This window comes from Panonychus citri, unplaced genomic scaffold, assembly GCF_014898815.1.
Source record: "Panonychus citri isolate SS breed McGregor unplaced genomic scaffold, ASM1489881v1 Contig00124, whole genome shotgun sequence".
Lineage (NCBI taxonomy): Eukaryota > Metazoa > Arthropoda > Arachnida > Trombidiformes > Tetranychidae > Panonychus > Panonychus citri.
This window is the reverse complement of record NW_026515529.1, coordinates 24,990-85,937: the sequence shown is the minus strand read 5'-3', so window position 1 is coordinate 85,937 and position 60,948 is coordinate 24,990. Positions and strand designations below refer to the sequence as shown.

The following is a 60,948-nucleotide window of genomic DNA, read 5'->3' as shown; positions in this document are numbered from 1 at the left end:
ACAGAATCATCATTTTTATCAACAACTATGACAACCAGATAGTTAATTGAGTGACTCTTGTTGAGAAAAGTTAATTTCAATTACTATTGTATCAGAATAAAGAGAGAGTGAGACCATAACAGATAAGAGATTAATTAACTTGGAGAAAGCTGGAGTAACTAAATTTAGTTACAGTTGTCTTTCAACAGAAAATAGAATCACAATTAATCAGAAACAATTAGAAAAATTAATCAAGAGGGGAAAACAAAAAATCGATTCACTACTCAAAAGAAATCGAAAGGTTAGTTCAAAGTTCTAAGAGTAGAGGCGCTTCGAGCTTTTTTCTTTCTTAAAGAAAATTTAATTTTGTTTCTCTTTCTTTTTCTCTTTCATACTGGTAGCGCCCTCGGTCCATGGAAAAGTGAACTTTTTTGTTAGTCTTTCGTTTCGATTCAATTTTTTTTCAATGGAATCATTTTCCTTGAGATAGTTGATTCATCTCTCTTGCTCTCTTTTCTAATTGATTAATCTTTTCTTTTTATTTACTTTTATTAATCATTAATCATCATGGAATCAGTTTCAACAATCGGATCGAATCGTCATCCAGAAAGTTGCTTTAATTTGATTGATTTCTGTCCTGATTACCGACGACGACCAACAGCCTGGTTTTTAACTCCCAAATATCAGACCCTTAGGTTTGTATTATTGTTTTAGTTTTGTTTCGAGTGATTAGTTAATTGTTTTCCCTTAAAATATATTTGGTTAGTGATTTATTCGAGAAGATTAATTCATGGTTATCATCTCATCCTGAATGGATCGCTGTCTCTTGTGAATCAATCATTTACGATCCCGATTCTGGCTTTGGAAATGGTAAATCAGTTTCGGTTGGATGTTTGTCAAGAAAAGGAATCAAAGGAATCAGGTAATCAGTTAATCATTACGATTAATCAACCATATGGTCCATAATAATCCAAACCGACAGAATGTAACAAGAAAATTAATTGCGATTGTTACATTATTACTATCGTAATAATCAATTTTAATAACCTTTAGGAGACTAGATAACAATCAATGAGATCCTGAGTTGTCTCAATAACTATTAACATTATTACCGATAATTTGATTTCTTAAACAGTTATAACAAAGTAAACATGCTCAACAATTAACAAGGACAATCAAATCAAATTTGATAAACAGACTCATATTTATCAATTAAGTATAATAATAATAATGTTCAACTAAATGATTAATTGTCATTCTGGTGAGATGATTGGTTTAGTTAAATTGTTTATATTAATTTCTTCATGCTGGTTGTTACATCTGCCTAATTGATACAATTAACTGATTTAAATACGAAATACACTTGAATAATTATTATTATGGTTTCAACTTTTTCTCTTTAACAACAATTAAGACTCTGGTTAACTCCTAATAAGGGTAATCAACCTTTCCAAAAATTGGGCTGTGTCAATATCGTTCCTAAATTAAATGGTAACAATATAATTACCAATGGTTCCAATGGTCGGAATAGCTGGACACCTAATGGACATGAGACCATGGAGGAAATGGTCAACCGGGTCAACAATACACTCTCAAAGAAACCAATTGAAGGTATTAAACAATTAGCGACTTTAAATTGTTCAGCAAAACTTTGATTATTATTGCAAAACAAACATGACGATGATGATGAAACAAAATCAATGATCATCAACAGTATTTAGCTAATTAGTCAAGGAAATTAACGATTAACAATATCAATAGACTGGTAAATGAGGTAAACAATAAGTTATAATCATCGAGATATAAATTGTCAAGTGTATCTATTAATTGTCATTGATCATTGAATGTCAATGGTTATTGATTATCCATTTTTCTGTCTGACAATTAACAGTGAATCAATTTAAATATTATACAGACGAAAACAGGAAATTGTTCAAATCATAAATTTTTTTTACTATCCAAGATAATCAATCGATTGAGCAATTTAATTGATTTGTTTTTGTTTTTTTCTTCGTTTTCTTTCATTGATTGTTCAGGGAAAATTATCTCCATTGAAACTGTTCCAATTTCGGTTACCGGTAAATGGGAAATTGACACCGAATCGAGTGAATATAATCGAGACTCATCTTCTTATGCTCAAACCCTCAGGATTTATTACGAATATGGGGAACCCTGTAAGGAGGAAATTGGATTAAAAGATTTCATTCCAACCTCATCTCCATGGGATTCGCCGATGGCTCCACTTGACTACGAATCATTTGCCAGTCTATTCACTCGAGCATCTCAATGGTTTCGAGATCAACCCAAACACTATCGTTACCTTAATTGTCAATCAGTTGAAGTACCGTTAACACCCAAAGGTGAGATAAAGTCGATGAAAGAAATCAGTTGATCAGCTGATCTTAAGAAAAGAAACTTTTCTAATTCCTTTTCTAATTTTCTCTCTAACAACAGTTAATTCTGAAAGTAAACAACAAATTGACAGTAATTTAAGTCTAATTATTCCTGGAAAAGCGGAATTTAGCCTGAAATTCATTCGATTAGCTTATGCAGTTCCGACGAAAGGAATTCCCGTTGATTCAGTTTCTCATCAGGAAATTGTTCTTAATTGTAAAATCTTTGTACCAATTCGACTTAAATCAACTAATCAATACGAAAGTGTAGCTGCCACCAAGAGGAAAATGGAGGCCTGGCTTACGATCACAGGTAAGTTTCTTTGATTAGATTATCTTTCTAATTAGCCAACAATTAGTGTGGATAATTACTCACTTGAGAAAAACAATTAACCAATTCAAAGGGAAAATTTCATTTGTAAAGTTAATCGATAAACTAAATGACCAGTACCAGGTACTAATTGTACCAGTAATTAATTGTGATCAAATTGATAATGTTTATCAAATTAAACTACAATAATAATTTACATATTAATCATCTAATTAACTTTCATCACTTTAATTGTCTTTATATAATGTTCAAATATTATCACAATTGAAAAGCTCCAATTGTGTTCAATCAAATTGTCATCTTGAAATGAAAAACAATTGAGAAAAAGTTAATTACAGTTAATTGATTGTAACAAATTTACAAACCTTGAATTGAAGATGATTTAATTACTAATATAAAAAAACTCGTGCAATTGTGTAATTAACATTGTTGTCTCTTTGGAACAATTAACTTACAACTTTACTGATATTGATATCGATTAATTGTTAAGGTCTAATTGATTGGAACCATTTTTTTCTCGAACTTTTTCACAATCAACTAATCGTTCTAAACTTTTTCCATTTAGGTGCTAAAGTTTTATCGGCCGAAACGACGTTCCTTAAATTATCTTATTCCAACAGTAGTATTGCTGCAAATGTCGATTCGTGTTTGACATTACTGACCAATCGTCCGAACGACAGTCATCATATTGTCACTTATAGAGTTTATCTGGATGGACATTACGTCGAACCACCGACTCGATTATTACCTTCGTTCGAGAACGAATCACCAACCGAAGAATCAACTTGTTCAATAAGTTAATCAACCGATTGATTAACTGGTTACATTTAAAAGCTTTTACTCAAAAAAGTTCATTAACTTTTCTGCCAAACAAAATTAATAAAAATCGATTTTTTTCACAATCAAATTAGAATTTAATTTTTATTCTTTATTATCAAATTTATCATACAGAATCAAATAAGTACATAGAGATGAATGAATATTATAATAGTAGATTTTATATTCGAATTTTTTTTTCTTTTCGCAATTCGGTTTCGATCTTCTCGATTTCTTCTTTGATTCCTCGAACTTGCTCCGTTTTGATTGTTTCGTCTTCGATATCAATGTCCATCGGTTTCTCCTTCGCATGAGAATTTATGTTGGCTGCTAGTTCTCAAGATCTTCTAGACAGAGAGGATGATAGATTTTCTCGTCTTGACCTTTAACCGCATTCAATAGTTGCCATTCTTCTTCATCTTCGTTCCAAGAGGTTTCGAACTTTTCTTTACAAACAGCGCACACATTAAGAGTTTCATCTTCATTGGCACTAACTGTGTACACCTTTTTCTCTCCACCAACACCACAATCGTTTTCTTCTTTCTCGGTGTCCAAGTTCATCTCATCCGTTTCATCAGTTATCTCTTTAAAAGAAACCCAAAGATCAAGATGACAAAACCATCGACGAACTGCCGCTGATTTAGATTTAGAATCTGTTCTTTCTTGTCGATTTAATCTAAAATGCCAATCAAGATGAACCGAATATTTGGATCTTTCATTTGAATCTCCAACTTCGAATCGTAATGAACAATTAGGACATTGAGTTCCATTAATTAAATCTGCGATTACTTTTGGATGATCGGCTTTTAGTGATTTTGTCTCCAATAGTAAAGGTTCACTTTCAATTTCATCGATTGAACTAACTCGTTTTTCCGACGGCGGAATTAAACCAACAGAGATTAGATTATTCAATAAATTTCTAAGATTATCCGGTGGATCAGTTGAAGGTTTCGAGTTCGAAACGGCAATTGGTAGGGTAACTTGATTCGAAGACATTGATTTGGACCATTGCGATGAAGATGATGGACCTAAATTACTTGGGAGAGAAAGTGGTTGGGCTGATGGAAGGGGCGAAAAAGGGTTAGTGATTTGTATCGAGTTTTCATCCGATCGACCGAAAAACTTGTCAACGTATTTGACCCATAGATCGACTCTGATCTCATCAGAGATTTTAACCCGTGGCGGTGGACCTCCTAATCTGAGAGTGTGGGTTTGGTGTGAATCCCCGAGGAATCTAACATTTATCGGAGGTCCACCGAAAGAGACCTGATAAGGTTTACCATTGAGAATAATTTCTCGACAAGGTCCTCCTAACCTAATACTCTGAGCGTGTTGACCGTGAAAAAATGTTTTAGATTTAAAGTAAAATAAAACAATTTTTCTTGACTCATTCTTACCGTTATCGATATAAACTTTTGTTTGCTTGACCTCGAACATGATCAATCTAGGTTCAAGATCGTAAGGATTTATTTTTACTAATTCATTTAAAGACAAATGATGAGAGTCTTTCATCAAAACAATAGAGGTATTTTCATCTATAAAGAATAACTTGACTGTATTACCATCGACTTGGCAATAATGTTGACTAATATTTTCGTATGATTGAGGTTTTGAAGATGATGAATGAAAGTTTAAAGATGGTAAATGATTAGAAGTGGTCATTGGTTGTAAAGGTGATAATATTTGGGCCTGGGGTTGAATAAGTAGTCCGTTTGTAGCTTGTGGTGGAATGAGGGTCGTAATCTGTGAAGTAATTGCCACTGGAGTTGTAATTGATCCTTTTGATGGTGTTGGTGGGGCTGAAATGGGGATTGTTGATCTTTTTGATTTAGATACAGCTGATGACGTTGAATCTAGATTTTCTTTTTTTCTTTTGGCTGCTGGTGGTCCTGGATTAGTAGGAATACTAGGCCAAGCTGGATCAATACTTTGAGCCGCTGAATCAATCTCATGTAAATGATAATCAGAGAAAATACCAATCCATGTTTTCCTTAATTTATACAAACATTGACGAGTAGTCTCATCGCCTTCTTCAAAAACATGTTTGAAAACATCGACTATTTTCTTCTCAAACAATTCGGTAAAAGGTTTACCAATATTTTTACATATAGAATCTATTAAATACAAAACTGGAAGTTTCTGTTTAATATCAACCGTTGTAACACGTTTAGCAATCATATCTACAATATTAGGAGGACCTTCGGGGATCTCATCGAATTCAGCAGCGACCATAGTTAACATGGAGATGACGGTTTTCGAGTTGAAGGTCAACTCTTCCAATGAGTTGTGATATTCAAGCAAGGCTTCCCTCAAGGAGGACATTTTATGTGTGTACAAATGTGAACAGTGTGTGTGTATGTGTTTGTATGTATTTTTATACTGTATGTTGTCTGGATGTTGGTTGTTGGTTGTTTTGGTTGTTTTGGTTGTTGTTGTGTGTAAATGTATCAGATAAGTGAGTGAGCGAGTGTTGAGTGAGTGTGTGTTGAGTTTCCAACGGATAAAATTTGACTATTATTATATTATCTATAGAAATAATTTACAAAGAGAAGAGGAGGAAGAAGAAGAAGAAGAATCAGAATCAGAATAAGAAATAGAAATGGGAGAAAAAGATACTTTTTAAGGGAAGGGGAAAGATGAAGAGGACACAAGGAAAGAAACAAAAAAAATAATATACACTTTTTAAGATTTAATTAATTATAAACAAACATAAATGTTAAATTGTTGAATTTAAGTCTTTCAACATTTACAAAGAATTGGATGTTAATGATAATCCGCTAGAGGGTCGAGTGGAAAATGATTTTTTCTGGTTTGTTGCTAAGCAACGAACAAATTGAGCGGGTAATTTGTTTTCTCTTTTAATTCTTTTTCCATTTTTATCTAATTGTTTAAACATTTTAATTTAACATTTAGAAATCATTTCATCACAATATTATTTACAAACAGTTGGCTTTTAATCAGACTGATAATTAGAATACAAATTATCTTATTAATTACATGATAATCATATTGATTTGGATTTTGCCGCGAATTTTATTTTCACAATTAACTAATCATAACAATTCTAACCTTCTTCTAATTAGATCCTCTCTAATTTATATCGAAAAACACGCATTCCATTAATTAGAATCACAAATCGAGTGAAAAAAAAGTTATGTAATAAGTTAATTAACAGATTAATATTAAGATTTAAAACTTTCACTCGAAAAAGTTTATTGACTTTTTCAAAAAAAAAAACGAAAAAAAAATCAAAACATCGGCAAAATAACTTCGATTTATATCAGACAATTAAAGAGTAAATTGATTAAAATATTTAGAATAAAATAATTTCTCACTCTTCTCCAGCTTAAACAGAGATAAAGAAGAAAAAAAATAAACAATCAAAAATAAAATGGAAAAATAATTAATCGAAGTTGAGAAAATGAGTTAGTTCAGTTTTCCATGGGTAGAGGCGCATCGAGTTTCTTTTATCATTTTTTCTCTTGGGTCAATGGCGCCTCCAATCTGTGGAATATCAAACTACTCGATTTAATTCTTTTCTTTTTTTAATTTATTTCATCAGATTTTAAAAGATTTTCTTATTGATAAGACTAATTGTCATTTTCCTTTGTGCTTTTTTTTATCTCCAACAAGTTGGTAAATTTTATTCTTTTTACTTATTAGATTGATTTTATTGATGGAGTCAAGTGGGTCTTCGAGTGCGTCAAGTGACGATGACAGTTTCGATGAAGAAGGACCAACATCCTATCAGGACTGGAGAGCGTACATTGTGAAAACATATCTTAATGGTAAAGAACCGAGGAGACAAATTTACGAGGTTTCTGACAATTTATTACTTAAAGAGAGAGAAAATGTTCTTCTACCACAAGCTCAATCAACACCAACATCACGTCCAAAATCTCAGCCATCAGCTCGTCCATATTCACGTCAATTACAACACCAACAACAATTACAACAACAATTACAACCACCACAATCATTACCGTTACAAAGGAATCCACTTAAACATCATTTACCATTAGAATCAAATAAATCATCTGATGGACATAATTTTAAAGCCAAAGTTGCTAAAAAAGCCAATCAATCATCACCTCAATGCTCACGGCCAGTGTCAAGCTCTTCAACTGATTCACAAAAAGCTGATCATAAACGTTTTAAAAAACCTGATAGAGATGCTTCTGGTAATCTAATTACCTTTGAGACAACATCAAACCCTTTTGCTGTTCCTAAATCAACCACAGTTGGTAACAATAATTCAAATCACAGTAAAAATGGCAACACTTCAATGAGCAACAATCATAATAATTTTGCCACAGTTACTTCATCATTGAACAAAACTACTAGTATACAAACCTCTAAACCTTCACCACCACCACCACCTCCTCCGCCATCATCATCATCATCATCATCATCATCACGAGTTAGTAAAGGTTCAAATCATCCTGAAAATAATATTGTCCCAATTGTTAAATCAACTCCGGCGGCTCATTTAAAGGCACGAAGTGACGTTTTCTGGACTCTTAATTCAGCAGCGAAACTGTTACATGTTAAAACTCAATTAGACGAACCTTCAAAAATATATTTAGACAAATTAGTTAAAAGCAATACAAATTATCAAAGCGAAATTGCTAAACTACGTAAAGATAAACAAGATTTACAGAATATAATCAAGATGGTAGAGAAAGTAATCTCTGACCCAACGGGTGCTCGTAATTCAAGTTAAATGGTTAATTTAACGAGAAGAACAGAAAGAAAAAAGATTCACAACCGAGAGAAAGAGAAAAAAAAAATGAAACCGAGAAAAATAAAAAAAAAGGGAAACAGTTATTCGGTTAATTGTTATGTACATTTTTACACTTTATTGTCACATTTTCCTTCAAATTTTAAAGATGCAAAATTAAACTTACATTAGAAAAATTAACATTGAAATATAGTAGATTGAATATTCCATCATTGTTTTTACATAATTTGGTTTCTATTTATGCTTTCATTTGGGTCTTCGTTTGTAGATTAATTAAGTTGATCCAATTGTTGATTGTTGGTGTTGAACGCGTTTAAGATATACAGCAAACAGAAACTTCTAATTGACCTTTTGTTTGAGGTTCATGTAAAATATAATCTTCATCAATCATCACATCATCTTCATCGTTTTCATTTTCATTATCATTTTCATTTTCTTTACTATTAATATTTGTTTCATTATCTTCATTTACATCTTCATTATTAGAACTACTATCATCTGTTTCATCTTCTTCTTCATCATTATTAACTATTTTATCGCCATTTTCCTCCTCTTTGGTATCTTTCTCTTCTTCCTTAATCTCATTGTTTCCTCCTTCGACTACTTCGGCTCCTTCGCTCTCTTCAGGCTCTTCCGTTTTCACATTGATTGTCTCTTCTTCTTGTTTCACTTCATTGGTGTCCATTGGTTTAGAGTCTTCATTTCCATTGGTTGAAGGTGTTTCAATCACCGTTTCGCTTTTCACTTTCTCTGCTTCAGCGGCAGCAAGAGCGGCAGCAGCTTCGGCAGCGGCAGCAGCTTCAGCGGCGGCGATTGCTGCTGCTGCTGCGGCTGCTGCTTCCGCTTCTCGCTGTTTTTGAAGATCTTCTAGACAGAGAGGATGATAGATTTTCTCATCTTGACCTTTAACCGCATTCAATAGTTGCCATTCTTCTTCATCTTCGTTCCAAGAGGTTTCGAACTTTTCTTTACAAACAGCGCACACATTAAGAGTTTCATCTTCATTGGCACTAACTGTGTACACCTTTTTCTCTCCACCAACACCACAATCGTTTTCTTCTTTCTCGGTGTCCAAGTTCATCTCATCCGTTTCATCAGTTATCTCTTTAAAAGAAACCCAAAGATCAAGATGACAAAACCATCGACGAACTGCCGCTGATTTAGATTTAGAATCTGTTCTTTCTTGTCGATTTAATCTAAAATGCCAATCAAGATGAACCGAATATTTGGATCTTTCATTTGAATCTCCAACTTCGAATCGTAATGAACAATTAGGACATTGAGTTCCATTAATTAAATCTGCGATTACTTTTGGATGATCGGCTTTTAGTGATTTTGTCTCCAATAGTAAAGGTTCACTTTCAATTTCATCGATTGAACTAAGTCCATTTTCTCGACTTAATACTGATGGTGAATCGGTTCGAGTAACTGTCGATGGTGTGGTTTGTACATTTGTTGGTGTTGATGTTGTTGATTCGACTGAAGTTGTTGTAGTTGTATTGGTTGACAGGATTGAAGGTAATGGTGCTGATGAAGAACCAATTGTTGTTGAAGTTGAACAGTTAGACGGTGATACTGTTGATGTAGTAATTGAGGTTGTAGAGGAATCAGTAGTTTGAGGTTCAGTTGCTTTAATAATACCAACAGAAATAAGTTTATTAAATAAATCTCCAAGGTTAACTTGTGAATCAGTTGTTGGTCCAGGAACCGTGGAGGTTAAAGTTGAACCTGGAACTGGCACAGACGCTTGAAGAGAAGGTAAATTTACCGGTAAAGATGGTTGAAGTGGATTGAGAGACGAAGGTACATTGGCTGATAAAATGGCGGCGGGTGATGAAAGAGCGACAGTTGAATTGGGTAACAATCCTGGTGGAGCCAAATTGGGAGTTGAAAGTGTCGGTTGAACCAGAGAAGGTGTTGCTTGAGGTAGTAACAGTGAGGAGGAAGATGGTGCACCTAAAATACTTGGAGGATAAGGTGATTGGGTTGAGGGAAGAGGTAAAGAGGAATAAGAGGTTTGTACAGCCGGAATCGGATTTTCATCCGATTGACCGGTTATCTTTTTAACATATTCAGCCCATAAATCGACTCTGATCTCGTCAGAGATTTTAACCCGCGGTGGTGGACCACCCAATCTAAGAGTATGGGTTTGATATGTATCCCCGAGGAACTTAACATCTATCGGAGGTCCACCGAAAGAAGCCTGATAAGGTTTACCATTGAGAATAATTTCTCGACAAGGCCCGCCTAACTTAATGCTCTGAGCGTGTTCACCGTGAAAAAATGTTTGTTTACTGTTAAAATTAAGTAAAACAAATTCTTTTGACCCATTCTTATCACTATCAATATACACTTTTGTTTGCTTTCCCTCGAACATGATCAATCTAGGTTCAAGATCATAAGGATTTGTTTTTACTAATTCATTCAAAGACAAATGAGGAGACCCTTTCATCAGGACAATAGAGGTATTTTCATCTAAAAAGAATAACTTGACCGTATTACCATCCACTTGGACATATTGTTGACCAATATCTTTCGACAATTGGGGAATTGACTCGGCTGGTTTAAGAGTTGGTGGATGATGGTTTAAAGATGATACAAAATTAGAGATGGTCGCCGCTTGTAGAGGTGCCATTATTGGTGCCTGGACTGGTACAGTAAGTGCGCTAACTCCGATCGTAGCTTGTGGAATAGGAGCCATAATCTGGGGTGGAGTTGAAGATGGAGGTAAAACGGATCCAATGATAGTTTGACCATGAGCCTGGGGTTGAGGTTGAATATTGGTTAAGCCTGAGGTTCGTTTTTTGACTGGCAAATTTGTTGCCATTTCTTTCCGATAATCTCTATCCTGGGTTCCAAAAGCATTGCTTGATTTGGATGTGGTTGCAGGTGAAGCTTTTTTTATTGTTGACTCGGATACTGTTGACTTACAATTTGAGGTCGCAACAGTTGATGGAGGTTTACTGGCTTGCTTACGCCTACTTGGTGGTATTGTAGCTAAAGGATTTGGTGAAACAGCGATTGTTGATCCTTTTGATTTAGATACAGCTGATGACGTTGAATCTAGATTTTCTTTTTTTCTTTTGGCTGCTGGTGGTCCTGGATTAGTAGGAATACTAGGCCAAGCTGGATCAATACTTTGAGCCGCTGAATCAATCTCATGTAAATGATAATCAGAGAAAATACCAATCCATGTTTTCCTTAATTTATACAAACATTGACGAGTAGTCTTCGCCTTCTTCAAAACATGTTTGAAAACATCGACTATTTTCTTCTCAAACAATTCGGTAAAGGTTTACCAATATTTTTATATAGAATCTATTAAATACAAAACTGGAAGTTTCTGTTTAATATCAACCGTTGTAACACGTTTAGCAATCATATCTAGGAGGACCTTCAGGGATCTCATCGAATTCAGCAGCGACCATAGTTAACATGGAATGACGGTTTTCGAGTTGAAGGTCAACTCTTCCAATGAGTTGTGATATTCAAGCAAGGCTTCCCTCAAGGAGGACATTTTATGTGTGTACAAATGTGAACAGTGTGTGTGTATGTGTTTGTATGTATTTTTATATTGTATGTTGTCTGGATGTTGGTTGTTGGTTGTTTTGGTTGTTGTTGTGTTTGTGTGTAAATGTATCAGATAAGTGAGTGAGCGAGTGTTGAGTGAGTGTGTGTTGAGTTTCCAACGGATAAAATTTGACTATTATTATATTATCTATAGAAATAATTTACAAAGAGAAGAGGAGGAAGAAGAAGAAGAAGAAGAATCAGAATCAGAATAAGAAATAGAAATGGGAGAAAAAGATACTTTTTAAGGGAAGGGGAAAGATGAAGAGGACACAAGGAAAGAAACAAAAAAAATAATATACACTTTTTAAGATTTAATTAATTATAAACAAACATAAATGTTAAATTGTTGAATTTAAGTCTCTCAACATTTACAAAGAATTGGATATTAATGATAATCCGCTAGAGGGTCGAGTGGAAAATGATTTTTTCTGGTTTGTTGCTAAGCAACGAACAAATTGAGCGGGTAATTTGTTTTCTAATTATTTCTGTTTCCATTTTTATCTAATTAATTAAACATTTTAATTTAACATTTAAAAATCATTTCATCACAATATTATTTACAATTAATTGGCTTTTCTAATTTACATTTGGAATTAATACTCATTGGTTTCAGTCATTCTCTCTGCGAATTTAGTTTCAACCGTTTCAGTTACCATTACAATGATGATTAGAAAACAAAAATTTAATCGAAGTTGAAATGATTTCATCAAATGTGGAAATTGAATAATTAAAGAAATGTGTTATCTCAATATCATTTACAGTTAATTGCTGGTTAACATTGGATTCAAATGTCAGCAACTTGTTTCGTTTCACTTATTTTCCTTACCAGTGTTTTCGGACATTCAAATGATCGGCTTTTACCTCGTAACTTGCATTTGAGTTTTTTTGGTTACCCGAGGTCAGAATCGTCGTCGTCGCCACCACCGCCTTCAACTCCATGGGTCATATTTGACCCTCGACCTGAGTACCATCCTTTCCCTCTATTCGTTTATCCGTCACTAGAAAACTCACCAACAACTTGTAACTCTACTTGCAGTCCAATTAACACTACGATTACTTCAACCGTATCACAATCAGTGTCATCAAGTGTCACACCAATTACACCATCAAGCACCACGACAACAACACCGAACAATCAAAGATCATCAACCGATTTACCCTCAAATCCGTTTAATCTTGAACCAGTTCGATCACCGTTTCATTCAGCAAAACCGTTCTAAGAACAATCAATCAAACCTCAAATTGCTACAAATAGTAATCGCATATTAATCTCGAAATTTAATCATCCAAAGTTACGATTGATTATCTAATCATGCACTCCAAAGAGTAATAAGCTTCTTTATTCTTTTTGTTTCTTGGTTGCCGCAAATTAACGCACATCATTTAAAAAGTTAAACGCTTCACGTGCAAATAAACACGAAAAATCTTGATTCATGTTACTCGAAAAAAAATTCTCATTGTTTGCATGAATGTCTAATCAATTTTTCTCTTTAGGTTGATAATCGCAATCAATTTTTCTCTCTCGCGTTATCTCATCTCTAAAGATTACGAGGAGCGCGTGTTATATTGTCATGCTACGTGTTTCATTTTACTGGGTTCAACTGTGGTTCGGAGACAAATACGGATTATAAAGCCAAACCAAATGAGTCTGAGGGTAATTTTTTATCACTTGCACATCGAAAGCGATAATCAAATCTTATCAATCAAAACAATTTCTTGATTATCTAATTACTGATAAACTGTATTTATCGGATTGAGTTATTTTGATCTTGTAATCCCAATGTTTATGATTTCTTGTTGAAATAAGATAATTAAATTCAGATCTTTATTATTAATTAAATTTTTATTACTCAAGACTTGATCAATTTTCGAATGCGATTCTTCCCATCCCTATTCTTAGATCTCTTTGCCATTTTCAAATGTGAATCGTATTCAACAATTGATCAAAATCAACAATAATCACATAAATTTGAGAAATTATTCAGTAAAGAAACAATTAAAAAATGAATTTTAATCAAAGAGTTTACTTTTCTACTCAATATAAAAGCGAATTGACTATTATTAATAAGTTGAGAACTCGACGAAAGTTACTGAGAATAGTTGTAATGGCTTTAACTTAGATTTTCTGGAGTAATTCAGATGGCAGATCTCTAACGGAAATCACAACGGACCTTTTATCGTTTAGCTTTTGATTGAAGAGATTCATTTCTTGTTCTTTTTGTCTGTTTGGGTGTTGCGATGGTCTTGGTTTTTGAAGGGCTTTTCTTGGGGACTTTTGGATCAATTGATTTGCTTTTTTTGCCGACCAATTCACGGGAACGATCTTTCAAAAATGGTACTGATTTAGATTTGAGATGAACTGTTGGAATTACTACTGATTTAGATTTGAGATTTAACGACGATTTATGTTTGCTCCTTATGTCAGGTAGCGAGCCTTTGGATGGAAGATTTTTTGCCTCGACCATTGTGTCCGGGACTTTTCTGATCTCAGTGCGACGAGTGTAAAATACAACGAATACAATCATAGAGATAATAAAGGCGATAACTAGTAATATTATCAACAGGCTGTAAGAAGATTCAGGAGGAGTAGGAGTAGGAGGAGGGGATGGAGAAGGAGAAGGAGAAGGAGAAGGAGAAGGAGAAGGAGGAGGGAGAGGAGAGGGAGAAGGAGAGGAGAAGGAGAGGAGAGGAGAGGGAAGGAGAGGAGAGGAGAGGGAGAGGAGAAGGAGAGGAGAGGAGAAGGAAGGAGAGGAGAGGAGAGGAGGAGGAGAGGAGAGGAGGAGAAGGAGAAGGAGAGGAGAGGAGAGGAGAGGAGAGGGAGAGGAGGAGGGAGAGGAGAGGAGGAGAGGAAGGAGAGGAGGAGAGAGGAGAAGGAGGAGGGAGGAGAGGAAGGAGAGGAGGAGGAGAGGAGAGGAGAGGAGAAGGAGAGGAAGGAGAGGAGGAGGAGAAGGAGAAGAGAAGGAGAAGGAGAAGGAGAGGAGAAGGAGAGGAGAGAGAGGAGAGGAAGGAGGAGGAAGGGAGGAGAAGGAGAAGGAGAGGAGGGAGAGGAAGGAGGAAGGAGAAGGAGAAGGAGAAGGAGAAGGAGAAGGAGAAGGAGAAGGAGGTGAACCGATGGTGAAAGGATCACTATAAGTGATCAAGTTATCAATGTCTCTTGTTTCAAATGGACCTCGTCGTCTAAGCATAAGAATCGATAATTGATATTGACCAGAATTCACCCGATTGCAGTTGAGATAAATCTTGGACTGATTATACCTCACAACAGTACAATTTTCTATGAATGAAAGTGTTGTAATGTCGACTAAAGTGAAGTTCAAGGGAAAAATATTTGCATATCTTGAATGGTAACCGAGGAGATCGAAGTTCAAATCAAATGTCGGTTCATCAGGAGTGTAGTCTACTTGGATATTAGTTGGACTGAAACATGGATTTACTGTTCGATTCGTGAGTGTAATTTCTCTGTAAAAAAGATGATAAATTAGAATTAAAGAAATAAATAGGAAAGATATATAAATAAACTATTTAAATTCTTACCTTGAATTAGCAGAATTTGTATCACCGATTGAACATTCGCCCGATGTTAATGAACTTCCTCGTCTCCATTGACAATATCGAAGAAAATTACCATTCGGATTATAAACTTTTGTTGTAAAACAATCAATACATGAATTGTTCAGAAATGGACACAAAATAATTGGTTCATAGTAAGAATATTGATTAAGTGTAATTATCACACGTGGATGAGTAAAACCGTAATAATAAATTTGTGAAATTGTTTGATTTGCATTTACGATATTAGGATGAGTGAAAGTAGTTTCGTTCGGGTGGGGCAAGACAGAATAATTTTCATCGACAAAGTGAATTGAATATCGATATCTGGTAAAATTACTGTCAGAGGAAAGAACGAGGAAAACATAACCTGGAGTCGCATCGAGAGCCAATGGAATGAAATCGATGATTTGAGTCCAATTTCCCGTTAGAATACCTGTCAGATTATAAGCTCTAAAGTCTCTGCGTTTTGACCATATTGTTCGAGTGTTAGAGTTACACTCTGGACCAGATTCGCTGAACAGATCAGCCTTCCAAAAAGTTGCTGCAGTTCGACAACCATTAGTTGGCCTATCAAAGTCATCCACAATCGGATTAAATGGAATCACTGCAATATGATCTCTTCCATTTCGATTATAAGAGAATGCAATCAAAGAGAATGAAGATCCATTGCTCATGATAGAAAAAGAATCAACAAATCGAACTTTGTCAACCGAACCATAACGTTCATATAATGAAATCGAATGAAGTTCGGAGTAGAAATATCTTTCTAAACTGATTTGTGAGCCATTGATCGAAAAGACTGATAGTTGGGAGATGAAGTAGACTGGCCTTAGACGGTCAATTGTCAGGAGCCCGAACGAGTAAATCTTTTCCCGAAACTTGAATACCTCAAGAATTCTAAACGAGCGAACTCTGGATTCAATGTTAGCATGCTGATATCTAAACCGAAAAGTTCTTCCATTGGCATAAGATATCGTAAGCCAAAATATACCCGTTCGATTATTTGTTATACTGGATCCTGACAACATTGCAATTTCATAAAATGAAGTATTAATTGAAAGCCATCGATGAGTATAATAGAATCCTGTAGTAAATGGTCCGACTACATATTGAAAACCATTGCGTGTATAGGTATAACGCGCGAAATAGACATTGCCGTACTTCCTGTGTAAGAAGTAGTAATTGTAGTAATTGGGTCTACGAGAATAAGCTGGAGCAAAACGAGTCACGCTACTTCGTTCACCAACTGCGTTAGGGTCCGTGTTAAGAGCTCGACTCGAATAATTAGTTGGGTAAAATGTGTTATCGTTGAAAAAGAAATAAGGAGATGTTAAACTGTCATTGAAAATCGGAATCCAAACATTTGATTCGTGGATAAGAAGATGACAATTAATACCAACTATCAATGAGAGAAATATACAAATTGAAGAAAAACTTGCTAGAGAAATTAAATGGAACATTTTGTTCGAAAAGAAATTGTATATTTATCTTCTGCTAATTATGAAAACACAAATAGGATTATACTCACAGGATAATTATCGAGATTTATTTTCATTCTCTTATCCCAATGCTCATAACTTCTTGATTGCAATTAATTAAGTGTAAATCAGTCTTCACTTTTGGTGATTAGTGTAATTTCCGAGGACAACTTGCTTACGATTCAATGGGTATCGAAAATTTTAGACCTTCATGGCTACCAGAATGGTAAATTGACTAAAAATAGACTGAAACATGGATTTACATTGTGACCTGTTGGCCTAATTTCTCTATTGGAATGATGATAAATTAGAATTAAATTGAATAAATAAGAGAAAAAAGAAAATATTTTAATTATAACCTTTAATCATTAGAATCTGTGCATCCGATTGAATATTCACCCGATAGTCTAATTTCTGAACGCGTTTCTTTCGAGAAAAATTGTTGCCAAATTTTTATTACTTGAGACTTGACCAGTTTTCGAATTTGATTCTTCTCATCGCTTTTCTTAAAAGCGAATTGACTATTAAGTTGAGAACTCGACGAAAGTTACTGAGAATAGTTGTAATGGCTTTAACTTAGATTTTCTGGAGTAATTCAGATGGCAGATCTCTAACGGAAATCACAACGGACCTTTTATCGTTTGATTTTTGATTGAAGAGATTCATTTCTTGTTCTTTTTGTCTGTTTGGGTGTTGCGATGGTCTTGGTTTTTGAAGAGCTTTTCTTGGGGACTTTTGGATCAATTGATTTGCTTTTTTTGCCGACCAATTCACGGGAACGATCTTTCAAAAATGGTACTGATTTAGATTTGAGATTTAACGACGATTTATGTTTGCTCCTTATATCAGGTAGCGAGCCTGAAGGAATCAAATATGAAGGAATCATATATTTAAAATATAAAGAAGAAAGAAGCTCTATCCCGAGACTTTCGAAAGAGAGACTCTGAACAGTAATACAACGGAAGGTTGAAACCGAAAGAGAAGAAGCTATCACCTTCACTTAGGCCCGTATTCACCAACCGAGATTAAGCTTAACTCTGAGATTAAATCAGCTGAGTTAAACTTAACTGTTTCACCAATTAAAATTAAAATTTGATTTGGAATAATAGCTAAGCGAAGATTTCTAAAACTCTTTATCAAAAATTTGCATTTCACCAACCGAAATCAATTAAGTCGAGATTTAATTGTTGTTTCACCAAGTGAAATTAGCCTAATCTGATTCAAGATTTTCTGCTAAGTGGCCATCAAAAATTAATCTTGGTAATTACCAAGATTAAAAGCTGATTTCAACTTTTTTTCTCATTTTTTCTGTTTTAACTCTTTTTTCTTGAAATTTTTTTTTTGATGAACCGATTAGTATCACAATATTCTATTGTTTTCCTAAAATTTTCGCTAGCGTAAAGAATATTTTTTTTTCAAAAAAATCGTAATGAAGATTTTCAGAAAACTTGATCAGTCTAATCATTCAATTTGTTAATTGTTTGGAAATTAATCTGGATTTCAAATATTTTCCATGAACATTTAATTATTTTTATCATCTTCCAATTGCCCGCTTTTATCTAAAGAGTGAAATGTTTACATTGCTGTTACCGTTGTTATGTTTGATGATCGGTTGATGATAAAAATTAATTAAAAATTAGGGGTATAAAAGAAAAAATAGGGAAAAAATGACAAAACACGCCCTTTTAGGGACAATTTCCTAATTAAATAAAAATTTAAATGATTTAAAATCTACTTGATTTGATTTGCGAAATCAAGATCTTGAGTTCAACTAATCCAACTTGGTGAATACACTTTTTGATTTAATCTTCCAATCAATTGATCTTTGGATTAATCGATTTCAGCTTCTAATCTCGGTTGGTGAATACGGGCCTTAATATTAAAATTCGATCGAGGATTTGACTCGTGTTAGGTGTAACTAATTAACTGATTAAATGAACTTAAAGATGAAAATCTTTCGACTTAACTGAGTTAACAAGAACAAATTATAATTATTCATCAAGTATGAAACTGAATTTTTATTGTAAAGAAAAGAGAACTTTAAAACATAGATGTTAATCTATTGAAAGTAAAAAGTTAACTAATCATAAAGATTGAAGATTAATGATAATGGTAACTGTGGTTACCTTGGTAACTGAACACAATGGTTCTTATCAAAAGAAAGATTAAGGCCCGTATTCACCAACCGAGATTAGAAGCTGAAATCGATTAATCCAAAGATCAATTGATTGGAAGATTAAATCAAAAAGTGTATTCACCAAGTTGGATTAGTTGAACTCAAGATCTTGATTTCATAAATCAAATCAAGTAGATTTTAAATCATTTAAATTTTATTTAATTAGGAAATTGTCCCTAAAGGGCGTGTTTTGTCATTTTCCTATTTTTCTTTTTACCCTAATTTTTAATTAATTTTTATCATCAACCGATCATCAAACATAACAACGGTAACAGCAATGTAAACATTTCGCTCTTTAGATAAAAGCGGGCAATTGGAAGATGATAAAAATAATTAAATGTTCATGGAAAAGACTTGAAATCCAGATTAATTTCCAAACAATTAACAAATTGAATGATTGGACTGATTATAACTCACAACAGTACAATTTTCTATAAATGAAAGTGTAATGTCGACTAAAGTAAAGTTCAAGGGAAAAATATCTACCAGAATGGTAGATTGACTAAAAATATTATTAGATCGAAGTCCAAATAAAATATCGGTTCATCAGGAGTGAAATCTACTTGGATATAGTAAATATTTGGACTGAAACATGGATTTACCTGTTGGCCTTATTCCTCTATTGGAATGATGATAAATTAGAATTTAATTGGATAAATAAGAAAGAGAAGAGACTAATTAAATTATTACCTTTAATCAGTAGAATCTGTGCACTCGATTGAATATTCACCCGATGACAATATCGAAGAAAATTACCTTCGGGCAATAAATTTTGGTTGTAAAACAGTCAATACAATAACTAAGGTTCAATACAGTTAAGTACCTTAATTTTCATTGTTTTCTAGAATAATTATTTCATTCAGCAAAACCGTTCTAAGAACAATCAATCAAACCTCAAATTGCTACAAATAGTAATCGCATATTAATCTCGAAATTTAATCATCCAAAGTTACGATTGATTATCTTATTATCTTATTATATTAGAAATCACAACGGACCTTTTATCGTTTAGCTTTTGATTGAAGAGATTCATTTCTTGTTCTTTTTGTCTGTTTGGATGTTGCGATGGTCTTGGTTTTTGAAGGGTTTTTCTTGGGGACTTTTGGATCAATTGATTTGCTTTTTTTGCCGACCAATTCACGGGAACGATCTTTCAAAAATGGTACTGATTTAGATTTGAGATGGACTGTCGGAATTACTACTGATTTAGATTTGAGATTTAACGACGATTTATGTTTGCTCCTTATGTCAGGTAGCGAGCCTTTGGATTGAATTTTTTGCCTCGACCATTGAGACCGGACTGATCTCAGTACGACAGTATTAAATACAGATGCAATGCAATAGAGATAATAAAGGCGATAACTATTAATATTATCAACAGGCTGTAAGAATATTCAGGAGGAGTAGGAGTAGGAGGAGGAGAAGGAGAAGGAGAAGGAGAAGGAGAAGGAGAAGGAGAAGGAGAAGGAGAAGGAGAAGGAGAAGGAGAAGGAGAAGAGAGGAAGGAAGGGAGAAGGAGAGGAGGAGGAAGGGAAGGAGAAGGAGAGGAGGAGAGGAGGAAGGAGGGAGAGGAGAAGAGGAGAAGGAAGGAGAGGGAGAAGGAGGAGAGGAGGAGAAGGAGAAGGAGAAGGAGAAGGAGAAGGAGAGGAGAGGAAGGAAGGAGAGGAGGAGAGGAAGGAGGAGAGGAGAGGAGAGGAGAAGGAGGTGAACCGATGGTGAAAGGATTACTATAAGTGATCAAGTTGTCAATGTCTCCTGTTTCAAATGGACCTCGTCGTCTGAGCATAAGAATCGATAATTGATATTGACCAGAATTCACCCAATTGCAGTTGAGATAAATATTGGACTGATTATAACTCACAACAGTACAATTTTCTATGAATGAAAGTGTAATGTCGACTAAAGTGAAGTTCAAGGGAAAAATATCTGCATATCTTGAATGGAAACCAAGGAGATCGAAGTTCAAATCAAATGTCGGTTCATCAGGAGTGTAGTCTACTTGGATATTAGTTGGACTGAAACACGGATTTACTGTTTGATTCGAGAGTGTAGTTTCTCTGTAAAAAATATGATAAATTAGAATTAAAGAAATAAATAGGAAAGATATATAAATAAACTAGCCAAATTCTTACCTTGAATTAGCAGAATTTGTATCACCGATTGAACATTCACCCGATGTTAATGAATTTCCTCGTCTCCATTGACAATATCGAAGAAAATTACCATTCGAATTATAAATTTTGGTTGTAAAGCAATCAATACATGAATTGTTCAGAAATGGACACAAAATAATTGATTCAGTGTAAGAATACTGATTAAGTGTAATTATCACACGTGGATGATTAAAACCGTAGTAATAAATTTGTGAAATGCTTTGATTTGCATTAACGATATTAGGATGAATGAAAGTAGTTTCGTTGAGGTGGGGCACGACATAATCAGTTGCATTGACAGAGTGAATTGAATATCGATATCTAGTAAAACGACTGTCAGAGGAAAGAACGAGGAAAACATAACCTGGAGTCGCATCGAGAGCCAATGGAATGAAATCGATGATTCGAGTCCAATTACCTGTTAGAATATCGTTAAGATTATAACCTCTGAAATCTCTACGTCTCGCCCATATGAAACTGGTAAAAGAGTTACACTCTGGACCAGATGCGCTGAACAGATCAGCCTTCCAAAAAGTTCTCGCAGTTCGACAACCATTAGTTGGCCTTTCGAAGTCATTTAGCAGCGAATTAAATGGAATCACTGCAATATGATCTCTTTCATTTCGATTATAAGAGAATGCAATCAAAGAGAATGAAGATCCATTGCTCATGATAGAAAAAGAATCAACAAATCGAACTTTGTCAACCGAACCATAACGTTCATATAATGAAATCGAATGAAGTTCGGAGTAGAAATATCTTTCTAAACTGATTTGTGACCCATTGATCGAAAAGACAACTGATTGAGAGATGAAGTAGACTGGCCTTAGGAGGTCAATTGTCAGGAGCCCGAACGAGTAAATCTTTTCCCGAAACTTGAATACCTCAAGAATTCTAAACGAGCGAACTCTGGATTCAATGTTATCATGTTGATATATATTCCGATAAGTTCTTCCATTGACATAAGATATCGTAAGCCAAAATATATACGTTCGATTATTTGTTATACTGAATCCTGACAACATTGCAATTTCATAAAATGAAGTATTAATTGAAAGCCATCGATGAGTATAATAGAATCCTGTAGTAAATGGTCCGGCTATTAGTTGAAAACCATTTTCTGTATAGTTATAACGCGCGAAATAGGCATGGCCGTACTTCCTGTGTAAGAGGTAGTAGTTGTAGTAATTGGGTCTACGAGAATAAGCTGGAGTAAAACGAGTCACGCTACTTTGTTCACCAACTGCGTTAGGGTCCGTGTTAAGAGCTCGACTCGAATAATTAGTTGGGTAAAATTTGTTATCGTTGAAAAAGAAATAAGGAGATGTTAAACTGTCATTGAAAATCGGAATCCAAACATTTGATTCGTGGATAAGAAGATGACAATTAATACCAACTATCAATGAGAGAAATACAAATTGAAGAAAACTTGTAGAGAAATTAAATGGAACATTTTGTTCGAAAAAAATTGTATATTTATCTTCTTAATTATGAAAACACAAATAGATTATACTCACAGGATAATTATCGAGTTTATTTTCATTCTCTTATCCCAATGCTCATAACTTTGATTGCAATTAATTAAGTGTAAATCAGTCTTCACTTTTGGTGATTAGTGTAATTTCCGAGGACAACTTGCTTACGATTCAATGGGTATCGAAAATTTTAGAACTTCATGGCTACCAGAATGGTAAATTGACTAAAAATAGACTGAAACATGGATTTACATTGTGACCTGTTGGCCTAATTTCTCTATTGGAATGATGATAAATTAGAATTAAATTGAATAAATAAGAAAAAAAAGAAAATATTTTAATTATAACCTTTAATCATTAGAATCTGTGCATCCGATTGAATATTCACCCGATAGTCTAATTTCTGAACGCGTTTCTTTCGAGAAAAATTGTTGCCAAATTTTTATTACTTGAGACTTGATCAGTTACCGAATTTGATTCTTCTCATCGCTTTTCTTAAAAGCGAATTGACTATTAAGTTGAGAACTCGACGAAAGTTACTGAGAATAGTTGTAATGGCTTTAACTTAGATTTCTGGAGTAATTCAGATGGCAGATCTCTAACGGAAATCACAACGGACCTTTTATCGTTTAGCTTTTGATTGAAGAGATTCATTTCTTGTTCTTTTTGTCTGTTTGGGTGTTGCGATGGTCTTGGTTTTTGAAGAGCTTTTCTTGGGGACTTTTGGATCAATTGATTTGCTTTTTTTGCCGACCAATTCACGGGAACGATCTTTCAAAAATGGTACTGATTTAGATTTGAGATTTAACGACGATTTATGTTTGCTCCTTATATCAGGTAGCGAGCCTGAAGGAATCAAATATGAAGGAATCATTTAAAATATAAAGAAGAAAGGAGCTCTATCCCGAGACTTTCGAAAGAGAGACTCTTAACAGTAATACAACGGAAGGTTGAAACCGAAAGAGGTTTACATAATTATAAAAAATGAAAATCAAATGAAATTAATGAAAGTTAATTAATAAAAAGATACGATTGAAAATCTAATCGGGAGATATTCTTAAAGAATAAGCTAAGAAAAGCTGAGGGAGTCAGAATTTCTACCCTACAAGCCTTTGGATGAAAGATTTTTTGTCCCGACCATTGTGTCCGGGACTTTTCTAACCTCAGTACGACGAGTATAAAATACAACGAATGCAATCATAGAGATAATAAAGGCGATAACTAGTAATATTATCATCAAGCTATAAGAAGATTCAGGAGGAGGAGGTGGAGGAGGTGGTGGTGAACCGATAGTGAAACGATTACTATAAGTGATCAAGTTATCAATGTCTCCTGTTTCAAATGGACCTCGTCGTCTGAGCATAAGAATCGATAATTGATATTGACCAGAATTCACCCGATTGAGATAAATCTTGGACTGATTATAACTCACAACAGTACAATTTTCTATAAATGAGTAATAAACTGAAATAAAGTTCAGGAAATAGATAGATTCAATATTAAATAAGTCCAAATGGGGTGTGTCTTTGGATGTTAATACAAACATGGATTTACCGTTAATATTGGAATGATCAAATGTCGGTTCATCGAAAGTGAAGGAAAGATATAATTCTTTGATAATATCAGGTTTGTCAATTGTAAATTATTTGTTTGATTGAGATATTCTTCAGTCTTCTTCCTCCTTTGATGGATTATTTTGAGATAACCCCAATTATCTTAAGATGTTTGTTTCTATTATAGAAGAAAATGAAATATCAATGATTAGAATGAAATTCTAATAAGAACACAGAATAAAATTCACTTAAGTAGAAAAGAATCTAGATTGAAAGTGTTAACTGGACTGAGATACATTTGTTGATTAGATTGTATTTATATAATCATTCAATTGAATATTTTTATCCGTTGGTAAATCCTGTTAATTGATAACAGACAATTAAGTCAGAGATCAAAGATGAGTTAACTTAAGTTTTAACATAATCATTGTTGACTAATTGTTGTTAAAACAAAATCTTACTGTGGGAAAAATGGTAATGTAATCAGAGTTAACAAAAGTTAAAGATAAGAAAGAAGAGAAAATATTTGTAGAAAGAGAAAGTAAGTAAAGAAAGCAAATTGACGCCAATGATTAAAACCAGAAGGTTATTTTCTTAAGAATTGACAAGACTATTCTCTCCATCATTAACTGTTAATTTGTTTTTCTAAAGAAAATGATTAGTTAAGTTTAATTGTTAATTAAAGTTGTAATGTTTGTTAATTGTAATTAGTTAATTGTTGATTAAATGAAAATGATAAATTAACTAAAGTTAAATTTAAATGAATAAAATTAATAAGTGAAGTGAAGGGTTAAATCTCTACCCTACAAAAGAGTAGTCAACTTCGATATTAGTGGGACTGAAACATGGATTTACTGTTTGATTCGTGAGTGTAGTTTCTCTGTAAAAGATGATTAAATTAAATTAAATAACTGGAAGAAGCTATTTAAATTATTACCTTGAATCACCAGAATTTGTATCACCGATTGAACATTCGCCCGATGTTAATGAATTTCCTTGTGTCCACTGACAATATCGAAGAAAATTACCATTCGAATTATGAATTTTGGTTGTAAAGCAATCAATGCATGAATTGTTCAGAAATGGACATAAAATAATTGAATCAGTGTAAGAATACTGATTAAGTGTGATTATCACACGTGGATGATTAAAACCATAGAAATAAATCTGTGCTTCTGTTCCATTTGTGTCAACAATATTAGGACGAGTGAAAGTAGTTTCGTTTAGGTGGGTCGGGACACAGTAATTTTCATCGACAAAGTGAATTGAATATCTGGTAAAATTACAGTTAGACAAAAGAACGAGGAAAACATAACCTGGAGTCGCATCGAGAGCCAGTGGAAGAAAATCAACTATTCGAGTCCAGTCCCCCGATAGAATACCTGTGAGATGATAACCTCTAAAGTCTTTACGTTTTGACCACATTAGACAGCGATCTGGGCCGAGATAAGAGTTATACCCTGGACCAGATTCGCTGAACAGATCAGCCTGCCAAAAAGTTATCGTAGTTTGGCAGCTGTTAGTTGGCCTTTCAAAGTCATCCAGCATCAGATTAAATGGAATCACTGCAATATGATGGCTTTCATTTCGATTATAAGAGACTGCAATCAAAGAGAATGAAGATCCGTTGCTATGATTGATAATGCTAATTGATATGGCCACCCTTTCTGTGCAAGAAGTAGTAGTTGTCGTAATTGGGTCTACGAGAATAAGCTGGAGATAAACGAGTCATGCTACTTCGTTCACCAACTGCGTTACGGTCCGTGTTGAGAGCTTGATTCGAATAATTAGTTGTGTAAAATTTGTCATCAGTGAAAAAGAAATAAGGAGCTCGGTAACTGTTGTTGAAAATTGGAATCCAAACATTTGTTTCGTGGATAAGAAGATGACAATTAACACCAACTATCGATGAGAGAAATGTACAAATTAAAGAAAAACTTGCTAAAGAAATTAAATGCAACATTTTGTTCGAGAGACGAAAATACAAAATAAAAGATATTCATCTTGTTCTAATTATGGAAACACAATTAGGATTATATTCACTGGATAATAATCGAGACTTATTTTCATTCTCTTATCCTAATGCTCATAATTTCTTGATTGCAATTAATTAATTGTAAATCAGTCTTCACTTTTGGTGATAATAATTTTGGTTTTAAAACAATCAACTAAGGTTAAATACAAGGTTCTACCGGAGGCATAAAAGTTGTGAATAGTTTTCGAAGTTCTGATCGAAGAGTGAATTCGATCAACATTAATTGAATTATTAGCATGTGCCGATTCATTTACGAATCTGAAAAATCTGGAATTAAAAAATAATATAGATAACAATATAAAACAGTAAATATTTAAAGAAATGGAATATTCATAATGAAAACGAACTGAGTCTTGTACCAAATACCATATGAGCTTTCGAAATTAATTCATTCGATGTTGAGATCGTCTGATATCGTCTAACTTCTGAACGTGTTTTATTCGAGTTTTTGTACTTATAATCCAAAACGAATCTTCTGCCTTTTAGACTTTGTTTCAAAAGACTCTTTTCTCGTTGTTTTGTTATGTTTTGATGAAACGGAGGTTTTAGTTTTGAAATACAACGAAAAAAATAGTAAATAATGAAATACAATGATAGCAATCACCGAGATGATAAAGGCGAAAACTCGTAATATTATCAACAGGATATAAAGAGATGAAGATCCGTGAGAAGATTCAGGAGGAGGTGGTGAACCGATGGTGAAAGGATCGCTATAAGTGATCAGGTTGTCAATGTCTCCTGTTTCAAATGGACCTCGTCGTCTTAGCATAAGAATCGATAGTTGATATTGACCAGAATTCACCCGATTGCAGTTGAGATAAATCTTGGACTGATTATAACTCACAACAGTACAATTTTCTATGAATGAAAATGTCATAGATTCGACTAAAGTAATGGCCAAGGGAAAAATTTCTGCATATCTTGAATGGAAACCAAGGAGATCGAAGTTCAAATCAAATGTCGGTTCATCGAAAGAGTAGTCAACTTCGATATTAGTGGGACTGAAACATGGATTTACTGTTTGATTCGTGAGTGTAGTTTCTCTGTAAAAGATGATTAAATTAAATTAAATAACTGGAAGAAGCTATTTAAATTATTACCTTGAATCACCAGAATTTGTATCACCGATTGAACATTCACCTGATGTTAATGAATTTCCTTGTGTCCACTGACAATATCGAAGAAAATTACCATTCGGATCATAAACTTTGGTTGTAAAGCAATCAATGCATGAATTGTTCAGAAATGGACATAAAATAATTGAATCAGTGTAAGAATACTGATTAAGTGTAACTATGACGCGCGGATGAGTAAAACCATAGTAATAAATTTGTGATACTGTTTCATTTGAACCAACAATATTAGGATGAGTGAAAGTAGTTTCGTTGAGGTGGGACACGACATAATAAGTTGCATTGACAAAGTGAATTGAATATCGATATCTGGTAAAATTACTGTCAGAGGAAAGAACGAGGAAAACATAACCTGGAGTCGCATCGAGAGCCAATGGAATGAAATCGATGATTTGAGTCCAACTTCCTGTTAGAATATCGTTAAAATCATAATATCTGAAATCTCTGCGTCTCGCCCATATGTGTGGGCGAAAAGAGTTACAATCTGGACCAGATGCGCTGAACAGATCAGCCTTCCAAAAAGTTCTCGCAGTTCGACAACCACGAGTTGGCCTTCTGAAGTCATCCACCATCGGATTAAATGGAATCACTGCAATATGATCTCTTTCATTTCGATTATAAGAGAATGCAATCAAAGAGAATGAAGATACATTGCTCATGATAGAAAAAGAATCAACAAACCGAACTTTGTCAACCGAACCATAACGTTCATATAATGAAATCGAATGAATTTCGGAGTAAAAATATCTTTCATTACTGATACGTGACCCATTGATCGAAAAGACTGATAGTTGAGAGATGAAGTAGACTGGCCTTAGGAGGTCAATTGTTAGAAGGCCGAACGAGTAGATCTTTTCACGAAACTTGAATACTTGAAGAATTTTAAACGAACGAACTGTGGATTCAGTGGGATGATGGTAAAATGACGCCAGATCACTATTTTCTCTGACATAAGATCTTATAAGAGAATATATATACGCTCGAGAATCATTCTCTATAGTTGATCCTTGCTCCATTGCAATTTCATAAAATGAATCATTTATTGAAAGCCAGCGATGAGTATTATAGTATGCTCCAGAAAATGGCTCGGCTATTAGTTGAAAACCATTTTCTGTATAGTTATAAAGCGCGAAATCAAGATGGCCACCCTTCCTGTGCAAGAAGTAGTAGTTGTCGTAATTGGGTCTACGAGAATAAGCTGGAGCAAAACGAGTCACACTACCTTGTTCACCAACAGCGTTAGTGTCCGTGTTGAGAGCTTGACTCGAATAATTTGTTATGTAAAATTTGTCATCGGTGAAGAAGAAAAATGGAGCTCGTACACTGTTGTTGAAAATTGGAATCCAAACATTTGATTCGTGGATTAGAAGATGACAATCAACAATAATTATCGATGAGAGAAATATAAAAATAGAAGAAAAACTTGCTAAAGAAATTAAATGAAACATTTTTTTCGAGAAAAAATTGGATATTTATCTTGTTCTAATTATGGAAATACAAATTGGATTATATTAACTGGATAATAATCCACATATCCCAATGCACATAACTTCACGATTGCAATTAATTAAGTGTAAATGAGTCTTCACTTTTGATGTTTTGTATAATCTCCAGGATTAACTAACAGCTAAATAACTAATGAAGATAACTTAATTAATTTTTTATCTTTTCTCTTTACCTTCTTACTCTTCTTTAGTCACTTCCTATTGTTTTGAATTCGAGGTTGAAATCAACTCTTGAGATCGAGATTCTTTCGAAATCATCAGATATAGTCTAATTTCTGAATGTGTTTCTTTAGAGTTTAGCATTCATAATCCAACGCGACTTTTAGACTTTTTAGACTAGAAACTTTCTTGTTTCGATCAAATTATCAAATTGGTAACCTAATTTCTATTAGTATCTTATTTTTTCGATAGAATGGTTCAACTATTACCATTTCCACTATTGAAAATACTGGCGTATCACCGAAATTAATTAAATTTGAGTATTCACGTAATGAGATATTATTATTGAAAAATGACATGTTGATTTCACCAACTTAATCACAATCAAAATTAAATCAACTAATTATGTCGATCAATTGATCAACTGAAACTTGATTTAAATTAAACACGAGAACACAAAGAGTCAAATCAAGTTAAACATTAACTTGTACATCATCAACTGGACTGATTTATTAATCATGAAATGAGTTTAAATAGTGAGAAAGGCGTTTACAAAGAAAAGGTAGAAATTAACCTTATTGGTCAATTTAAAGTGACCGTTGGTTTGAGTTTGTATTTGCTTAATTGACAAAGGAAAGTGAACAACTTTGAAGGCCCAAAGGTAATGATCAATTTGGATCAGCATATGGATGAGATTAGAGCTTAGGAGCATAAGGAGGATCAACAAAGGAAAAGGTAAGTTTTTAGTTTAAAGGTTAAGGCGCCAGTATGAGAGACCAAAGGATTAAGGGTAAGTGTTAAGCTTAATTTTATCTTCATCTTAATGACCTTTAACCAATTATAATGTTTGGTCAACATGGTAAATGTCAATTAGCTACAATAAGCGAAAAACGTTAATTATGGGAAATGGAAATGGACCAAACATTATCGGTCATTACTCGGTCAATATTAATGATGGAAAAGTGAAACATGTACTGTTCAATTGTTCATCTCATGAGCTTTTTCAAATATATAAACATAACCTTTGACATCTCGGTCAACATTTGGTTGGTGTGTGCGAATGTCTTGTTTATGTTGAAAACATTGAGTTTTCAGTTGATTACTCTGAGTGAATACAATTAACTAATTACTTCTGTATATTGATCGGTCATATTTTTGATGCTCTTCAAACTGATATACAGGTCGGTACATAAAACATTTGAACAATTTTGAATGGTTGTAACTATTGATTGATTAGTTTGTTTATTAATTAATTAATATGAGTGAGTAGCTCAACTATTCAATATTAATTAAACATAATTTCAATTTTTTAAAACAATTAATAAATTAACCAGGCCAATTTAAGTCGAAAAACCCGTTTTCGGATGGCGCCACTGTCTATGTGATTTTAGGCTGTGGTTTTTCAAACTGAAAAATCGCAAATTTGACCTCACGATTGTGGCCAAAATATTGCAGATAAAATAATAGTTTTCTCATATGTTATTGTCGCCAAAAAGAACTTTTCAAAAATGAAATTTGATTAATTTCTGTGCATCCAGTTAAAAATAATAATAAGTTGAACTTTTTTTGGCTTAAATTTTGCAAAAATGACCTTTTATGTCTTGATTAAACCTCGTAAAAAATGGTTTTGTTTAAAAGGTCAATTTTATTATCAAATTTAAGCTGATAAAATTAGCTATCGAATGATGCATAAATCAATGGTCAAATACTAGTATTCTGTTAATTATTGAGCTTCAAAATTGTTCAAATGTATTTTGTACCGACCTGTAAGTTTGATTACTGTAATCAAAATATTAAGCTAAAAGTTGGGTGATTATGATGAGTCTCTATGTTAACTCAATGGGCAAAAATTTTAATTTCCAATTATGATGTGATTAATTAAGTATTAAGGTAATTTAAGCCAGCCCTGGTTTCACTTCAGCTAAATTAGTTATCTTCACTTATTGTTGTGATGAAAGTAACTTAACACAGACCAACTTAAGACTAAGATCAGACCAAAACTTACGACACCAAATAACTTGTTATTCAACTTTATTTATATGAAATTTTTCTCTCTTTCTATTTTCTCTGTCGACAATTCGTGGTACTTTGACTTTTACCTTCATTATCACCTTGATCTTTGTTTGTTTTTCTCGTAAAATTTCTTAATTAAAAGTGACTTTGGACTAACTAATTAAGCGAACCTCTAAATCAACATTTGATAACTTTTCTCGATAACCTTTAAATTTTTGGGTCATTACAATATCACAGAGGGAAATAATTAAGATGTTTGATAAAGTCAGCTAACAGAAATTGAATTCAAATGTTTAGTTAATTAGTTGAGGGAGTTGTAGTTTACCTAATATGATGAATCAATTTAAATTGTACAAGACAAAAACCTTGTAACAATTTTAAAGGTAAACAACAAGTATATAAGGTAACAATTGAAATTGTGATTAAATCAAAAGTCAAAGATATTATAAAGCTATATCACAATGATATCGATTAAATTAAAGATGACAAATGGAAAAAAGGGAATCAAAGTGACAAGGGAACAATTTAAATTGTTGATGATTAAGATGAAAACATGAATTGGACTAGTGAGATTAAACTTGAGTTATTGAAACAAAAATAGAGGTAAATATGTTTACATAAATAATATAAATACTGTTTAAATTATCCAGAGAAAAATGGAAACATAAACGACGCCAAATGTCAATAAACGTTGTATCTAATCCAAATAGGACGAATGTGCTAATCGCTTGACCATAGACAAGGAAAATTTCTAATGAAACAAGTTCAAAATGAATACCTGTACGCTTCATAAGCAAATAAACAATAAAATCTTGATTCATGTTACTCGGAAAAAATGCTCATTGTTTTGATGAATGTCTAATCAATTTTTCTCTTTAGGTTGATCATCTCAATCAATTTTTTCTCTCTCGCTTTATCTCCAAAGATTACGTATACGATATTACGATTACGATATTGTCATGCTACGTATTTCATTTATCTGAGTTCAACTGTGGTTTGGATTGCGATTTCTTGATTATCTAATTAGTGATAAACTGTAATTATCGGATTGAGTTATTTTGATCTTGTAATCCCAATGTTTATGATTTCTTGTTGAAATCAGATAATTAAATTCAGATCTTTATTATTAATTAAATTTTTATTACTCAAGACTTGATAAATTTTCGAATGCAATTATTCCCTTCCCTGTTCTTAGATCTTTTTGCCATTTTCAAATGCGAATCGTATTCAACAACTGATCAAAACTCAACAATAATCACATAACTTTAATTACATAGGCTTTAACTTGGATTTTCTGGAGTAATTCAGATGGCAGATCTCTAACGGAAATCACAACGGACCTTTTATCGTTTAGCTTTTGATTGAAGAGATTCATTTCTTGTTCTTTTTGTATGTTTGGGTGTTGCGATGGTCTTGGTTTTTGAAGGGCTTTTCTTGGGGACTTTTAGATCAATTGATTTGCTTTTTTTGCCGACCAATTCACGGGAACGCACTTTCAAAAATGGTACTGATTTAGATTTGAGATGAACTGTTGGAATTACTACTGATTTAGATTTGAGATTTAACGACGATTTATGTTTGCTCCTTATGTCAGGTAGCGAGCCTTTGGATGGAAGATTTTTTGTCCCGACCATTGTGTCCGGGACTTTACTAACCTCAGTACGACGAGTATAAAATACAACGAATGCAATCATAGAGATAATAAAGGCGATAACTAGTAATATTATCAACATGCTGTAAGAATATTCAGGAGGAGTAGGAGGAGGTGGTGGTAATGAACCGCTAGTGAAACGATCACTATAAGTGATCAAGTTATCAATGTCTCTTGTTTCGAATGGACCTTGTCTTCTAAGCATAAGAATCGATAATTGATATTGACAAGAATTCACCCGATTGCACTTGAGATAAATCTTGGACTGATTATTAATTATTACCTTTAATCAGTAGAATCTGTGTACTCGATTGAATATTCACCCGATGACAATATCGAAGAAAATTACCTTCGGGCAATAAATTTTGGGTTGTAAAACAGTCAATACAATAACTAAGGTTCAATACAGTCAAGTACCTTAATTTTTATTGTTGGTCTATTTATTTCTGTAATAACTAACAGCTACAGTTATGTACATAAGAAAAGGGTTAAGGAAAAAGATAAGAAACTAATGAAGATAATCCAGAAGAGACTTTGTGGATTTCGATTATTTTAAAGAGACTTTACTCTCGGTGTTAACCTCTTTCGATTCAATTAAATCGAGCGAAACCTAATGGACATTAGTCACTTCCATTTGTTTTGAATTCCAAGTTGAAATCAACTCTTGAGATCAAGGTTCTATCGAAGGCATAAAAGTTGTGAATAGTTTTCGAAGTTCTGATTGAAGAGTGAATTCGATCAACATCAATGAAATGATTAGTATGTGCCAATTCATTTACGAATCTGGAGTAATTTAAGACAATGGAATATTCGTAATGAAAACGAACTGAGTCTTGTACTAAATACCGTATGACCTTTAGAGATTGATCATTATATTCATTCGATGTTGAAATCGTCTGATAAAGTCTAAAGTCTGAATGTGTTTCTTTCGAGTTTATAATCCAACACGCATCTTCTGACTTTTAGACTTTGTTTCAAAAGAATCTTTTCTCGTTATGTTTTGATGTAACAGAAGCCTTGGTCTTAAAATACAACGAAAAAAATAGGAAATAATGAAATACAATGAGCCCGATCACTGAGATAATAAAGAAGAAAACTCGTAATATTATCGACAGAATATAAAGAAATGAGGGTGAACCGATAGTGAATTGATCACTATAAGTGATCAAGTTATCAATGTCTTCTGTTTCAAATGGACCTCGTCGTCTGAGCATAAGAATCGATAATTGATATTGACCAGAATTCACCCGATTGCAGTTGAGATAAATCTTGGACTGATTATAACTCACAACAGTACAATTTTCTATGAATGAAAGTGTTGTAATGTTGACTAAAGTGAAGGTCAAAGGGAAAATATTTGCATATCTTGAATGAAAACCAAGGAGATCGAAGTTTAAATCAAATGTCGGTTCATCAGGAGTGTATTCTACTTGGATATTAGTTGGACGGAAACATGGATTTACTGTTTGATTCGTAAGTGTAGTTTCTCTGTAAAAAATATGATAAATTAAAATAAAACAAAAAAAATGAGAAGAAACTATTTAAATTATTACCTCGAACCAGTAGAATTTGTATCACCGATTGAGCATTCGCCCGATGTTAATGAGCTTCCTCGTCTCCATTGACAATATCGCAGAAAATTACCATTCGGATTATAAACTTTGGTTGTAAAACAATCAATACATGAATTGTTCAAGAATGGACACAAAATAATTGGTTCATAGTAAGAATACTGATTGAGAGTAATTATGACGCGTGGATGATTAAAACCGTAATAATAAATTTGTGAAATTGTTTGATTTGCATTTACGATATTAGGATGAGTGAAAGTAGTTTCGTTCGGGTGGGGCAAGACAGAATAATTTTCAGCGACAAAGTGAATTGAATATCGATATCTGGTAAAACGAATGTCAGAGGAAAGAACGAGGAAAACATAACCAGGAGTCGCATCGAGAGCCAATGGAATGAAATCCAAGATTCGAGTCCAATTTCCCGTTAGAATATCGTTAAGATGATAACCGCTGAAATCTCTACGTATCGCCCAAGTGCCCCGGGAGAATCGGTTGCACTCTGGACCAGATTCGTTGAAAAGATCAGCCTTCCAAAAAGTTGTCGTATTTTCACAACTGTAATCTGACTCCAATTCACTGATTATCGGATAAAATGGAATCGCTGCAATATGATCTCTTTCATTTCGATTATAAGAGAATGAAATCAAAGAAAATGAAGATCTAGCGCTTATGTTAGAAAAAGAATCAACAAAGCGAACTTTTTCAATCGAACCATAACGTTCATATAATGAAATCGAATGAAGTTCGGCGTATAAATAGTCTTCTAAAGTGACACGTTCCCTATTGATCGAAAAGATTGATAGTTGAGAGATGAAGTAGACTGGTCTCAGGAGGTCAATTGTTAGAAGGCCGAACGAAAAGATCGTTTCCCAAAACTTGAATACCTGAAGAATTCTAAATGAGCGAACTGTGGATTCAATGTGATAATGCATATAATTTCGCCAAGATCTATGTCCGTTGGCATAAGACCTCATAAGAACCCATTTATCCGCTGAAGAATTCGTTATATTGGATCCTGACGACATTGCAATTTCAAAAAATGAATCATTAATGGAAAGCCATCGATGAGTATCAAGGTATTCTTCAGAAAAAGGTCCATCTATTAGTTGAAAAACATTTTCTGTATAGTTGTAATGCGCGTAATTGATATGGCCGCCTTTCCTGTGCAACATGTAGAAGTAGTCGTAACTGGGTCTGCGAGAATAAGCTGGAGTAAAACTAGTCACGCTACTTTGTTCACCAACTGCGTTAGGGTCCGTGTTAAGAGCTTGACTCGAATAATTTGTTGTGTAAAATTTGTCATCGGTGAAGAAGAAAAAAGGAGCTCGTAAACTGTTGTTGAAAATTGGAATCCAAACATTAGATTCGTGGATTAAAAGATGACAATTAACACCAACTATCGATGAGAGAAATGTACAAATTAAAGAAAAACTTGGCAATGAAATTAAATGAAACATTTTGTTCGACAGATGAAAATACAAACAATTGGATATTTATCTTGTTCTAATTATGGAAACACAATTAGGATTATACTCACAGGATAATTATCGAGATTTATTTTCATCCTCATATCCCAATGTACATAACTTCTTGAAGGCACACAAGTTCAAACAATCGACAATTTAAGACCTTCATGGCTACCAGAATGGTAGATTGACTAAAAATATTATTAGATCGAAGTCCAAATAAAATATCGGTTCATCAGGAGTGTAATCTACTTGGATATTATTAATAGTTGGACTGAAACATGGATTTACCCGTTGGCCTAATTTCTCTATTGGAATGATGATAAATTAGAATTAAATTGGAAAAATAAGAAAGAGAAGAGACTAATTAAATTATTACCTTTAACCAGTAGAATCTGTGTACTCGATTGAATATTCACCCGATGACAATATCGAAGAAAATTACCTTCGGGCAATAAATATTGGTTGTAAAACAGTCAATACAATAACTAAGGTTCAATACAGTTAAGTACCTTAATTTTCATTGTTTTCTGGAATAACTAACAGCTAAATAGCTGCAGTTATGTATACATAAGAAAAGGGTAAAGAAAGATAAGAAACTAATAAAGATGATCCAGAAGAGACTTTGTGGCTTTCGGCTATTTCATGTGAATGATTTTCGAAGTTCTAATCGAAGAGTGAATCCGAATTTGTGACTGTTGGTTATTTTGGGTGTCGATTTTACTGAATGACCTCAAGAGACTTTACTCTGGGTGTTGACTTCTCTTTTTATTCAATTAAACCGAGCGAAACCTAATGGACATTAGTCACTTCCATTTGTTTTGAATTCCAAGTTGAAATCAACTCTTGAGATCAAGGTTCTATCGAAGGCATAAAAGTTTTGAATAGTTTTCGAAGTTCTGATTGAAAAGTGAATTCGATCAACATCAATGACTAGTATGTGCCAATTCATTGACGAACTCGGAGTAATTTAAGACACTGGAGTATTCGTAATGAAAACGAACTGAGTCTTGTACTAAATATTGTATGACCTTCAGAAATCGTTAGTTTAATTCATTTGATAATGAAATCGTCTGATATAGTCTAAATACTGAACGTGTTTCTTTCGAGTTTTGTATTTATAATTCAACACACTATTCCCGACTTTTAGACATTGTTTCAAAAGACTCTTTTCTCGTTGTTTTGTTATGTTTTGATGTGACGGAGGTTTTGGTCTTATAATACAACGAAAAAAGTAGTAAATAATGAAATACAATGAGCCCGATCACTGAGATAATAAAGGAGAAAACTCGTAATATTATCGACAGAATATAAAGAAATGAGGGTGAACTGATAGTGAATGGATCACTATAAGTGATCAAGTTATCAATGTCTCCCGTTTCAAATGGACCTCGTCGTCTAAGCATAAGAATCGATAGTTGATATTGACCAGAATTCACCCAATTGCAGTTGAGATAAATCTTGGACTGATTATAACTCACAACAGTACAACTTTCTATATCTGAAAGTGTTGACTAAAGTGAAGTTCAAGGGAAAAATATTTGCATATCTTGAATGGAAACCAAGGAGATCGAAATTCAAATCAAATGTCTGTTCATCCGAAGTGTAGTCTACTTCGATATTAGTTGGACGAAAACATGGATTTACTGTTTGATTCGTAAGTGTAGTTTCTCTGTAAAAAAGATGATAAATTAGAATTAAAGAATAATTAAAAAAGATATAAATAAACTATTTAAATTCTTACCTTGAATTAGCAGAATTTGTATCACCGAAACTTGAATACTTGAAGAATTGCAAACGAGCGAACTGTTGATTCAATGGGACGACGGGAATAACCTGTCCAATCACTATATCCACCGACATAAGAGCTCAAAAGAACAAATATAAAAGCTAAAGAATTCGTTATATTAGATCCTTCAATCATTGCGATTTCATAAAATGAAGTATTAATGGAAAGCCATCGATGAACATTAAGGTATCCTAAAGTACCAGATAAGGCTATTAGTTGAAAACCATTTTCTGTATAGTTATAAAGCGCGTAATTGATATGGCTGCTCTTTCCAAAGAGTAATAGCAAGAGAGAGCACTTGGATGTAACCATCGATAAGGTTTTATCTCTCCTTATCTCTTCTTATCTTAGGGAAAAGGATGAGATCCAGGTGGAAGCACAATTCGTTCCGTACAAAACGTTACCGAGTCGCGGATTCGGTAATTAGAGCCTTGTGAAGAGAAAGTTATGAGCCTCTGGTGCTTCCACCTGGATCTCATCCTTTTCCCTAAGATAAGAAAGATAAGACCTTATCGATACATTTCATTAAGTGCTGTCTCTTGTTATTACTCTTTGGCTCTTTCTGTGCAACATGTAAAAGTAGTCGTAATTGGGTCTATGAGAATAAGCTGGAGCAAAATGAGTCGCACTACTTTGTTCACCAACAGCGTTAGGGTCGGTGTTGAGAGCTTGATTCGAATAATTAGTTGTGTAAAATTTGTCATCAATGAAAAAGAAATAAGGAGCTCGTAAACTGTTGTTGAAAATTGAAATCCAAACATTAGATTCGTGGATTAAAGATGACAATTAACACCAACTATCGATGAGAGAAATGTAACAATTAAAGAAAAACTTGTCATTGAAATTAAAAAAAACATTTTGTTCGAGAGATGAAAATACAAACAATTGGATGTTTATCTTGTGCTAATTATGGAATCACAATTAGGATTATACTCACAGGATAATTATCGAGATTTATTTTCATTCTCTTAAACTTTCAACTTTCAAACCTAAAGGGTCAAAGTCTCAACACTTCTGGTTCTGGTTCAAACACTCTGAACTCCAAGATACCAATCTACCTTAAATCAGGAAAAACAAATCAGGAACTTAATATCTATTACTCTTTGATTCACTCTGATTAATAAAGGATGAAGACCATTTAAATAGGGGATTTCACCTGGACTTAGAAATAAAATTAAATAATTTTTTCTGATGTACTTTTTTGTGGAGAATTCAGTTGTGAAGTTATTTTTCTGAAAAACATTATCGTTTGGAAGATATCCTGAAAAAATACTCGTTTAATAGGATAAGCTAGCTGGCTTAGCTGTACCCTTAAAACCTTTTGTGAACAAGTTTATCTGATGTATTTTATTAAGATAATAATGCTGGTCAACTTAAAAAATCAGAATAAGTTGACTAACATTGATTGAAACGTAAAAGACGTATTTTTATTCCTTGGGATGGATAAATGGTTGATAAGTTAATTGAGAAACCTTTTCTCATGCATTTTTTCTAATTTATTTTTTGACCACACAAATGATGAGCAACTCAAAAGATTGAATATAGTTGACAAACACAGTCAAGAACGGCAAAAACAGATTCCAAATCCATAGGCACGGAGAAATAGCAAGGAAGTGAATTGAGAAACCTTTTCTCATGTATTTTTTTATAATCTAAATGATGAGCAACTCAAAAGCTGATTGGGGCAATCTATGGATTCCCTTAGTCATTGAAGAAAGCCATGAGGTTAAGTACCACCCGGTGAACAGCTGTAAGGATAGAAAAGTTATTTAACTTGAGGCCAGTACCGATGGATTTTGTTCTGCTTAGTTATCTTTATTACGAGTTTAAAAACTGAAAAGACGGCACTTATATAGCACTGCAAGTTCAGCATTTACACTAGTGTATTTGTAAAAAGTGTACCTTCTTTTTATATATTGATATTAAATGTCAAATAATTACTAATTATATTGATTTTATCATTTCTGTTCAATTTAAATGAAAGAACAATAGACAAACAAAAGAATTCAATTTTTAGCAATATTTTGCTGAGTGTAGATTTTTTTGGAAAACTTTTTAATGAAAAAATTCTGTAATTCCTCTTTGGGAAAATTTGCGGTCAAAACAGTGACGATGTTAATTACCGAAAATTCGAACTCGGCTAAATGGGCCATTCTTTGTTGTAAGATTTTTCAAGAGTTAATAATGATTCATTGGGTTCAAAATGCATGTCAAGGTCATTTATTCGCTATTTGCAAGTCAAAATTAGAGATAAAAGGCCATTTAGCCGAATTCGAATTTTTGGTAATTAACATCGTCACTATTTTGACTTCAAAATCTATCAAAAAAGAATTACAGAATTTTTTCAAGTGTACCATATTGATTGTCCATTTTGATTCATTCGTTGACAATAAATTTCTTGAGACCATACCCATTCTATTATCAATTGAGGCCAATTTTCGAATTTCGCAACTATCGCAACTCATCGCGAACTTCGAATAACATGAGAAATTAAATTTACTAGGTGGTTCTAAAGGTCCAAAGTGATTCATTATCACTTGGTTAGTCTTTTCTGGTAATTTTACTATTTTACTTTGAGGTCATTCTGCAAAAATACGAACTTAAGGTTCGATTTATCATTTATTTCGTTTTTTGGCCTTAAAAATGTCTCAAGAGGAAAAAAATCAACAAAAAACTAAAGCATAATCTTGAACAATTAAGAGACTATCTAAAAAAAATAAAATTGACCCTTCCACCAAAAAGGTAGACCCAAAAAGCCGTTTGTCCTTAAACTTTTGACGAGTTGATCGCTATGCAATGTTAATAATTAGTTAAATAATTAATTAATAAAAATAATGTAGTAGTAGTGAAAGTACACAAGATAGCGCAGTCATTCACCCCATGTGACAAATAACATTTTGACATTTTAATTAGATCAATTATTGTCAAATCTATGAATAATTATTGATTTCCAATTAAAACTATTTATATCTGAATTTGACCTACTAACCGAGTGAGCAATAGTATAAAAAGAGTGTTCAAACTTCGATCAACATTCAGTTTCAAAATGGAATCTTGTAAAGCTTGTGGTTTTGGTGCTAAAGCTGATTTGGATCAATATACCATCGATTATTATGAAAGTATTGGTTATCAAACTTGTTACTCTGAAAAGTATAGGACTCCATTGAAACGAATGAAATCATATGTCAATTGGCCTAAACCAGAGTTGGATATAAAAAAGTTGGTAGATGCTGGATTTTTCTACAGGGGTGTAAGAGATTTAGTATCTTGTTTCCATTGTGGCCTCAACGTACATGAATGGCAGCCAGATGACGATCCATTAATCGAGCACTTGAAGTATAACTCAAAATGTGACTATCTATACGTAAAATGTGGTACAATGTTCTTGGCTAAGACATGCTATGATCTTAAAGCAGAGTTACCATTAGCTGAACTATCAAGAACCGAAATTGATCGATACAACTGTAAAGTTTGTAAAGAGATGGAAGTTGGATGTATCTTCTATCCATGTGAACATGCAGTAGCATGTACAAATTGTACTGTCAAGCTCTCGAAATGTCCGATATGTGATCGTCTAATCAGAAAAGTATTAAGGTTAGCTTTTACTGATTAATCTTTCATTTAACGAGGATGACTCTTTGTGAAAACATTACAGTTAATAATGTTGTCATGTCATTTACTTTGAACTCTAATCTTTCTCGAAGTATAATAAAAATGTATTACCCATCAATAAGGTACCCCAGGCGATTCTCCGGGGGAATATTAAAGTATGTTGATGGGTGTTTATTAATTTTTGATTCCGGTAAAATTATTGTAACTGGAATTAAAAACTGTGTAATCTCTTTCAATTTAATAAATCGTTTTTGTATCAATTATCCATCAAAAATTGATTACATTAATTTCAAAGTTGTCAACATCGTGGCTCACTCAAGGTTATCCAATAATTTTGATTATTCAATACTCAAAAGGTTTCCAAAGTACTCATACGAGCCAGAGTTATTTCCAGGAACACATATCAAAGTGGACGATACCAAGGCTATTTTTATCGTTTTTAAAACAGGAAGGATAACAGTAACCGGGATCAAAGATTATAATGATGTTTCAAAATATTTTGAAAAGTTTAAATCTTTAGCAGAATCAATATAAAGAGAGACAAGGCTATAATTAACCTAGTTATTCAAAAACCATGGATACAAACGAAACCTACAGAATTTGGTGTAAAAAAGTTCTTTTCACTGTACAACTAGTTGTATTGATATCAATGCTGATAACAGCTATTGTCAACATTGTCTTAAAAACCGGAAATCTACCGTTATGGACAGCTTTACTTGGATCATCACTTGGTTATCTCCTTCCAACTCCAAGGTTTCGATCGGGCAAGAGTTCAGATAATGGTGCTACAAGCTCAACTCCTTCCTCAATTGTATCATGAGAACTTAATATAAAAAATAAACTTAACTTGAAAATCATCACCATGTCTTATTCAATTTATTTAAAACACCCTTTCACAATGTACATATCAGGGCCAACTGGCTCTGGTAAAACTTATTTTGTTCGTAATATGATAAATGCAGCTGGTAAAATATGTGATCCAGCACCAAAGAAAATAACATACTTCTATGGTGAATATCAGAAAATGTTTAATTCTATGTCTAATGTAAAGTTTATAGAAGGATTATCAGAAGAACATCTAAACAATGCCGGAGGGGATGAACCTGAATGGATAGTGATAGACGACTTAATGTTAGAAGCCAGTAACCAAACATTGATAAGTAACTTATTTACAAGAGGATCACACCATAGAAATATCTCTGTAATACTCATAACCCAAAACTTTTTTGTTAGAGGAAAAGAAAGTCGAAACATAAGCTTAAATAGTCAGTATGTTGTTTGTTACAAGACCCCAAGAGATAAATCTATGATAACAAACATTGCTAGGCAGATGTTCCCGTCTAAGATTAAAAAATTCTAAAACATTTTTGAAAACGCTACAATTAAACCTTATTCATACTTATTCATTGATCTGAAACCTGACACAGATGATAAAGTAAGATTGATAACCAATATTTTCAATGAGAATGATGATCCAATGATAGCTTATTCTCTTTGAATTTATATAAAAGAAATTAACAATTATCAATCAATCAATATGTCTATCGAAGGCGTTAAAAAGTGTCTTCCTACATTAAAAAAACTTGCTAACGCAAAGACAAAGAAAGAGAGAAATATTATATTAAAAAAAGGCAAAGTCGTGTATTTATTATTCAATATCAGAGATAAGTAAAAATACATTAAACGGGAATATTCCAATAGATCAACAACAGAAGATAAAGATTTTACCCTACAAAAAACAATTGAGAAGACTTTCCAAGAAATCTGGTGTTCCTTTGAAAGAGAGAAAAGAAATTATCATACAATCAGGAGGAGCTTTTCTTCCTGCTTTACTCTGGCCAGCACTATCTTATCTCGGTGGTAAATTAGCAGATAGATACATGTAATGAATGTACTTAATAAAATGGTTTTGATACCAGAAAAGGAATATCAAATTCTGAGAAACAATGAAACAAAAGTAGAACAACCGGAACCAGATGAACAAGAAAAACAATCAAACATTGATAAAATTGTATTGAAAGATTATCAAGATTCATTATCTAAAGCAATTAAAAATTTTAACAAGAATAAAGTCACCAAAAAGTCAATAAAAAAGGAAAAATTACAACCGGTTCCTCCAGCTAAAATTAAATGGAGCGATATCAAAATCTTTTGAAAAGTGTTTACTATGACATCAAGAGTGAAGGAAGTTTTGGTGGAGCTCATAGATTGTTTAATATTGCCAAAAAAATCGATCCAAGTATACAACTCCAAGATGCAAAGGAGTGGTTGAAAGGTCAAGATACATACACGAATTTCAGAGCCAAAAAACAAAGGTTTTTACGACTACCTATCTTGGTTGATAGAGTTGATGAGCAATGGCAAGCTGATTTAATGGACATGTCTTATTGGAGTTCGGAGAATGATGGTAAAAGATTAGATACACTTGTACAGAACCTGTGGTCAATAAATCAGCCAATTCAATTATAACAGCATTCAATAAAATTTTTTCCAAAGGAAGAAAACCTGAGAAATTACAGACAGATCAAGGAAAAGAATTTAAAAACAAAGTTTTGACCCAGTTTTGTTTGACAAATGGAGTCCATTACTTTACGACAACTGACAATTCAGTTAAATGTGCTATTGTTGAAAGATTGATTAGGACTTTACGTTCACGAATCTATCGTTATATGTATTGGAAGCATACACAGAGATATATTGATGACTTACAGTTGATTGTTGATAATTACAACAATTCATATCATAGAACAATAAAAACATCGCCTAGCTCTGTGAATACAGAAAATCAACAATCGATTGTCACAACTATCCAATCATCATTGAAATCGGATAAGAATAGAAAAAGAGGTTTAATGTAAACGATAAAGTTAAAATTCCTCTGAATGAGACATCTGATAAAGGAACAACACAACAATGGACAGATGAAGTATTTAAAGTAAAATCTGTCAAAGAAACACCTACCAAGTTCGTATATAAGCTTGAAGATCTAGCTGGAGAGAAAATATCATCAATTTTCTATCCAGAAGAGCTTCAAAAAGTTTCATTTGACCCTAATGCAAGATTTAGAGTATCAAAGGTCTTGAAAAAAGTTTACGATAGAGAAAAAAGATTATATAAGTACTTTGTGAGATGGGAAGGATGGCCAAAGAAATTCGATAGTTGGGTCTGGGATCTGGACAGTTTATCTGAAAAGAAATGACAGAACAATCATCATTCACAATTGACCTAGTTTCAAATGGATCAATGGATATATATCCCAACAACACAGTTTCTTCTTTTCAAAACCGAATTGACCCTCCTTTAGAGTTATCTGGTGATTGGGAAGTTTCATTAACAGAAATTTATTTTCCACTCAAGTTTTCTGGAGAAGCTGAAATAAAATATAAAATAAAATCCAAATACTTTTACAAGCAAAAGACAGAACGTAAAATCCTATTCCAGGATGCTGAATGGGTTGATGCTTCTCCTGAACAATCGGTTCGTTTTTTTGTATCAGAACCTCGTAAAAAAGTGATTGAAAAGATGAATCAGAGTTTTCAAGAAGCATTCAAACCTCCTTCCTTTGCTCCCCGAGATGATGTCATGAATGAGAATCTTGCAATAAGTGAAAATCATTTGTACTTTGGACTGATTTATGACAATGAGACATCAAAACATATAATTGGCCCGCTCCCAGAACAAAAAAATACTGTTTTACTCGATACTTGGCTTAATGGTAAATTTTCGAAAGCAGAAAAGTTTGCATTTGGTAAAGATCCACATAAGCTGATCTACAGTGGTCTCATTTATGCTCCATTTTTTACTACGGAAGTGAAAAAATATTTAGGAATCAATCATGTCCAAGATTCAGACATCAACTTCCATAATCCGAGAACTTATCTTAATCCTACAGAAAAATTTAACCTTGAAGCCAAGAAAAATGATGCGATTTTTCTAATGTTTTTATATACTGATATTATTCAAGATCATGTAGTAGGTGGAACGATAGCACCTGTATTACGTGCTTTACCATTAACAAGTGGTACCTACAAAGATATCGGATATTGTACATTCTCTCATCGAATATATTACCCTGTTCGAAAAAATCACATCGGTGAAATATCAGTTCTTGCTACTCACGACTCTGGAGAGCGGGTATATTTTGAATCTGGTGGAAGAATGTTTTTAAGTTTAGATTTTAGAAAGAAGCCAAAAGTTGTATAAAGAAGAAATATCAACTATTTGTCATCTAAACATGTATCGAAAATCATATTGTCCTAAAGATAGTGATTTTAATCACTACTATACCAATCAAAGTGGTTCAGGGTTCAGTGACATTAGAATTGTACGTGCTCCTAGATATCAAAGAGGTTATGGATTTGGAAGTTTTTTCTCAAGACTAGCTATGCCAATTTTGAAATACATTGGAAAAGAAGCCTTAGATAAAGGTGTCACTCTTGGTAAACGTGTTGTACAAGATCCACAGATTCAGAAAGCTTTTAAAGACAGTGTTTCTGACTTGGCCACAAAAGGTTTAGAAAAGATAAAAACAAAGTCACAAACCGGTAGTGGAAACAAAAGATTATATAAAAGAAAGAAAGCTGTCACTAAAGTAACTTTACGAAAAGTGAAGAAACGCTCCCCCAAGAGCGTAATCAAAAAGAGAAAGACAACCAAACGAGATATTTTCAATAATTAAGATGGAATTTATTCACAACTCGTCAACACCAGCAACAATAGCTGAACTAGATTTATTTAGTGTTCCTCCAACACAAACGGTCGTTGAGACAATGTATGATGTTGAGTATCGACCAGTTGGGTCATTGGACAATTCAAAAATATTTGAATTTGTAGTTCCTGCTTCTGAACACTATACTGATCTTTCAGCTACTTATTTACATGCTAAATTAAAAATTGAATACAAAGATCCAATAAAAGATGGTGACAAAATTGTTCCTGTTAATAACTACGCTACCTCATTGTTTGAACAATGTGATGTTTATCTTGGTAGTGTCAATTTAAATCCAGGTAATATTTTATTTCATTATCAATCACATCTTGATGACTTGTTCTTCAAACATGAGTCACCAATTGATGCTTGTCAGCTGATTGATGACGATGAAAATGTAAGAGTTGAGCGTGTCAAAAAGGACTTTGATTTGATTCTTCCGATACACGCCCCAATGTTTCAACAAGAAAAATTTTTGATCGATGGTGTACCAATAACATTAAGATTTAAATTGGCACCAGATACATTTGGATTGACCTGTTCCACTCAAGGACCAATCAATTTGAAATTTCAACAGCTTTCACTTTTCGTAAGACGAGTGAAACTTTTTATGCCCGTTCAGATGACAATTGAAAAAAACTTGACCAACTCAATGGTAAAATACTATTTCCAGCGTAATGAGGTTAAATCATATCACCTTGTGAGTGGCTTCGCTGCCAATAGCATTGACAATGTGTATAATGGTCAACTACCCCGAAGGGTCATTATTGGATTTGTATCTGACAAGTCTTTCAACGGAGATACAAACTGATCCGTTCAAATTTGAACACGGAAATATTAAAGAGATTGCTTTTGTTGTTAATGGAATAAAGATACCAGCTTCTGCTTATAAACCGGATTTCAAGAATAGTATTTATGTTCGTGAATACTACAACATGTTCCGTCAATGAACCAAGAGAATGGAATACCTAAAATTAATATCAAGTACAAAGACTATGCAAAGAACCACCCTTTGTTTGTTTTTGATTTAAGTGATGACGGTACTCTTACCAATGAATCTGGGGCTCTATCATTGATTAAACGAGGTAGCGCTCGAATAGATATTCAATTTACTGACGCTTTAACCACAGGTCTACACATGATAGTTTTTGGTGTTCATGACAACGTACTACAAATCGATTCATCGCGGAATATAATTACAGACTATTGATGGCATTAACTACAATCGATATTGATTCGAGATTGAAAAGTACTCACAGTTCAAAGGTGTTTATCCTCTTGATAAATTACCTTTTGAAATATTAGCTAAACCTTTTGGTATGGTGATAAATCTTGATCCAAGTTGGAAAACTGGGTCCCACTGGACAGCTATCTATATTCCAGAGTATGGACCAGGTTTATATTTTGATTCATTTGGTAATAGACCATTGGATTTAATCACTTCCTTTTTGGAAAGAAATTGTAAATTCAATGGATTTAAATATAACCATTACATCTACCAAGGAGATTTATCAATAAAATGTGGATTGTATTGTATTCTCTTTCTAGAGTCTTGTTTTGAAAACAAGGATTTACCATTAATTAAATGTAATTCAGAAATTAATGAATTTATAATAAAAAATATTTATTAAAACAACTATTTTTGTACAATTTTATAATGTCCGTGAGCTAGTGTAGATACTCCATCGTCAAGTATAAATCTTTTATCATCCATTGGTGATAATGAAACTTTGTTTAGTCTTATAGAAGAAATTTGATGATTTTTAGATTGTAATCTATGATTAATATGATGATAAATGGTGTTGTCATAGAGACAATCTCTGTAGTTTTCTATTGAGATTTCATTTTTAATCACAGCCTTTTGTACTCCCTTGGCGGTAAGTTTTTTTCTAGTTCCATATTTGATAGCATAAAGTTTTGATTTCAGGGCAATAACTTCATCAATGGTTTCTCCATTCATCTCATCTTTAAGGTACCCGAGTTTTTTCTTATTCGAATTATCATGGAGAATATGTGATGTTGGATAATCAGAAAAGTCCATGATATAATCTAGTTCTTTTAAATCAGCTACAATGTCTTGAGTTTGTATATGATATATGAAACTGTCAGTGTCGGTATATACAAGTGATAAGTTTTCACCATATTTGGGCCGGAAACAATCATAATGAAGTTTATACATGTGTAACTTAGATAGTTCCAACACAGTGAACCCCAAGTAAATGGGTTTATCGAGCTTGACTTCAAACTTTCGTAATTTAACAATGGCTAAATCATTTTCTAAGATGAAAAACTGTTCAAACATTGGCTTACGAATTTGTTGAAGAGCTTGTTTACCATTCTGTATCACCTTGACTTTAGTATGTTTCCTCTTATCTTCTATACTTTTTCCATACAATGAGTTGACCATGAGTTTCCAAAAGTCTTTTTCAAAGGTAGTTGCCGCTTTTTGTCTGTTACTTGTACACATTTGAATATAAGGTGATAACCAAGCTGATTGATGAAAACTAATTATTCTATGGATTTTATTCAATTTTAATCCTTGTCAAGATAGAAACGTAAATTTCGACCATGAACGACGTAATGATGTTTATCAAACAAATTTGGGATGAGCTTTTCAGTTTCAGTACGTTTTAATCCTTGACTTTCTATTTTAGCAACCAAACTTTTGATACTTACTCATCCATTCAATTTTAACTGATAATCTTTCAGGCGCTAAAGGATAGTCATTATGATAGTCATGTAATTCACTTGGATATAACAAGTCTACTTCTAAAATATAACCAGTATCACCATCCAAATTACCATTTCTTATCGTCTCAATTGTAGAATCAAACAAATCTGGTGACACCCAAGAAAAGTTCTTCATGGAAGGACATCGTTCAGTGCAAATCCATACAAGTTGTTAACATCCAAATATGTGATGTATGATGAGGGTTTTGTTTCATCATAATTCTCAGAGTTTCGGTTGTTAGCAATGACGTGTCTCTTCATTGCACACGAGATACCACCTCTGATACCTTTTCCAATCATTAAAATCATATCAATATCAGTGAGAAGATCCAACTTATTTTTCGTTGACTTGAGAGCGGCGTCCCATGTTAAACCTGGTGTTGAAAAGTAATGACATGGGTCCAAGCCAAACTGATTAATACTTGTAGCTCTGAAATTTTGAAAGATACAAGTCAAAAGTAGCACATCAATTTTCAAATAAATATCATGAAATTCACCCAATGTTTCACAACCAAAATGATTCCACATATCAATCAATCGATCATAAGATTGTTGATCGATTGATTTTTTCGTGAGATGAGAGTAGAAACATTCGATTGGTGGTAGCGCGCGCTCATTGAATCTATCCCAAGAGTCCATGTACTCATAAGGTAGAGATCCTTTTCCAAGTATGTGGGGTAGATCATCTTCTTTGAACATTTGTAACAAGTATGTTGATTTAGATTCAGTAGACAAGTTATTAGCCAATGTATCTAAACTTGAAAGGAGAAAAGCTAAACTATCTAGAAAGATAAAGTCATCCATAAAGAAAGCAATGTACTTTTCTGTATTTTGAGGGATGACGGCTATGTTCTGAACTAAATTTGATCTTAACCCACTGATTATAAGGTGAGCATCGTAACCTTTGAGATTATGAAAAATAACAGGTAGTTTATGAGGTAATCTCAGTTTGAGATTACATGAATTATGAGCTGGCCCTCGATATGATCCAGTTAAATGGCAATGATCTAAAACCTTGTCATTGACTAAAGGCTCGTTACATACATAACACTCTAAAGCTTGTTCAAATGCTTCACGTTCCTCATTGGAAAGTATTGCTGGTTTACTATTGCTTTCCAAGTGTTCTCTTAAGAACATCTGTAGCTCCAATAAAGTTTCAATAAGTTTTTCAGCAGCTTTTTCCCCTCTGTAAAATTTCTTTGATAAAATTTGATTATTCCAATCAACTGCCACGAGTCCAAATGAACAAGCTTGGTGTTTTTGATATTCAAAGGTATTATTACCTAGAGTTTTATCTGATTTAACAACCAAAGCCTCGAAATCAGCGTAAACAACATAAGGATATGCTATTGTTTTATCTAAACGATAAAACTCACAAATCTTTGGTACTTTTCCTTGACCTGGTAGTAAGATACGTTGAGCGGTGACATCTTTACAGTAGGTTTGATGTCTCGATAACAAATACTCTTGTCTAAATCCCGATAAACAATAAAGACAATAAAACCTTTCCCAAGTTTTGTCGGTTCGTACAAAAGCATGGAAGTTGTTTATACAGAAATAATGGTCATTATATAAAAACAAGTTTACATGTTTAGTTGAAGGGTTTTTATTGACCCTCAATGGAACAATCTTTCGATGCTTATCCATTGTCAGTGTATAAACGTTGATTGAAATCTTGTTTCTCCTTTCAAATTTATTGATTTGAGAGAATGGTGTGATTGGGTCAATATCACTAAAGTCATATAGTTTAGTTAGATTTCTGTACATTGATAGTCTCTGTCTATTCTTCACCTGAGGATGTAAAGACATTAAGACAGCCCATTTAAAACAATGGGTTTGACACTTTGGTGAAATTAAACTTTTCTTTTTCGAGAACATTGGTGGTAATTTAACTGATGAACATCCACCACTATTTTCTTTCAATTTACATATTCTTATTTCGATTGTACTTATCGATTTAAGTACCCAGCCACTTCCTCTTTGAGTAAATTGATCAACAACTGAATCGAGATGTTGAGCCCATTCTGACATCGTTTCATCGAACTGTGATATATGAGTAAATGGTCTCATTTGAGTCACTTTGTAAATCTCAGTTGTATCAACATCACCATCCAGTTTTTGTTTAACAAATCTTAGTAAAACACAGACTTGTACTTTATGTGACCCTATTGTTTTTAGAATTGAATCTAATAAATCTTCAATATTTTGACGCTCATTTGTAAATAAACTTTCCAATGACGACCATTTTCCTGTTTTGACATAGATGGCAAAAACATTTTTGAAGGCTTTCTTGTGTAGGGTGTAGGTGAAATCACTGGTTAAAGTTGATAGATTTCTGTTGAAATTTTTGCAGACTAGTAGATGGTCTACGAATAGACTATTTTTATTGAAAACTTTATCACATGTTGAACATTTAACAGTCTTGAAACTACAATCTCTTCTATGTATAAGATAAGATTTATGTTTAGGAAAGATTTCTTGACACTTGCTACACTTGAACATGTTATACTCTGAATTTTAAACGGATTTTGTATTCGATTTATATAAGGTTTTAATCATGTCAATGGGCGTATCTATATCCTGATACCATCATATTCTAAGCTATCTAATAGATATATTCTTAAAATAAGTAACAGATGGAGTATAGTAAGTAGTAGAGTAATGAAATAAACAGCCATCATTTATGGAATTATTCGTCATTGGTTTCTTTTTATAGTCACGAAATAAGAAAAATAAATCCACATTTGAGCTCATTTTTTTTAATTAAAATTGAATTTAAACGGATACATAGTAAATAAGGATAAAATATAGTTAGAATGTTAGTAGTTAATATCAAAGATAAAAAGATTGATAAATGAATCAAGTTTCAATTCACCCCCAGATGATTTCCCCCATTGCAGCAAAGACACTGTTTGAAATTGAATAAGCCGCAATCTTACTTATCTCAGAACCAGTAAGAGTAAGAATAGATTCTTTAACCTCAGTTTTGATCGAAAAATGCCAACATCCATCAACTCTCAGATGACCGGATACAGTTCGTCCTGGAGCTATAGTAAACTCAAACTTCCGTTGTTCACCTTCAGTAATACAAACCAATCGATCCTTCAGCTTTTCATACTCTTCAAGACGTAAGAAGAGTCCAGATTTTGTAGGGATAAACATCTTTACACCATTGACCATCTTTTCTCGTTTCTTCCGTATATCAACAAATGTTGAATCGATAGATTTTGATTTGTTGACAGAGATCCAAGTAAGAGGAGCGATTTCACAGGTCATGAGTTGCTGGAAATTATCTTCGAAACGGGTCGATCTTTGTCCACCAGCTGATGGAGAACTTTGTTGAGTTGGTACATTATTGGAGTTGCTGGAATACATTTTGATGTTGCTTCACTGATGAATCAAAACTGAATGATGAAGTTCTCCTTTCTATCCTCTGCTTTTATACAATTATCGACCTGAAGAGCCAAACCCACAATCACATCGAGTAGTCGTTGTCTCCACCTCCTCTTTCTGATAAAGGACAGCAAATGTAGCCTTTTCACATATCATTTGAGCGATACGCATTCCTTTCGTGATGATAAACTGTTCGTTTGTATTGTTAGACAGAATAACCTTCACTTCCCCAGTATAATCAGGATCGATAACTCCACCTTGAACTGTTATTCCTTCTGAGGCCAAACTAGACCTTGAAGCTAAACGTATATACGTACCTTTAGGGGGAGTCACTTTTAACCCAGTTTTAATAATAACTTGACCTCGAGCAGGAACAATGGTATCTTCATAAGATGATATATCAAATCCAACAGACCTTGTTGTAGCTTTAAATGGAACAGGAACATCAGGAAACATTTTAACGAAGTAGAGTGATCGAGACATGATTGATTAATAAACTGTACATGTTAGTTGATCGTTTTTATTGAAATAAGGTGAGATATTTGGGCGTTAACTGCATCGTTCATCCTTGATAAAGTTATTAAATTTGACCTGAATCTTTTCATTGAATCTGATGTAATTGAGTATTTATTTATGTCAATGCCAAAATAATCTAGCAGATAAAGTAGTTGAACTTTATCTTCGGTCGTTAATGGATGGAAAACCAATTCGTTGGACCAAAGAAAGTATAGAACGACATCTATCAACCAATCATCAACATTACCTAAATGAAATAAGCTTTAGTTACGATTTGTTTCTTGAAGGGATAGGTTGATCGTACATCTCATTTTGATTTCAAACTTGTTTGTTCGAATATAAGGACCAAATAATGTTGACTTCAAGGTTAAAGATTTTGTAAATGATATCGTTGGGTGATGTTTTTTAAGTCTTTGTATGAACACTGGCTTCAACAATCGATACTTAGTACTCGAAATCCAAAACACAATATCATCTTTCTCCTTATTCTTAATGAATCTTTCGACATAATCGTTTTGGTTTAATAAGATTGATGAAACCATCTGAAAGTATGTAAGAAAAATGGTATTTTATTAATCAAGGGTTTATTACACTAATTCTCTTTGTAATTGTTTGTCGACAAATGGGACAAGGGCTTTTGTTTCTCAACAAAACTTCATCACAATCAATACATGTTGCTAAATGAGCACAAGGTAAATAAAGCATTGTTTGTCCCTTTTCAAGACAAACACAACATGAATCCTTTTCATTCGTCTCATAACTCGGCTCTGCTATAAAAGGACATTCAGGTGAAAGTTTCTTATGAGCCACCATTGGATGTCCAGGTAATTTTCCATCAATTGCAATCCTGCAAAAGGCACATTGTACCACCCTTTCAAAACCGGTCCAAAAGAATCCACTTTCGACGAAATAGTTTTTATGAGCTACCGGAGGAGGAGCGTTGTTAAAAGAGAAAACACGGTTCATCCTTATCTTGAACAGGTTAAAAACTTTTTCAGGGTTGATGACAAACTCGTCTTCAGAGAAAATTTGTAACAAATCATCTTGGGTTCTAACAACCCGTGAAACTTTCAATTTGGCTGGTAAGTCCTTGTTTGGTGTGGAATCAAGTATTGGTTTTGATGAATATAAATTCACACAACCAACTTTTTTCAGTTTCAAGTTTGGTTCTTTTCCATTCAAGAAAGAACACTCTGGACTGAAAAACTTGTGAATGTATGGGATTTCTTCTCTAAGAAGTGACATTTCAAGCTCGAGACCACAAGCAAAACATTGCAGACATTCATCTTTAATGAAAAAACCATTTTGAAATGCTGTTGACCATCTACTCTGAGCCCATGGACATGATGAATATCTATTTTTTTCCTGTTTCATGCAAAGATATTTTTCTAGGGAAGCTTTCATGGTGGGACAGTCCCAAACATCAATTATTGGTGAAAACATTACCTTTATTTCCTGAAATGAAAAAGAAAAAAATGTCAAATTATAACAATATTTTATTTAATAGAATTCTTTTCAATTCTATTTCTTTTTTCAGGTTCAATGTATACAGTCGATGGTCAACACATTTCTTCATTTTGTGTCTTAAATATCGACACTTGATCAACCAAGATTCAGCTTGACTGACCCTGGGACACTTGAAAGTTGAAGCAAAGATACAAAGGTTAACATTTTTTCCCTGGTTGACTTTACACTGAATTTTTCTACTATCATCAAGTGATAATATTTTGTTTTTAGAGCATCTGTTACAATGAATTGTTTTGAGTTCCATTCGTTTGTGGATCTTCTTCAAAAGTTTGACAAGTGATGAAGCTAAACAAACAGAACCAGTGTTTTCCGTTGGACAACAATCATTTATGGGAATTGAAAGGTAGCGCTTCATTTGGGACTCAAGTTTATTCACTTTAAGTCTTTTTTCAAATGATGAAACCTTCGATGGAATTATTGAACCCGAAAAAAAAGGAGTGGAAGAAACTGTTTCCGAAATTATTTGCATCTTACCTGAAGTAAAGAAAATAAATAACAAACAAAAGAGAATAAAAACAAAATGAAAGTTTATTAATAATATTTCGTGTAGGAAATGTCAATATAATCATAGAACAAAGGGTCATATTCATGACAAAAGTTGTAGAATTGACGGTTATTGATTATGAACAACCAATGTTCATAATCAATTGCAGTTATGGTACTTAACAGCTTCTTCTGCCATTCAGCATCAAAATGCTGATAAATGGCGAAAAAGTCTGTGATTTTGAAACGATAATCAGCAAGATTGATTGGTTTATCATCTTGCTGATCTTCTATAGTTGCTTGAGAATCAATATCTGATTCTTTAACAATTTTTAGCTTAAGAGGTGACATGGGAAAGGCTTTAAACATATTATTTACCTGTTTGGTGTAAAAATGAACAAAGATGATTGATAAAATGTGAAAATAATTATAAAATGAAACAAGAAGATCGATAAAATAGTGCAAATCTAATATGTCTATCTGGACCAAGGAAAAAGAACAAATTGGTTGACGAAGACGATGAAGAACCAGTGACCAAAAATGGAAAGAGAGCCAAAAAAATCTAAAGAGAAAGAACAGGATAGAAATAAGACCAATGTGAACAAGATTACCAAGAAACTCAAACAAGATTCCAAGATACCAACAAAATTCCAACGACCAAAAGAAAACTGATAAAAATTATTGAATCAACAGGTGAATAGAAGAAAAACAGTAAATAAAAATATAGCAGAAAATAAAACTGATGATGATGAGCTGGCCAAATAATGTTGAAGTGAATGGTGTGAAGACTGGAGATGAACTGATAATTTACTCTCTTTCTTACTTTGTTTTTATACTTTCGTTTGAGGAAATAATTAAAATCTTTGTGTAGTTAAAGCTACGATCATGATTGAGGAAAGTTCTCAATAAAAGAAATTAATTAAATACAGCCTTTACTCTACTAAATTAATTGAAATCGTGATTTAAGATTTGATTGATGATCAAATAATCCTTGACTGTTTGAACTTTTGACCATTCATAAATCATCAATATCCTCAAACTGTCAAACATGAACTGTTTGAAGTTTTTCCTTGATCTTAATTAACTTTTATTGCTGATAAGTGACTGAGAAGGTCAACAACTACTTTCATTAGTCTTTTCCTTGTTCCTCGGTAAGTGCTATCCTTGACTTATTGAACTTTTGACCAATCATAAATCATAAATATCCTTTAGCTAGAAACGTGAACTGTTTGTGGTTTTTCCTTGAAGTTAACTGAATATTGATGTTAATGATTGTTGTGGTCCTTAACACTTTTCAACTACCTTTTCCTTGTTCCTCGGTAAGTATATTCTATCACACATGAAGCCCAAAGTTCAATCATAACTATTAGAATCACCTCTAAGATACAATGTAATAAAGTTGTATACATCTACATGCTACATAATTGAACCTATTACACGTAGAAATTGATAACGTTATCATTTTTTTTTCTATGCTCAATTGATAGTTTATAAAGGGTCTGATGTGTTCACACTGTGTTTTTCAATTAAACACCAATATTCCTAGTAACAAGGGCCAAAATCAAATGAAAACAGTTGAAACTAATAACGGCTGATAACACATAGAAGGTAACGTATTTCTCCAACTTTAGATATGTTTTCTTGTAGAAAATTTTACGCCCATTAAGATGTGCTATTGCACGTTTGTATAACCCAAATTGTTTAGCGGCTAAAATTTTTCAAAGTTTTATAAGGGTCACGCGGTTTCCCTTACAGAAAATAGTCAGATCTGGATGTGCAATAGATTTTTGGAAAGAACATAAAAAACTGATTATATTGAAATGAAACAACTACTTTTTCCTTGATTGAAACATGTGTAAAAAAATTTTACAGTGTTTTCTCAGTTTAAAATTAACCCATCTTGGTAACTTAGCTATTTTTGCCGCTAGAGAAAAATGGAGTACATATTCTGAATTGTCATCAGCAGACAAATTCAACGGTGAAATCTGTTTTCCAATCGGATAAGAAACAAAGGATTTAGTATCATATTGATATTTTACATACTAGCTGCAGTAGCTGCTGCCATCTACTGGTAACAATCAACAATAAAATGAATGATTTTAGTGGGAAAAAGTCAATTTTGCTATTTTTCGAACGGTTAGAGTTACATAGGTTTCTCATACATTTTTGGACTCGTCTTGATAAGACGAATTCAACGATAGTCTTCTTTTCACAATTGGACCAAGAATAACAAAGTTGACTTTGTGTTCAATAGTCAATTTTCGTAACTTTCGAACGGAATGAGATATGAAGTGGATATTTTCGGAATCCTCGTGAAAAACTGAGTCAGGACATACACCGCAATGTAAAATCGGATAAGAAATGTAGATTTTGACAAAGTTAGAAAAAAAGTGCTTGTCTATGACATTTTTTTACAGAGACAATGTATATAAACGTCATGTATATTTTTAAAAATTTTTGACCCAAACCAGAACCGGTATATAACGAATACAAAAACTGACATGTTGGCAAATTCAACGCGCACTCTAAAACGCAGGTGGGCGGAGTCAGAAAGTTTGAAAATTTTATATCGTTCTGTTTTATTTACAGTTAATTGACCTTTGTGAATAAGATTTTATCTAGTTTAATATGTCACGAATTAGTTTGTCACCATTTGTCGCTGCCCGTGTTGCATCAGTTTTGTATCGGTTACTTTTAATGGTTTCAATAGATCAGCGGGAAGCGGCTAGATCGTTCATCGTTGAAGCATGTGCTATGTTGTTCTATGGATTTGGACAGGACACTATGGCCGAAAGACGTTTATTTTTGAACGCAGCCAATGGACAAAGGTTAGTCTCGCTAAGACAAAATGGTTCAAACGGAGAAGTTATGATGGATTGGGACTTACAAGAAAACACAGTGTCTTCAACTAATGACCCAGTTAACCCTTTACCTCAAGCTGAATCTTCAGCATCTAGTGGTGATGATGATGATAATGATGATGATGTGAACCTTAATCATCGAGGAACCATTCGCATTAGGTCACGAAGATTGATTTTTTCGAGAATGCGACAATCGATAATCAATCATTATGACCCTGTTGTTATTATTCCAATAAGGACATTGGCTGAGGCTTCTCAAATTTACAACGAATTAAGAAACAGTCGAAGAGAAAGCCAATCGGTTATAATGGGAGTTAGGCTTGGAGAATTTCTTAGAAGAAATCGAAATCGGTCAAATACTACCAGGACAGCGTGGACAGATCAAATGGTTCATCAGTTGGGTTATTCAGGGTCGTACATAAGGTTCTTCATTAATTTAGTAGAGTTAACAGCCGACTTTCCCCGGATGTTGAGAATAACTCTACCAATAAGAGTTATTTATGCAAACTTTCGGCAAATACGAAATATTAGAGATTTAAATAATGATGATCATGATTTAATAAGATATTGGGAGCGAAATTAATTTTAATGTGCATTTTGATATATTAAATATCTTAATTAAAAAGGTGTTGGTGAAAAGGGGAAAAACCTATCTATTAAAAAATAATAATCAATCATACAAAAATTCTCCATTAAATTTCCATTCGAATGATGTGTCACATGATGATACTAATTGATCTGATGAAATTGTCAAAAAAAAATCTATTTAATGATGTGTCGCATGGGGTGAATGACTGCGCTATCTTGTGTACTTTCACTACTACTAATGTAAAAAAGTTTTCTCTTTATTTTCAAAACTACTACCAATGACTATTATATTTCTGAAAAAATTATAAATTTATCTTAACTAGAACTCAAGTTATAATCAATTGATTGTTGGCCTTAAACTTTCGCCGAAGTCTGTATTAAATAACTTACAATTTTTAGGTTTTACGCTTATATAGACTAAGGTCATCGAGAAGCAGGACAAAAATAGTTTTTTCTGATGCAGTTTTTTATGGGCTTTCATGAATTGTTGATATAAGATATCGGATCAATATGCGTTCGAAAGTTATGATCAAAAAACCAATAAAATTTTTCTCTCTCTATTATTCATAATTCAATATTTCCATCACCATTTTATGAAAGCATATGAATAAGTACACTAGAAAAATATATTAATAAATGAATAATAATGAATAATAATATATATTATAATAAATAGATTAAATAAATTATATTAGTAAGAGAATAGAGAAGTGTTTACCTCTATCGGCACGAGTTTTTACACTTGATCGTTGACCATTACGTGACCATCCATAGTTAACACGCGCGTAAACGGCGATACCAGTTTCATCCAAGAAAAAATTTTTTTCACGATTCCTCTGGATAGACATGAAATTTCTTGCGTATTCCTTTCTTGCTAAAATTCTTGATGGATCATTACGAGCGATTGGAACAACTGAGATTCGTTTGAAACTGAAGTTTAATCTCTTTAGGTAGTTCCTAATTGTTTCGATGCAAACGTCAATTTCAAATGTTTCTTTCACTTTATCTTTGTCATCATCCAATGTCATCAAACAGTTTTCGTCGAACCACGAATTCAAAACATTAGCCTGTTCATTAGACAATTTTTTAGGTTTAATACCTGGTGGTTTTATTATTATTCCACTTTGTCGATATCTTCGAAGAAAACTTTTCACTGAGTTCACATTAACAGATAAAATATTGGAGATTTCATTAACTTTCATTCCATCTTCATGATTTCGAATAATTAATTTTTTTTTCTCTTCACTAATTTGAACCATTGTTCTAAACAAAATAAAATGATAATAAGGTAGAGGTCTAAACTAAATAGAAAAGGATCAAAAGAAAATAGAAAAGTTTCAACCTTTTTAGAACCAATGGATTAATAAGATGGGTTAGCCGACGGCGGATTCAACTTAAATAGACAAGATTCATTGGAACTAGAATTTGGATTCAACCTAAATGGTTTGACTGTAATATCATATGATAAGATAATGATAGCATGAAAACGCGCGAGGTTATGGCGTATCTTTTTACGTTATCAGGTAGCTTGTAAAAAGTAGGTCTAGAAAATGGAGTCTGATCGGTGCATCATGGTGTCCCAAAATAGTTACATTTAATTCCCTAGGGAAACATAATTTTTTTATTCTGATCAGTCCGTTCAACTCAGCTCACCGAGAGCTTTTCATTGCTATTTCGAAAAATTCGGAAAAGTCCCACATTTTGGCTATCCTCCTTCAGTCAAGTATAAGTAATTTTTATTGTTTCCTCATTTATTTCTATAATAACTAACAGCTAGATAACTACAGTTATGTATACATGCGAAAAGAGTAAAGGAAAAAGATGCAGAAACTAATAAAGAAGATCCATAAGAGACTTTGTAGCTTTTGGATATTTTGGGTGTCGAATTTTAATGAATGATATCAAGAGACTTTACTCTCAATGTTAACTTCTATCTTTATTCAATTAAACTGAGCGAAACCTCATGGACTTTATTCACTTCCTTTTGTCTTTTATTCCAGGTGGAAATCAACTCTTGAGATCGAGATTCTATCGAAGGCATAAAAGTTGTGAATAGTTTTCGAAGTTCTAATCGAAGAGTGAATTCGATCAACATCAATGAAATGATTAGTATGTGCCAATTTATTGACGAACTCGGAGTAATTTAAGACAATGGAATATTCGTAATGAAAACGAACTGAGTCTTGTACTAAATACCGTATGACCTTTAAACATCGATAGTTTAATTCATTCAGAAAGCATTTATTGAAATCGTCTGATGTAGTCTAAAATAAATTCTGAACGTCCTTTTTTCGAATTTTTGTATTTATAATCCAACACGCATCTTCCGACTTTTAGACTTTGTTTTAAAAGACTCATTTCTCGTTGTTTTCTCGTCATGTTTTGATGTAACAGAAGCCTTGGTCTTAAAATACAACGAGAAAAATAGGAAATAATGAAACACAATGAGAGCGATCACTGAGATAATAAAGGAGAAAACTCGTAATATTATCAACAGGATATAAAGAAATGAGGGTGAACCGATAGTAAAACGATCACTATAAGTGATCAAGTTATCAATGTCTTCTGTTTCAAATGGTCCTCGTCGTCTGAGCATAAGAATCGATAATTGATATTGACCAGAATTAACCCGATTGCAGTTGAGATAAATCTTGGACTGATTATAACTCACAACAGTACAATTTTCTATGAATGAAAGTGTAATGTCGACTAAAGTGAAGTTCAAGGGAAAAATATTTAAATATCTTGAATGGTAACCGAGGAGATCGAAGTTCAAATCAAATGTCGGTTCATCAGGAGTGTAGTCTACTTGGATATTAGTTGGACTGAAACATTGATTTACTGTTTGATTCGTGAGTGTAGTTTCTCTGTAAAAAAGATGATAGATTAGAATTAAAGAAATAAATAGGAAAGATATATAAATAAACTATTTAAATTCTTACCTTGAATTAGCAGAATTTGTATCACCGATTGAACATTCGCCCGATG

The 60,948-nt window shown here is 33.2% G+C and overlaps 6 protein-coding genes across 6 annotated transcripts; 3 read left to right on the top strand and 3 right to left on the bottom strand.

Annotated features, from left to right (window-relative positions):
* The first annotated feature begins 451 nt into the window (after positions 1–451).
* Positions 452–3,610, top strand: LOC128390629 (uncharacterized). The gene is made up of 6 exons (XM_053350376.1): positions 452–674; positions 746–901; positions 1,394–1,590; positions 2,016–2,339; positions 2,434–2,685; positions 3,269–3,610. Exons 1-6 carry the CDS (start codon positions 547–549, stop codon positions 3,502–3,504), a joined length of 1,293 nt encoding a protein of 430 aa, XP_053206351.1. The 5' UTR covers positions 452–546; the 3' UTR covers positions 3,505–3,610.
* Positions 3,611–3,618: 8 nt separating this feature from the next.
* On the bottom strand, positions 3,619–6,271 carry LOC128390627 (polyadenylation and cleavage factor homolog 11-like). The gene has a single exon (XM_053350373.1). It carries the CDS (start codon positions 5,839–5,841, stop codon positions 3,850–3,852), a length of 1,992 nt encoding a protein of 663 aa, XP_053206348.1. The 5' UTR covers positions 5,842–6,271; the 3' UTR covers positions 3,619–3,849.
* A 796-nt stretch (positions 6,272–7,067) lies between these two features.
* Positions 7,068–8,440, top strand: LOC128390596 (putative protein TPRXL). The gene has a single exon (XM_053350340.1). The coding sequence runs from the start codon at positions 7,196–7,198 to the stop codon at positions 8,240–8,242; it is 1,047 nt and encodes a 348-aa protein (XP_053206315.1). The 5' UTR covers positions 7,068–7,195; the 3' UTR covers positions 8,243–8,440.
* LOC128390608 (polyadenylation and cleavage factor homolog 11-like) lies at positions 8,352–11,642 on the bottom strand. Its single transcript, XM_053350352.1, has 2 exons — positions 11,595–11,642; positions 8,352–11,531 (listed from the first exon to the last, which is right to left on the bottom strand). The coding sequence occupies exons 1-2, from the start codon at positions 11,640–11,642 to the stop codon at positions 8,574–8,576; spliced, it is 3,006 nt and encodes a 1,001-aa protein (XP_053206327.1). The 3' UTR covers positions 8,352–8,573.
* A 28,946-nt stretch (positions 11,643–40,588) lies between these two features.
* LOC128390607 (baculoviral IAP repeat-containing protein 7-B-like) lies at positions 40,589–41,155 on the top strand. The gene has a single exon (XM_053350351.1). It carries the CDS (start codon positions 40,589–40,591, stop codon positions 41,153–41,155), a length of 567 nt encoding a protein of 188 aa, XP_053206326.1.
* Positions 41,156–52,039: 10,884 nt separating this feature from the next.
* On the bottom strand, positions 52,040–52,468 carry LOC128390605 (uncharacterized). Its single transcript, XM_053350350.1, has one exon. The coding sequence runs from the start codon at positions 52,466–52,468 to the stop codon at positions 52,040–52,042; it is 429 nt and encodes a 142-aa protein (XP_053206325.1).
* Between the last annotated feature and the right edge of the window lie 8,480 nt (positions 52,469–60,948).

Excerpts from the sequence above, each read along its gene's own strand:
- LOC128390629 (XM_053350376.1), top strand. The coding sequence starts at position 547 with ATGGAATCAGTTTCAACAATCGGATCGAATCGTCATCCAGAAAGTTGC. Across the intron at positions 675-745 it reads CCCAAATATCAGACCCTTAG|TGATTTATTCGAGAAGATTA; the intron begins GTTTGTATTATT and ends ATATTTGGTTAG. Across the intron at positions 902-1,393 it reads AAAGGAATCAAAGGAATCAG|ACTCTGGTTAACTCCTAATA; the intron begins GTAATCAGTTAA and ends ACAACAATTAAG.
- LOC128390627 (XM_053350373.1), bottom strand. The coding sequence starts at position 5,841 with ATGTCCTCCTTGAGGGAAGCCTTGCTTGAATATCACAACTCATTGGAA.
- LOC128390596 (XM_053350340.1), top strand. The coding sequence starts at position 7,196 with ATGGAGTCAAGTGGGTCTTCGAGTGCGTCAAGTGACGATGACAGTTTC.
- LOC128390608 (XM_053350352.1), bottom strand. The coding sequence starts at position 11,642 with ATGATTGCTAAACGTGTTACAACGGTTGATATTAAACAGAAACTTCCA. Across the intron at positions 11,532-11,594 it reads ATATTAAACAGAAACTTCCA|AAAATAGTCGATGTTTTCAA; the intron begins GTTTTGTATTTA and ends TTGTTTGAGAAG.
- LOC128390607 (XM_053350351.1), top strand. The coding sequence starts at position 40,589 with ATGGAATCTTGTAAAGCTTGTGGTTTTGGTGCTAAAGCTGATTTGGAT.
- LOC128390605 (XM_053350350.1), bottom strand. The coding sequence starts at position 52,468 with ATGTCTCGATCACTCTACTTCGTTAAAATGTTTCCTGATGTTCCTGTT.